The 72,089-nt window shown below is 43.4% G+C and overlaps 1 protein-coding gene and 2 long non-coding RNA genes across 9 annotated transcripts; 2 read left to right on the top strand and 1 right to left on the bottom strand.

Annotated features, from left to right (window-relative positions):
* The first annotated feature begins 29,765 nt into the window (after window positions 1–29,765).
* On the top strand, window positions 29,766–46,838 carry nkx2.3 (NK2 homeobox 3). 6 transcript variants are annotated; one of them, XM_063071310.1, is made up of 3 exons: window positions 29,766–30,189; window positions 42,828–43,229; window positions 44,366–46,838. In XM_063071310.1, exons 2-3 carry the CDS (start codon window positions 42,905–42,907, stop codon window positions 44,992–44,994), a joined length of 954 nt encoding a protein of 317 aa, XP_062927380.1. In that variant the 5' UTR covers window positions 29,766–30,189; window positions 42,828–42,904; the 3' UTR covers window positions 44,995–46,838. The 6 variants fall into 6 exon arrangements, with proteins under 6 accessions (XP_062927380.1, XP_062927378.1, XP_062927382.1 ...); XM_063071308.1 differs by lacking the exon at window positions 29,766–30,189 and adding an exon at window positions 34,298–34,650; XM_063071312.1 differs by lacking the exon at window positions 29,766–30,189 and adding an exon at window positions 35,888–35,998.
* Window positions 46,839–49,563: 2,725 nt separating this feature from the next.
* LOC134358805 (uncharacterized) lies at window positions 49,564–61,440 on the bottom strand. 2 transcript variants are annotated; one of them, XR_010020953.1, is made up of 4 exons: window positions 61,316–61,440; window positions 60,917–61,022; window positions 50,961–51,092; window positions 49,564–49,784 (listed from the first exon to the last, which is right to left on the bottom strand). It is a non-coding gene; the product is annotated as an uncharacterized LOC134358805 (long non-coding RNA). The 2 variants fall into 2 exon arrangements; XR_010020952.1 differs by lacking the exon at window positions 61,316–61,440 and having other exon boundaries at window positions 60,917–61,049.
* LOC134358807 (uncharacterized) lies at window positions 56,087–61,048 on the top strand. The gene is made up of 3 exons (XR_010020954.1): window positions 56,087–56,191; window positions 59,968–60,130; window positions 60,931–61,048. It is a non-coding gene; the product is annotated as an uncharacterized LOC134358807 (long non-coding RNA).
* Window positions 61,441–72,089: the final 10,649 nt, after the last annotated feature.

Here is a 72,089-nt window from a genome sequence, read left to right as displayed (position 1 = left end):
ATGGATTCGAAGTCGGAGCAGGGTCCAAGCATGTTCAAGGAGAAGTTTTCGGAGTGAGGTCGGGACCTGGATGAGACGGAATTGGGACACGCAAAGTGGAGAAAATTCAAAGCAAAGGAGTTCTGGAGCCCATCCACTTAAACCGAGAGCGAGGTCTGATCGACCCAAGTGTCAGGCCGGTTTGGAAAGGTTGGGTATGGACTGAAACGTAGTGGAGGTTTCAGGCCCAAAGCATATTGAAGTGCCGGGGACCGGGTCCTAGTGAAGGGAGTGACAGTGTTTGGACAAGTTAAACGTTGGGCAAAATGGACTGAAAAGGCAGGGTGTCAGGACCGGAGGCGAGGGTTGAATCAGTTCTGCTCACTATTCTGTGACGTCTGCTCCACTCTCTGTAGCGCTGAGGCTGAGGGCCTGCTCCAGCTGCTCCAGGCTTCCTCTCTATGGACTCACTTTCCTTCCGAATGTGTTCCTTGCTTTTATTGTTTGCACAGTGTTTTTTTTCTCTCTCTCTGCACACTGGGTTTTTGTTGGTATTTATTAAATTTTTTGGGGGGGTTATTTGTTCTGTGGCTGCCTGTAAGCAGACTAATCTCTATAAATTATAGATACCTCAATATTAAATGTACTTTGAATTTTGAGGATATCCTAACTGGTTGCATCATGGCCTGGTATGGAAACACCAGTGCCCAAGAGCAGAAAAGCCTAAAAAAAGTGATGGATACAACCCAGTTCATCACATGCGAAGTCCTCCCCACCACATCTACAAAGAGCACTACCACAAGAAAGCAGCATCATTCTTCAAGAACCCACTGTCCAGGATGTGCTCTCTTCTCACTGCTACCATTGAGATGGACGTACAGGAACCTTAGGTCCCACACCATCAGGTTCAGGAACAATAACTACCTTTCAACCATCAGGCTCCTGAAGCAGTATTGTTAACTTCACTCTCCTCAATAATGAACATATTCCACAACCTACAAGCTCACTTTCAAGGATTCTACAACTCAAGTTATCAGCAACACTCACAACACGCTGGAGGAACTCAGCAGGTCGGGCAGCATCCGTGGAAAGGATCGGTCGACGTTTTGGGCTGGAACCCTTCGTCAGGACTGTAGGGGGAAGGGGCAGAGACCCTATGAAGAAGGTGGGGGGAGGGTGGGAAGGAGAAGGCTGGTAGGTTCCAGGAGAAAAACCAGTAAGGGGAAAGATAAAGAGGTGGGGGAGGGGAGGCAGGGAGGTGCTAGGCAGGAATGGTGAAGAAAGAATAGAGGAAAACACAATGGGTAGTAGAAGGAGGCGGAACCAAGAGGGAGGTGATAGGCAGCTGGGGGAGGGGGCAGAGTACATAGGGATAGGGGAAGGGAGGGGGAGGGAATTACCGGAAGTTGGAGAATTCAATGTTCATACCAAGGGTAGAGTCTACCTAGACGGTATATGAGGTGTTGCTCTTCCAACCTGAGTTTAGCCTCATCATGGCAGTAGAGGAGGCCATGTATGGCCATACCTGAATGGGAATGGGAAGCAGAGTTGAAGTGGGTGGCTACCGGGAGATCCTGTCTGTTGTGTTGGACAGAGTGGAGGTGCTCGACGAAGCAGTCCCCTAATCTGCGTTGGGTTTCACCGATGTAGAGGAGGCCGCACCGGGAGCACCAGATGCAATAGATGACCCCAACAGACTCACAAGTGAAGTGTTGCCTCACTTGGAAGTACTGTTTGGGGCCCTGAATGGTGGCAAGAGAGGAGGTGTAGGGACAGGTGTCGCACTTGCGCTTACAGTATTTAGTCAAGTTATTAGTATTTTTACTTAATTATTTATTTTTATTTTTCTCAGTTCAAGTTGGTACATTCTAAGGTAAGGTTGGAGCCAGCACATTCATTTCTCAGGTGCCAGGAACTTCTGGACTATTCTAGTGATGTTTAGTATTGTGGCTTTCTGGAGATGTACATACTGTAACTATTGCTGTATGGGCCTAATTATTTAATGCTGTCATGTCGTGACTTTGTGATGATACCAGTTGTTGATATTACTAATGGGACAATGTATACCCTATTCATGTTCCATAGTCTTTCAATTTACTCTTTTAATTCAGCATATTTGTTTTTTTTCACTTACTGATTTCTGTATGTTATGTGTGTTTGGAATGGCTATATCTATTAAATAAGTTGCTCTTGCTTGTTTATCCTGTAATATTATATCTGGGCAGTTATCATGGATTGCCCTATCTGTAATAACGGATCGGTCGTAATATAATTTGTAGGACTCTGACTCTAAAACTGGATCAGGCTTGTCTTTATAGTGAGGTGTGTTGTCTTCTGTGAGTTTGTATTTAAAAACCTGGTGAATAATATTTAACACTTGATTGTGCCTGTGCAAGTAATCAGATTGAGTTAAACTGCTGCAGGATCCTGTAATGTTGTTGGATTGTTTCTGGTTTCTCTTGGCATTTTCTGCATTTATTGTCTTGAATTGGTCCTGTATTGCCACAAGGAACTCCTCTGTTTCTGGGAAGAGATATCCAACTCTTGAGTCGACGGTTCCTTGTTGACGTCTAGTCTGCTCAGATCATGGGGATGTTTTCCATGGAGGGTCATACTCTTCCATTGGTTAACTTTTTCTTCAATGGTGATAATGTCTTCACTCTTCTGGGTTGTGCATTCATTTAAGTTTAGTGGGGTGTATCAGAATTACATATGCTGGCATGTTTGGGGCCATGAATGGAAGTGAGAGAGGAGGTGAATGGGTAGGTGTAGCACTCGTCCCTTTCGTCTATCCCCACTAATCTCCCTCCCAGCATTTATCCTTGCAAGTGGCCTAAGTGCTAGACCCGACTATTCACCTGCATTCAGGGGCCAAATAGTCCTTCCAGGTGAGGCAACACATCACCTCCGAATCCGCTGGGATTGTCTATTGAATCCGGTGCTCCCGATGGGGCCTCCTCATGGTGAGACTATGCGCAAATTGGGGGACGGCTTCATCAAAAACCTCTGCTCCATCAACCAAAAGCAGGGCTTCCCGGTGGCCCATTTTAATCTCCATTCCCATTCCTGCTCCAACATGTCTTGTGCCACAATGAGGCCACCCTCGGGGTAGAGGAGCGAACACCTTATATTCTGTATGGGTAACCTCCAACCTGATGGCATGAATATTGATTTTTCTTCCGGTAAAAAAATCATCCTTCTCCCTCCCTTTTTCTTCTATTCCCCACTCTAGCCTGTTAACTCTTCTTACCTACCTATCACCACCCCCTAGTCCCCTCCTCATTCCCTTTCTCCTTCGGTACACTCTCTTCTCCCATCAGATTCTTTCCTCTCCAACATTTCCTACCAACCTGGCTTCACCCATCACCCTCTGCCTAGTCCTCCTTCCCCTCCCCCCCCCCACCTTTTTAATCTAGCATCTTCCTGAAGTCCTGAAGAAGGGTCTTGGCCTGAAACGTTGACTGTTTATTCATTTACATAGATGCTGCCTGAAACTGTTGAGATCCTCCACTATTTTGTGTGTGTTGTTTTACATTCTGTGCCTTGTAAGGCATGAAAATGCCCGATGCAGGCCTCTCATGGTCTGAGTCGACGTTCCCTCCCCTCCCTCCCTCCCTCCCTCCCTCCCCTGCTTTACATTTCTAGCAACTGCAGAATTTCCTGTGTTTATGATCTGCTCCGGCACCAGGTGCAGCAAGGCTGTCCGGGCATTCAGTGTTACTGGGATGACATTACTGTTAGCAGTAAGGATGACAAGGAACGTCTTCAAAATCTCAAGACAGTGGTAAAAGTGATTAAAAGATTACGGGCTCGGAGCACAATGCAAAAGTGTGAATTCTTTAAACCAAGCATCACTTACTGTGGTTATACCATTGATACATAAGCAGACCACAAGTATGCTGAGAAAATTCTAGCAGTGGTGTATGCCCCAACACAAAAGGGCATGTCAAAGCTGTGGTCCTTTTCAGGATTTGTTAATTACCATAACAGGCTCCTCAAACCTGGCTACTGTGCTCCACCCCATTACTACAGATCGGGAAGAAATGGCAGTGGACAAAGTAGTGTGAGGTGGCTTTCAAAAAGCTAAAAAAAAAATGGCAATGTCAGACACTTCACTCCCACATTGTCTAGTGAAGCTTGTCTGTGACACCTTACCTTATGGCATAGGTGCAGTCAGGTCACATGTTATGAGTGGTGGAGGTAAACGCTCCATATCATTTGCATCACGTCCCCTTACTGCTGCAGAGAAAAATTGCACACAGAATGACAGAGAGGCCTTGAGTCTGGTTTGAGGTGTAAAATATTTCAGCCAGTACTTGTATGGGAGAGAGTTTATCCTCATTGCTGATCATCAACCACTAGCATCCACCTTTAATCCACAGAAGGGGTTCTTGTTCTTGGAGGACACAATTACAAGATTGAATTCAAGAGGACGACTAATCATGGAAATGCTGATGGATTTTCCCGTTTACCCTTGGAAAAGGAAATACCTGGAAAATTTATAAAAGAGGACACTCCTCTTGACGTATTCTCTCGAATGCAAATAGAAAGTCTCTCTATTACAGCAGAGATGATCCAAAGGGAAACCGGAAAAGACCCCACACTGTCTCAGGTCTATGTGGCCACTGAAAATGCTGGAACGTGCATCAGAAATTCCAATTTTCCCATTTTTACCATCACTGGGATGAGCTTGTCCTTGACAGAGGTTGTTCTACCATCCAAGCTGAGAGTTGAAGGTGTTATATGCTGGTCATCTAGGCGTGGCCAAAATGAAAGTGTTGGCTTGAGGTATTGTCTGGTGGCCTGGGATAGATCAGCAGTTCAAGTAGCTTGCCATGCACTGTTTGGGATGCCAGCACATCCAGAAGGTGCCAAGAGCAGTGCCTCTCCATCACTGGGAGTGGCCTGCATTGCCCTGGCGGAGGATTCAAGTAGATTTTGCTGGACCATTCATGGGCACAAATTTCTTGCTGGTAGTAGATATAGCTACAAAGTGGCCAATAGTGTTCCCAATAGCCTCCACTACAGCCTTGCACACAGTTAATATATTGAGAAGCCTCTTCTCAAGGACTGTTGTTCCAGAGCACCTAGTCAGTGACAATGGACTGCACTTTTTAGCAGAACATTTTCAGTCATTCCTGAAAATGAATGGAATAAGACATATTACATCTGCACCATACCACCCAGCTACAATTGACTTGGCTGAAAGTTTTGTCTAGAGTCTAAAGAACACACGACAAGCAATGTCAGCAGAACATACTACACTGATATTGAATCAGAAGTTTGCCAATTTTCTTCTTGCATGTCGCAATGCAGTGCACTCCATAACCAACAACCCTCCAGCTATGCTGTTTCTGGACTGTTCCTTGCATTCATGCTTGAATGTCCTCAAACTCAATCTCTGAAGGAGTATGCAGGACAAAGAGCTGAGACAAATTGAGGGCTCCGCAAACAAGGAGCTTCGATGTTTCACTCCTGGACAAGCAGACCTGGTGAAGTGATCAAAAGTGGATACCTGGAAAGATAAAGGGCCATTCTGCTTCACTGTGGAGATTGTGTCTGATGTCATCTGGAGATGGCACATCGATCAGTTGAGGAGGGAAGAGTCAATTGTTCGAGAAGAAAGTTGTCCAGAGCTGTCAGAACCATCTCCTGCAGTCCCTGAGACAACTCCTACAACCACCACGGAGGAGGCCCCAGAACCTGAGATTGTTTCACAGCCATAAATCTCATCTGCCAAGCAGAGTGACCCCTACCCCTTGTCAGGAAAGGCGTTATCCCACAAGAGTAAGAAATCTTCTACAGCAATTAAATCTTTGGTCCTCTAATCTTTAATCTTTAGATTATATCACCTTCCCCGGTGTCCCTCCTCCTTCCCTTTCTCCTATGGTCCACTCTCCTCTCCTATCAGATTCCTTCCTCTCCAGTCCTTTACCTTTCCCACCCATCTGACTTCACCTATCACCTTCTAGCTATCATTCTTCACCTCCCCCACCCCACCTTTTTATTCTGGCATCTTCCCCACTTCCTTCCAGTCCTGAATAAGAGACTCAGCCCAAAATGTCGACTGTTTTTTCATTTCATAGATGCTGTCTGACCCGTTCCTCCGGCATTTTGTGTGTGTTGTTTTATATAAGCTATCTTATGTATTTATATTTATTGTGTGTTTTATTTAGTATTATTATTGTGTCCTTTATCTTTTGTGGAGTTCTTTTTTGTGCTGCATTGGATCCAGAGCTACAATAATTTCACTGTCCTTACACTTGTGCACAGAAATTACATTACACAATCATGAATCTCGAACTTTAAACATATAAAAGCAATTCGATCCTTTATTTACACCTTGCATCAAAACAGAATCATTAATTTTTTTTTCCCTTCAAATATGTGCATATTTTTCAGTCAAAGATTAGCTCATCCCAATACGTATTTATGACAGATCTTAAATACAAAAGTCTTAGGCACATATATATAGTTAGGGTGCCTAAGACTTTTGCATAGTACTGCATTGGTCAACGTGGAGCAAGAGCAAATTTGTAGGTCTGTTAGGAGTGTAGTATAATGGGAATGGTGAGAGTGGAGTGCCACCAGAGGGGTGGGAGACAGGTGGCAGAGAAGGAGTGCCAAGGGCAGTGGTGATGCCATGGGTGCAGACACACCCAGCCCTGAGACAGCAGGCAAGGTCATTTGACTTAAAACAATTGGATTATTGGTGTCTCTCTGATGCTTCCTGCTCCCTCCCCTCTCCTTTACCCTTTTGCCATCCATGATTCCCCTCTCCTTGCCCTTTCATGCTCTCAGTCCACAACAGAGACCCATATCAGAATCAGGTTTATCATCACTTGCACATGTCATGAAATTTGTTTTTTTGTGTCAGCAGTACAGTGCAATACATAAAATTACTAAAGTATTGTACAAATGTCTTAGGCATCCTAGCCATATTTATGTGCCTGAGACCAAAGCTTTGCAGCTGGATCCTCGACTTCCTGACGAACAGGCTGCTAAAGGTAAAAGTAGGCAGCTACACCTCTGCCATGATCATCCTCAACATGGATGCCCCTCAAGGCTGTGTCCTCCACCCCTTACTTTACTCCTTCTACACCCATGATTGGGTGGCCAGCTTCTTCTCCAACTCTGTTTACAAGTTTGCTGATGATCCCACCATAGTGGGCCGTCTCTCAGAGACGATGAGTTGCCGGAAGTGGATAGCCTGGTGACGTGGTGTCATGATAACGACCTTTCTCTCGATGTCAACAAAAGGAAAGAGCTGGTCACTGACTTCAGGGAGGAGGGGGTTGCACATGCTCCTGTCCAGATCAGCAGTGTTGAGGTTGGGACGATTGAGAGCCTCAAATTCCTGGGAGTGAACATCTCCAATAGCCCGCCCCGGTCCAACCGTATTGATGTCATGGCCATAGAAAACTCAACAACGCCCCTACATCCGCAGAAGGCTCAAGAAATTTGGCATGTCTCCCTTGCCCTCACCGATTTTATCGTTGCACCGTTGAAGACGTCCTATCCAGATGCATCACAGCTTGGTGACTGCTCTGCCCGTCACTGCAGAAAAATTGCAATCATGTGCAGAGCAACTGTGGGCACCGCTTAGCACATCATGAACAGCAGCCTCCTCTCTATAGTCTCTGTCCCCCACTTCCCACTGCCTCAGTAAAGCTGTAGCATAACCAAAGACCCCTCACACCCTGGGCATTTTCCCTTCTCCCCCTCTCATAGGGTAGAAGATACAGAAGCCTGAAAGCATGTACCACCAGACTCAAGGACAGCTTCCGTCCTGCTGTTATAAGACTATTAAATGGTTCCCTCATATAATAATCTGGACTCTTGATCTCACAATTTACCTCATTTGCCATGGGCTGATGGGTTCTTCATAAGTAAGGGTGTCAAAGGTTTTGGGGAGAAGGCAGGAAAATGAGGTTGAAAGGGGAGGAGAATCAGCCATGATGGAATAGCTAAGCAGATTCAATGGGCCAAATGGCCTAACTCTGCTCCTATGTCTTATGGTCTTATTATAACATTGCACCTTATTGTTTACCTGCACTGCACTGTCTCTGTCGCCGCAACACTTAATTCTGCATTCTGTTACTGTTTTCCTTTGTACTGAATCAACGTACTCCATAATGAATTGATCTGTATGAACAATGTGCAAGATAAATTCTTTACAACTTTGGTACATGCGACAATAATAAGCCAATTTACTAATTTATCAAAATCGTCCAGGTTTCAGAATACAGTTATACCTAAGACCAGCAGCGCACACAAAACGCCGGATGAACTCAGCAGGTTAGGCAGTATCTACAGAGGGGAATAAACAGTCAACATTGTGGGCTGAGACCCTTAATCAGGACCTGTATGTTAAACTCAAGACAAGATGACCTTTTAAACTTCAATTCAACATAATTGTTAATATTTTCACTACTGAGTGGTGTACAATATGATATTTCATTTTTAAGTATCATTCTTGATGGCGGGGTGGAGTCACGTTGCTACCAAAGGAGGTGGTGGATGGTTGTACATATAGCTGGTGCACATCCCGAGTCCTGGTTATGCGACCACTGACGCCAGGCAGACAATCTGTGAAGAGTATTGACAATGGCTGGGGTCACCCGTCCTGTAAAGGCACATCCACAGTTTGAGGGAGTCACGCTGAATCACGACCTCAGGTGCTGCTTGAGTGGACTTGCACACTGTCCCAGTGACTGGGCTTCCTACGGTACCCTACTCTCCTGCTACAACCCAAAACCTTGCCACCACCCAGACCAAGGGTCTCAACCTGAAATGTCAACTGTGAACTTCCCTGCACTGATGCTGCTTAACCTGCTGAGATCTTGCAGTAGTTTGATTTTTTTTTGCTCCATCCACTAGTGTGACAGGGTAGAGTATTGCTATTACAAAGCCAGTGATCTGGGTTCAGTTCCCATCGCTGTCTGTGAGGAGTTTGTACGTTCTCCCTGTGATTACAGGCTTACTACCTCCAGGTGCTCCGGTTTCCTTCCACATTCCTAAAACATACAGGTCAGTAGGTTAATTGGTCACGCGGATCTAATTAGGTAGCGCAGGCTCATTGGTCCAGAAGGACCTGTTACCCTGCTGTATCACTAAATAAGTTAATTAAATTAATGAATTACCTCCAATGTTGGTGGGTGGTGGACAGGACTTGTGGAAAGGAATATTTTACAGGGAGATAGTGGGAGAATAGGACTGATGGGATTTCTCTGCGAGCTGGAAAATCAAAATGGCTTCTTTATTGTGACAATATTTAATTATTTTTTTTCATCTGTCTACCTGTTTATTTATCTATTTGTTTATTTATGATTGATTTATTTATCTATCTGTTTGTCTCTTTGTTTATTTATTTATCTATTTATCTACTTGCTTATTTCCAATGATGTACCTGTATATTTATGAATTCCTTCGGCTGCTCTAAAGGACACCGAGTTTTAATTAATGCAGTTATAGGAAGTGATACCTGCTTAATTAAACACTTACCAAATTTATGTAACTAAGATAAAATGTATACAATAAAATTTTGTATTTTATTGTACATTTTTTTCTGACATTCAATTGCATCACCTTGAATAATCATAAGATATGTAGAAACAAAACTGGGCCATTCAGGCCATCAAGTCTTCCTGCTGTTTAATCTTGGCTGACTTTTTTCAATCCCTTTCCATGTAAAATTTACCACTCAAAAACCTATCAATCTCTGCCTTAAATACACCCTGTGTCTTGTCCTCCACAGCCGTCTGTGGCAACGAATTCCACAAATTCATCACCTTCTGGATTAAGAAATTCCTCCCCTTCTCAGTTTTAAAGTGGTGTCCCTTTATTCTGAGGCTGTGCTCTCAGATCCTCAGTTCCTCTCTTACTAATAGAAACATGCTCTGCACTTGCACTCTGCCCAGTCCTTTGTATCATTAGGTTTCAATGAGATCCCTCCTCATCCTTCTGAAATCCATTGGGTACATGCACGGAGACATCAAATGTTCCATATATGTCAAGTCTTTTATTCCTGAGATCATTCTTGTGAACCTCCTCTGGACCACCTCCAGAACCAAAAGATCCTTTCTTAGATACGGGGCCCAAAATTTCCCACAATATGCCAAATGTGATCTGAGCAACATCCAATGAAGCCTCATCTTACATCCTTACTTTTATACTCTAGTCTTCTCAAAATGAATACCAAGATTGCATTGGTATTTACTACGATACATAGAAAACCTACAGCACAATACAGGCCCTTCGGCCCATGATGCTGTGTTGAACATATACTTATTTTAGAAATTACCTAGGGTTACCTATAGCCCTCTATTTTTCGAAGCTCCATGTACCTATCCAGGAGTCTCTTAAAAGACCCTATTGGAGCTGCCTATCTGACTATCCACACGGTCAATGCCTCTCATCATCTTACACATCTCTATCAGGTCACCTCCCATCTTCCGTCGCTCCAAGGAGAAAAGGCCGAGTTCACTCAACCTATTCTCATAAGGCATGCTCCCCAATCCAGGCAACATCCTTGTAAATCTCCTCTGCACCCTTTCTATGGTTTCCACATCCTTCCTATAGTGAGGCGACCAGAACTGAGCACAGTACTCCAAGTGGGGTCTGACCAGGGTCCTATATAGCTGCATCATTACCCCTCGGCTCTTAAACTCAATCCCACAGTTGATGAAGGCCAATGCACCATATGCCTTCTTAACCACAGAGTCAACCTGCGTAGCAGCTTTGAGTGTCCTATGGACTCGGATCCCAAGATCCCACTGATCCTCCACACTGCCAAGAGTCTTACCATTAATACTATATTCTGCCATCATATTTGACCTACCAAAATGAACCACCTCACACTTATCTGGGTTGAACTCCATCTGCCACTTCTCAGCCCAGTTTTGCATCCTATCAATGTCCCATTGTAACCTCTGACAGCCCTGCACACTATCCACAACACACCCAACCTTTGTATCATCAGCAAATTTACTAACCCATCCCTCCACTTCCTCATCCAGATCATTTATAAAAATCATAAAGAGTAGGGGTTCCAGAACAGATTCCTGAGGCACACCACTGGTCACCGGCCTCCATGCAGAATATGACCCATCTACAGCCACTCTTTGCCTCTGTGGGCAAGCCAGTTCGGGATCCACAAGCAATGTCCCCTTGGATCCCATGCCTTCTTACTTTCTCAATAAGCCTTGCATGGGGTACCTTATCAAATGCCTTGCTAAAATCCATATACGCTACATCTACAGCTCTATTTCATCCTCAAAAAATTCAATCAGGCTCGTAAGGCATGACCTGCCTTTGACAAATCCATGCTGAGTATTCCTAATCATATTATGCCTCTCCAAATGTTCATAAGTCCTGCCTCTCAGGATCTTCTCTATCAAGTTACTAACCACTGAAGTAAGACTCACTGACCTATAATTTCCTAGGCTATCCCTACTCCCTTTCTTGAATAAAGGAACAATATCCGCAACCCTCCAATCCTCTGGAACCTCTCCCGTCCGCATTGATGATGCAAAGATCATTGCTAGACGCTCAGCAATCTCCTCCCTTGCTTCCCATAGTAGCCTGGGGTACATCCCATCCGGTCCCGGTGACTTATCCAACTTGATGCTTTCCAAAAGCTTCAGCACGTCCTCTTTCTTAATATCTACATGCTCAAGATTTTCAGTCCACTGCAAGTCATCCCTACAATCACCAAGATCCTTTTCTATAGTGAATACTGAAGCAAAGTATTCATTAAGCACCTCCGCTATTTCCTCAGGTTCCATACACACTTTTCCATTGTCACACTTGATTGGTCCTATTCTCTCATGTCTTATTCTCTTGCTCTTCACATACTCGTAGAATGCCTTGGGGTTTTCCTTAATCCTGTCTGCCAAGGCCTTCTCATGGCCCCTTCCGGCTCTCCTAATTTCATTTTAAACTCCTTCCTGCCAGCCTTATAATCTTCTAGATTCATATCATTACCTAGTTTTTTGAACCTTTCGTAAGCTCTTCTTTTCTTCTTGACTAGATTTACAACAGCCTTTGTACACCGCAGATCCTGTACCCTACCATCCTTTCCATGTCTCATTGGAATGTACCTACTCAGAACCCCACGCAAATATCCCCTGAACATTTGCCACATTTCTTCGGTACGTTTCCCTTGAGAATATCTGTTTCCAATTTGTACTTCCAAGTTCCTGTCTAATGGCCTCATAGTTCCCCTTACTCCAATTAAATGTTTCCCTAACTTGTCTGTTCCTATCCCTCTCCAATGCTATGGTAAAGGAGTTAGAATTGTGATCACTATCTCCAAAATGCTCTCCCACTGAGAGACCTGACACCTGACCAGGTTGATTTCCCAATACCAGATCAAGTACAGCCTCTCCTCTTGTAGGCTTATCTACATATTGTGTCAAGAAACCTTCCTGAACACACCTAACAAAATCCACCCCATCTAAACCCCTCACTCTAGGGAGAAGGCCAATCAATATTTGGGAAATTAAAATCTCCCACCACAACAACCCTGTTATTATTACACCTTTCTAGAATCTGTCTCCCTATCTGCTCCTAGCTGTAACATTACCTCTCGGCTCTTAAACTCATTCCCACGGTTGATCTTGATTAGTAAGTGTGTCAAAGGTAACAGAGAAATCAGGAGGATGGGGTTGAGGGGGGAAATGGCAGAGAAAACTCAATGGAATGAATGGCCCAATTCTGCTCCTATGTCTTATGGGTCTTATGTTTTCACTTCCGTCTCAGCCTGCAATTTAACCTTGAGAGAATCCTGAACTAGGACTCCCTGGCACCTTTTGCACCTCCGATTTCTGAATTCTCTCCACATAAGCTACACTTTTATTCATCCTACCAAAGTGCATAACCCCTCACTTCCTTCACACAAGTAGACATCTTACTGCTTTGAAAGGGTGACCTGACACAACCCAGATATTTCAGATCCCGTTCCCAAACCCCCGGAGATAAATTAGAGTGAAGTATCAGGTTGTTAATCTGTTTATTTGTTTACCAGTAATTACCATGCCTCAGTTGCTGGAGCCACTGTTTGTTGTGGTGTGGAACGACCAGCTCCCGCCCAGCTTGTCTCACGGGGTGGATTCCTCTTCGCTGAGCCAATTTCACACTGTGCAAAGTTTGCTACCAATAAATCCACTAAACAAATGTATGCACAAAGGAGTCATTTAAAAAAATAGAGAGGAGAGGAACTCCTCCCTGTTTTCAGAAAAAAGCTGCAGAGGATTGTAAACTCAACCAGCTGCACCATGGACACTAACTCATCGAGGACATCTTCAAGAGGACATGCCTTAGAAAAGGTGGTACTTCTTGTGTGGTGGGGGTGCTTAATGATAGACGCGGTTATTTCCTCTGGCTTATGCTTCCAAGGTTCAGTGCTCGGGTGAATGGCCAATCATATCGCATAAGGCGATTTGTATTTAACTGTCTACGCTGCTAATTTTTTCTATAGATGGGCAAAGTTCAGAGCAGGAGTTCCCAAGCTGGCCCCCTTGCTTACTGTTATTAGTCCAGGTTGGTAAACCCTGGTTTAGAGAGCTATGTGCCAAACACAGACAAGTGGAGCTAATTTAGATGGGCATCAAGGACATCTTACAAAGGCGATACCTCAAAAGGCAGCATAATCATTACTGACTCTCCCTACCTAGGACATGCCCTCTTCCCATTGCTGCCATCAGGGAGCAGATACAGGAGACTGGAGATCTACACTCACTGATTTAAAGACAGTTTCTTCCACTTCGTCATCAGACTTCTGAACAGAAAATGAGCCCATGAAAACTGCCTCACTATTTTTGCTCACTTTTTAAACTACTTATTTATTTATTTTTAAAAAATATATGTATTGTAATTCTCATTGTAATTTATTGCACCGTACTGCTGCCACACAACATATGCCAATGATAATAAACCTTATTCAGATTCCGAAGAGACAACTGGAATTATACATTCACAGCAGGAAACCCAAAATTAAATGTATCCAAAGCCACCAGAACTGATGAAATGTCAGCAACTTGAAGCCCTAGCTGTTTCTGTCCACAGATGCTGTCCAAGTATTTTTCCCCAATCAACTGCAGACACGGTTATTGGATGTCAAATACTCCTGGTGCTTTATCCCGAGCTTTTATTGTAGTACACTATCGTATAAGCTTCCAAATAAAACATATATCAATATTTACTGTATCTGTACAACTAGTGGAAGGAGGAATAAAACATAGTTTAAGGGTCCTGTCAAACAAACTCCGATCATGGAAAAATATTTTTACAGTACCTCTAAACAACAGTGATCAGTCTTTGTTTCCCTGGGTGGTTGGTCACTGGGAGGTATTGCATACAGAAGCAAAGCTGTGCCTATGCCGACATCAGCGTATATAAGCCATTGAGGAGACAAGTATTATAAACTACAGCAGGGAAGGTCATTCCTTCAGAGTCTCTGTACAGATTGAGGGTGGGTTCAAGTCCCACCGGAGATCTCACACACTTTAACAAAGTTCATTCTCCTGAACACAGGCAACGAGTGATGTGTGGTCAAGGATGGTGTTCTTTGGAGAGAGACCTAATGCATAAGTTCCCGTCTGTCTTTAAACAAGTTTGTCTGTGGAATGAGAAGGAATTTCTTTAGAGGTAGGGGTGAGAAAGTAGCAGTGGCACTTTAACTATCCGACCCCCACTACTGACTGTGTGGTCCAAGTACTCTTCCTTATTCCTGAGATACATGCTGCTTCGAGCTGTGCAGCCCAGCCACCACTGATCTAATCCTAGGCTAATCACGGGACAATTTACAATGACCAATTCATCTACCAACTGATATATCTTTGCACTGTGGGAAACTGGAGCACCCAGTGTCCTGACAAAGGGTCTCAGCCTGAAAGGTCGACTGCACCTCTTCCTAGAGATGCTGCCTGGCCTGCTGCGTTCACCAGCAGCTTTGATGTGTGTTGCTTGAATTTCCAGCATCTGCAGAATTCCTGTTGTTTGCACCCAGAGAAAACCCACTCTGTCATGCTGAGGACTTGCAAACTCCTTATGGGCAGCAGTGGGGCCATGGATACTCCAGTATCCTTCATCGTTCCAAACTGTGTGAGCGGGACCGCAAACAAGAGAAAATCTGCAGATACTAGCAATCCAAGCAGCACACACAAAATGCTGGAGGAACTCAGCAGGCCAGGCAGCATCTATGGAAAAGAGTACAGTTGATGTTTTTGGGCTGAAACCCTTCAGCAGGACTGGAGAAAAAAAGATGAGGGGTAGATTTAAAAGGTGGGGGGGGAGGGAGAAACACAAGGTGATAGGTGAAGCCAGGAGGGGAGGGGTGAAGTAAAGAGCTGGGAAGTTGATTGGTGGAAGAGATTCAGGGCTGGAGAAGGGGGAGTCCGATAGGAGAGGACAGAAGGCCATGGAAGAAAGAAAAGGGGGGGGGAGGAGCACTGAATGGAGGCAATGGGTGGGAAAGGAGATAAGGTGAGAGAGGGAAAAGGGGATGGGGAATGGTGAAGTGGGGTAGGGTGGGGGAATATTACTGGAAGCTCAAGAAATCGACGTTCATGCCATCAGGTTGGCTACCCAGACCGAGTACAAGGTATTGTTCCTCCAACTTGACCGTGGCCTCATCGCGAGAGTAGATGAGGCCATGGATTGACATATCGGAATGGGAATGGGAAGTGGAATTAAAATGGGTGGCCACTGAGAGATCCTGCTTCTTCTGGCTTACAGAGTGCAGGTGCTCGGCAAGTTTTAAAAACCCTCTCTTTCACACACACAGACCACACACATATACAAACACAAACACACACACATGCAAACACGCACACACACACATGCACACACACATGCTTGCACACAGAACACACACACACACACGCAAGCACACACGCACATGCACACACACACACACACACACACGTGCACACACACCAATTAAAATGGAGTTTGATAGAGCCAAACCACCGGGTTCAAGGACAGTGACTTCTCTTCAACCACTCAGTTCTTGAGTCAGCAGGTAAAGAACCCTAATCACTATAGTTTAACAACACAATGACCACTTTGCACTAAAATAGACATTATTTTCTTCTAATTGAGTTCTTCCTCATTATGGTTAACATCTTTTTCTAACAAATACTGCTTGTATAATTCTATGAACTCAAGAAGAGCGTGGTAACCTGTCTAAATGACTATCACCCAGTGGCACTTATATCCACAGTGATGAAGTGTTTTGAGAGGCTGGTGTTGAAGCATATCAGCTCCTGTCTGAATGGTGACTTGGATCCACTCCAGTTCACCTACCAAATCAACTGGTGTATAGTAGATGCTATCTCGTTGGCTCTTCACACAACCCTGGAATATCTGGATGGGAAAGATGCATACATCAGGATGCTCTTTATGATTATAGCCCAGAATTTAACACCATCATCCTCTCAAAACTAAACAATAAACTCCAAGACCTAGTCCTCAATACTGCCTTTTCCAATTGCATGCTGGATTGCCTCACTTGTGGACCCCAGTCAGTTCAGATTGGCAAAAACATCTCCTCCACAGTCTCCATCAGCACAAAAGCACTGCAGGGATGTGTACTTAGCTCCTGCTTTGCTCACTTTACACCTACGACTGTGTGGCTGAGCACAGCTCCAACACCATATGCAAGTTTGCTGACGACACCACTGTTGTGGTCTGTATCAAAGGGGGTGATGAATCAGTTTACAGGAGGGAGATTGAAAACTTGGCTGAGTGGTGGAATAACAGCAACACTTCACTCAATGTCAATAAGACCAAGGAACTGATTGTAGACTTCAGGAGAGGGAAACCAGAGGTCCATGAGCCAGTAATCTTTGGTGGATCAGAGGTGGAGTGAGTCAGTAATTTTAAATTCCTGGCTGTCACTATCTCAGTTGACCTGTCCTGGACCCAGCATATAAATATTATTGTGAAGAAAGCACGACAGCGCCTCTACTTCCTCAGGAGTCTGCAGAGGTTCGGTATGTCATTGAAACCTTGGCAAACTTCTATAGATGTGTGGTGGAAAGTGTGCTGACTGGCTGCATTATGGCCTGGTATGGAAACACCAATAAGTGGAAAAGGTGGTGGATTCAGCCCAGTACATCACAGGTAAAACCCTCCCAACCATTGAGCACATCTACATGAAACATTGCCATAGAAAAACAGCATCCAAAGACCCTCACCACCCAGGCCACGCTCTTTCCTTGCTGCTGCCAACAGGTAGAAGGTACAGGACCCTCAGGACTCGCACCAGCAGGTTCAAGAAGAGTTACTACCCCTCAACCATCAGGCTCTTGAACAAAAGGGGATAACGACACTCATTTAAGGATTCTGCTATACCTGCATTGCTATTTCATGTTTGTTATTTATTGCTATTTATTTATATCTATATTTGCACAGTTTGTTTACAGTTAACAGTTCCTGATGTTTAGAGTTTAGAGTTACTATTCTACAGATTTGCTAAGTATGCCCGTAGAAGACAAATCTCCGGGTTGTTTGTGGTGACATGTATGTATTCTGAGAATAAATTTAACTTTGAACTTTGAGCTATTGATGATGTATGTCATTACACTTCTGCTTGCCCTCATGCACGTGACAATAAACTCAACTTTGACTTTAACAATTTGACTTTATGGTACCTCAAAACTGCTTGCAAATTGTTTTGGACACCCTGACCACGACATAAATGCAAACGTTAGGAATATTCTGTTCAGTTTTGGTCATCCTGCTACAGGAAAGATGCCATTAAGCTTGGAGGAGAGCAGACGAGGTGGATACTATGTTGAAAAAATAATGTAGGATTAGCTAGGCCAAGGAAAAAAAAGATTATTTTAAAGGGGAAAATAAACATGTACCCTTAAAATCAGACCTGTTGGAATAACGTACAAATAGTGAAGTACTGAAAAAGAGAATATTGTGTGTTGGACCCATTCATAGATACATCATTAGATTAAAGATTTTTTATTGTTTAATGTCATTTCTAGTATACAAGTGTAAAGGAGAACAAAATGATTGTTACTATGGATCTGTGCAGAAGGTACTACTGTACATTTGTGCATAAGGTGACTGACAGGAAATGATAAAGTAGTGGTGGTTGGGGGTGTGGAGGGGTGGGTCAGTGGGAGGAGGTGTTGGTTAGCTGCTTGGGGAAAGTAGCAGTTTTTGAGTCAGGTTGTCCTGCTATGGGTGCTGTGTAGCCTCCTCCCTGATGGGAGAGAGACAATCAGTCCCTGAGCAGGGTGGCTGGGATCCTTCATGATGTTACTAGCCTTTTTCTGGCATATTTCTTTATATATGTATGTCCTTGCTCGCGGGTAGGCTGGTGTAGATGATGCGTTGTGGAGCATACCCGTTGTAGAGGCTTCCTGTCTGCCGCGTTGCATTTTCTGAATCACACGGTGATGCAACATGTTACGATTCTCTCCACTGCACATCTGGAGAGGGCCAAGCGTATCATGTGCACAGGCCAGCTTTCTTCAGCCTCCTCAGAAGGCAGAGGTGTTGGTGAGCTTTCTTGATTGTACAAGATAAAGAACACTTTTGCAAAGTCCAGCAAAGTGCAAAGGCCAGTTATATTGGACACACTAACCTCCCAGTGGAGTACTTTCTACTATATCTCCTTCGTAGCGGAGTGATTAATAGACCCCCCTCCCCCCCCCCCACCGGCGCTCCACAGCGTTGGTGCAGTTGACAAAATGTAATCACTGGCCTGTAATATGAAAGCACTTCAACAGTCTGAATGGACATGCTTGCTGTCAGCCTGCCTCATCTTAGAGACAGAGTATTGCAACTATTTGTAAACTGTTCGGAAGGACGTCAAGAATCCTCCCACCACATCATGTTCAATGAGTAGAGTGAACAGATTGTGTGCAAAGCAATTTTATTTGAAATGTTGTAAAAAATTTAGACCATAAGACCAATAAATGGAGGAGCAGATCTGGCCCATTGGGTCTGCTCTGCCACTTTATCATGGCTGATTTATTATCCCTCTCAACCCGATTCTTTTGCCTTCTTCCTGTAACATTTGACAACTTTACTGACCAAGATCCTATCAACCCCTGTTTTAATGACTTGGCCTCCACAGCCGTCTGTGGCAATGAATTCCACAGATTCAGTAACCTCTGACTAAAGAAATTCTGCCTCAACTCTGTTCTAAAGGGATATTCTTCTATTCTGAAGCTGTGCCCTCTGGTCCTAGACTCCCCCACTATAGGAATTATCCTCTCCACATCCACTCTATAGGCCTTTCAGTATTTGAAGGGTGTCATTAAGATCCCCCCCTCCCCTCCATTATTCTAAACTTCAGTGGGTACAGGATCAGAGCCAACATAAGAATTGAACGGATTTCCAATTAATACCAGCCTGTATTGGAGTAAGTTGATGGGTTGGTATTTTCAATGGCAAAATGACGACAAATAATGATGCTGTGAGGAGATTAAGTAAATACCAAATTCTGTTTTTGGAAAGGAATAGGAGAAAGATATAGAAAACGAGTGGGAGAGTGAAACTGCAGAAGTATTGGATGCCTCAAAAAGATGGCATTCATCATTAAGGATCCTCACCATCCAGGACATGCCCTCTTCTCTTTACTACTACTGGGGAAGAGATACAGGGGCCTGAAGGTGATCACTTAACATCTTAGCAACAGCTTCTTCCTCTCTACCATCAGATTTCTGAATGGTCTATGAACACACGAACACTACCTCACTCTTTCTCTCTCTTTCTGCACTACTTACTTATTTTTTGTAATTCTTATTGTGACTAATAGTAATTTTTATTATTATGTATTGCATTGCACTGCTGCCAAAAAAACAACAAAATTCCTGATATATGTCAGTGATAATAAACCTGATTCTGTTCCTGATTAGGTGTATATCTGCTTCCATTCCTCTTTGAGACAGAGGAGTTCACTCCAACTCCTTTCTCTGTGGCTTTTACATTTTATTCTGCGTCATTATTGTTTTACCTTATCCTAGCTCAATGCTCTGTGTAACTATTTGATTTGTATGAACAGTATGCAAGTCAAGCGTTTCACTGCATCTCAGTACATGTGACAATAATAAATCAATTCCAATACCAATAGATGGTGAAATTTTCTCTTGTTGGAGTTGGCGTTGCCTGAGTCTTTCATTACATGCCTGTTACTTGTCATGTCTGCCCATGACTGAACATTGTCTAGCTGCTACTGCATATGAGCTACAACTACACCTTTCGAATGGGAGTAAGTGATCATCATTGAACATCTCCACTTCTGACCTTACAGGTGAAACGGTTGGGCTTAGATCACTGTCCTGGGGAGCTCCTGCAGTGATGTCCTGGAGATTGGGGTATTGACCTCCATCTGCTGCAACCATCCATCTTCCTTTGAGCGATGTATGGCTTCAGCCATTGGAGTATTTTCCGCTAGATGCCTATGGTCATCAGTTTGATCAAGGTGATGCTTTGATGCAAGATCAGTCAAGTGCTGCACTGATGTCAAGGGTAGTCACTCTTACATCACCTATGGAATTCAGCTCTTTGATCTTTGAAGGTAAAATGAAGTCTGGAGTTGAATGGTCTTGTAAAATCCAACTATTATCATTAAGCAGTTTATCCATAAGTTTATGCCACATAATAGCATGTTCAATACCACCTTCGATTTGCTGATGATTGACAGGAGACTGATTGGATAGGAATTATTCAGCTTTGAAGTTTCCTGCTTTTGGTGGTCAGAAAAATCTTGGAATATTTTCCACATTGTCAGATAGATACTTGAACAACTTGGCTAAAGACACTAGTTCAGGATCCATGAAATGTTTATACCATTAAGGGTGTTTTACAGAACCATTATGGGCCACATTGAGGGAGCTAGTAGTCCTGTGGCAACATCTGTGTTACTCTGAATATCTGCATTTGCAGAATATCCGTGTTTAAGAATGGGAAGTTCTATTCCTCTACATAGATGCTGCCCGACCTGCTGAGTTCCTCCAGTACTTTTGTGTGTGTAAATAATTAACATTCAGCTTTACAATTGTCTGGATTCATTGAAAATTCCAACTGAAAAATAAAGCCAGAAGTTTTAATTTCCCAATGAGTCCATTGTTGAAACCTAAATGCTTAATTCAATAAAATAAATTTGATTTTGAGGTCTTTGTTTAATTAGTTTATCCACTGATTCAAATTCTGATAATAATCTGAAATACACTTTGATGAAAATGCATTTAATATTTTACAAAATTAATCACTTTCCTTCTATTGACTCTGCATTGTTCCATTTATTTTGCAGAATAGCTGAAATTCTGTTTAAAGGCTGTGTTGTTCCAAGGTGAGAATTCAGTAATGTGATTTAGTTACCTACAAGTAGAGACATTATACAGTAGTTCTCCAAGAAGTTCTCTAAAAAGTTAGCACAGAGTAGCCCTGGGGCATTGTGGTAGCTTGCAGCCAGTTTGAAGCACTGGGAGGAATGTAATTTCATGAAATGAACCAATATCAATAACAAGGAGCTATAAATCCCAAAGGCATGTAGACACTTCTTGCATTCGGTGAGAGAAGTTTGCAGAATGATTTCAAGTTATGGCTTCAGCTCAATGGTTTATTCTTCAAGATTGAAGATTCCAGTTAGTTTGTTATCATTCTTCAGTACACAAGTGTTCAGGAGAACAAAATGACTGTTAGCATTCTATATATAGTCCATTCGTTATGTGCCGTGTTGTATGACGTAGGTGATCATGGTCTTTCCATGACCACGATTGTTCTTGGCAAGTTTTTCTACAGAAGTGGTTTGCATTGCCTTCTTCTGGGCATTGTCTTTAAAAGATGAGTGACCCCAGCCATAATCAATACTCTTCAGCGATTATCTGCCTGCTGTCAGTGGTCACATAACTAGGACTTGTGAGATGCACCAGCTGCTCCTCTGACCATCCACCAGCTGCTCCTGTGGCTTCACGTGACCCTGCTGGGGACGGGGAGGGGGAGTGGGTGGGGAGGAATGCCTAGTGGGTGCTACACTTTGCCCAAGGGTCACCTGCAGTCTGCATGTTAGTGGAAAGAAGGAGTGCCTTACACTTCCTTTGGGAGAGACATACTTCCACCCTGCCACCCTGTGCTCACACAATATGCACAATGTGTGTATGTATGTACAATCTATATATATAAGCAATCCTATAAAACACAATGTACAAGTAACTGTTATATACATACGAGGGGTGATTGATAAATTCGTAGCCTAAGGTAGAAGGAGTCAATTTTAGAAAACCTAGCACATTTATTTTTCAACATAGTACCCTCCTACATTTACACACTTAGTCCAGCAGTCGTGGAGCATACGGATCCCTTCTTTGTAGAAGTGGTCCACAGCAGGGGTGATTGATGGGTTTGTGGCCTATGGTAGAAGGAGATGAGTTATTAACTTCAAACTTTCTGCATTATCACTCAAAGGGTTGAACAGCACGTGCATGTAACGAGAGCGTCTTGGACCTCCAGGTGGTCCACAGCACGGGTGATTGATAAGTTTGTGGCCTAAGTAGAAGGAGATGAGTTATACAGCTCTTGTTACATGCACATGCAGTTCAACTCCTTGGGTGAAAATGCAGAAAGTTTGAAGTTAATAACTCATCTCTTTCTACCTTAGGCCACGAACTTATCAATCACCCCTGCTGTAGACCACTTTCTGGAGGTCCAAGATGCCGACTTCTGCAAGGAAGGGATCCATATACTCCATGACCGCTGGACTAAGTGTGTAAATGTCGGAAAAATAAATGTGCTAGGTTTTCTAAAATTGACTCCTTCTACCTTAGGCCACGAAATTATTAATCACCCCTGATAGATTGATTGTGTGTTGACAAAGTGACTTCTTTACTCAGGAGTTTTTTATTCCATGGACCCCTACCATTAACTGAGGGGTCCATGGACACCAGGTTGGGAACTTCTGGATGTGTATACAGTGCTGGTGAGGTGGGTTAATGTGTGGAGTTGTTGATTAGCCTAATGGCTTGGGGGGCATAACTGATTTTGAGTCTGGTCCTGATGTGGATGCTACATAGCCTCTTCTCTGATGAGAGTGGGACAAACAGTCCATGAGCTGGGTGGGTGGAACCCTTCATGTTATTGCTGGCCTTCCTCCTCACCATCCTTTGCTACTTAACCTTGGGGGTAAATGACTGGATATGCTATTGATGAATTGGAAAGATTTTTCTCCCCGACTCTATTTCCTTGCACAGTGAATTTCATGCTGCCTTGTTCAGTGGCCATCAGAAGCTGAGACCAGTGAACAAGTCCTAATGTATCCACATCCCAGGGACCGTGAGGTAAGTGGTGACTTCCAGTTTGTCCAATCAATGGCAGAACGTACAAAATTCAAGATAACTCTGCTTCATGTACCCATGCTGAACTCATCAATTTAATCAACTTTGCCTCTAACTTCACCCTGCCCTTAAATTCACTTGAAACAGAAAATCCACTGATGCTGGAAATCAAAGCAACACAGTCCTGGTAAAGAGTCTCAGGCCAAAATGTCAACTGTTTACTCTTCTCCATAGATGCTGCCTGGCCTGCTGAGTTCCTCCAGCATTTTGTGTGTGTTGCTTATATTCACTTGGTCCATTTCTGACAGCTCCCTCCCCTTTCTCAATCTCACTGTCTCCATCTCTGGAGACAAACTGTCAACCGACATCTTTTATAAACCTACCAGTTCCCACAGTTACATTGACTATACCTCTTCCTAACCTGTCTCTGTGAGAAGGCTATTCCCTTCTCTCAGTTCCTTCGTCTCCGCCATATCTGTTTCCATGAGGCAGCTTTCCTTTCCAAGACATTAGAGATGTCCTCCTTCTTCAAAGAACACAGTTTCCCATCCTCCACCATAGGTACTGCCCTCACCCATATCTCCTCCATCTTCTGAACATCTGTGCTCACCCCATCTTCCCGACACTTTAACAGTGCTGGAGTTCTTCTTGTCCTTAGCTGCCACCCCATCAGTCACCTCAACCAACACATCATCCTCTGCAACTTCTGCCATCTGAAAATGTATCCTACCACCAAACACATCTTTACCTCGCAGGGATCACCCCCTCTCTTTACTGTGCGCAGGGATTGCTTCCTCCGTGATCCCCTTGTCTATTCGTCTCTCTCCACTAATCTCCCTCCCGGCACTTATCCCTGAAAGTGGCCTAAGTGCTACATCTGCCCATTCACCTCCTCCGTCATCTCCATTCATGCCCCGAACAATCCTTCCAGGTGAGGCAGCACTTCACCCGTAAATCCACTGAGGTTGCCTGTTGTGTCTAGTGCACCCAATGCAGCCTCCTCAGCACTGGAGCATTGGTGAGACCCATGAAAGATCGCTTCGTCAATTCATCAAAGGCAGAACTTACCGGTGGCCAAACATTTTGATTCCAATTCCCATTCCTATTCCCTTCTGACATGTTGGGCGATGGCCTCCTCTAGGCACAATGGTGGAGGAGCAACACCTCATATTCCATCTGGGTAGCCTCCAACCTGATGGCATGAACTCGATTTCTCCCTCCGGTGAAAGCACTATTCCTCCTCCTCCCCTCTTCTTCTATTACCCACTCTGGCCTCTTACCTCTTCTCACCTGCCTGTCACCTCCCCCTGGATACATCTTCTACTTCCCTTTCTCTTATGGTCCACTCTCCTCTCCAGCCCTCTATCTTTCCTACCCTCCTGTCCTCTTCTCCTTCCCCCACTTTTTATTTTGCGTCTTCCCCCTTCCTTTCCAGTTCTGATGAAGGGTCTTGGTGCAAAACGTCGACTGTTTGTTCACTTCAGATGCTGCCTGATCTGCTAAGTTACTCCTGCATTTTGTGTGTGTTGCTCTGGGTTTCCAGCATCTCAGAATCTCCTGTGTTATAATAATAATACATGCACAGCAACATAGGAAGCTGCATGTGAGCTTTACCAAGACATCACCATCACATCTCTCCCCAGCAGCAGTAATATCTAAAGAAGGCACTGTCTCAAAATCAGAGATTTTCCATCACCTGGGCAGTGCCATCTTCTCACAGCTACCGGCATGTGAAGTCCCACACCACCAGGTTCAAGAACAACTGCTTGCCTTCAATTGTTCACTTCCTGAACCAAACTGCACAACTCTAATCACTACAGTTTAGCAACATTGTGACCACTTTGATCACTAATTGTGCTCTTTCTTGTAAACATTGTGTTTAAATTAAGTTTAGTGTTTGATTTTTTTCCCCTTGAATGTCTCTTGTACAACATTATGTTCTTGTGATACTGCCATTACATGTATGACAATAAACTCGACTTTGACTTTGTAAAAGGCTAAACAAATAAACTTTAGTATCTAAACGATGTGCTGTAAAATATATTCAACAGAGTTGTAGACTTGGACTCAAAAACCTAACTACAAGATATAAAGGGTCTGCACTTGCCATATACCATTATATGAACCCAGTACATATAGTCTTGGCAACCATGATGTGGATTGCATTATGATAACAATGTACTGCAAAATTTCCAAAGATTTTAGGTCAGGAAGTTCAAACGAATGCTTAATAGATTCATGTGTGATTTTAGGTGGGAAGTGACTGGTTAATCTTACGGTTACAGCAACATTCCTATAGAACTGCAGCAATCCATAATGCATCAGAGGCCATTCTGCCCAGTGGGCTTGGGGGAGCCCACTAAAAGAATCCTCAGTCCCACTTCTTGGTGCTTTTCAGTATTCAGAACTTTACCTTCATAAGTATTTATTTGTTTCACTTTATAGATGCTTTATCTCCTATGAGTGTTCACCCTTCCATGGAGAAAATCATTTCCTCATCTTCTCTATCTTGTTTGAAGGGGATGTGAAGGTTACATGACTTTATAACTGGGTGGAATCAGTTAAACACGTTATTATTATTGAGCCATTCTCTCTTTTACATTAATATTTTCAGCATGTTTAAGGAATTGTGCAGCTGTTAACCTATTTACCTTTGACTTCCTGACTAACAGACCCCAATCAGTTAAGTTAGACAACCTCTACTCTCACCCTGAACACCGGTGTGCCTCAAGGCTGTGTGCTGAGCCCTCTTCTGTACTCCCTTTTCACCTATGACTGTGTTCCTGTACATGGTTCTAACTCCATAATCAAGTTCACAGACGACTCCACGGTGGTTGGCCTGATCAGAGGGGATGATAAGACGGCCTACAGGGACGAGGTCCAGCACCTGGCCGCGTGGTGTGCCGACAACAATCTGGCCCTTAACACCCAGAAGGCCAAGGAGATCATTGTGGACTTCAGGCATGCCAGGAGCCACACTTACATCTACATCAACGGAGCTGTAGTGGAGCGTGTATCAAGCTTCAAATTCCTTGGTGTCCACATTTCTGAGGATATCACCTGGTCCCTGCACTCCACCATCCTGATCAAAAAGGCACAACAGCGCCTTTATTTCCTGCAGAGCATCAAGAAAGCTTACCTCTGTCCCAGGATACTGACAGACTTTTACCGCTGTACCATTGAGAGCATACTCACCAACTGCATCTCAGTGTGGTATGGCAGTACCGGACCGCAAAGCACTCCAGCGTGTGGTGAAAACTGCCCAGCAGATTATCGGCACCCAATTGCCCACCATTGAGAACATCTACCATAAATGCTGTCTGGGCAGGGCGAAAAGCATTATCAAGGATGCATCTCACCCTAACCATGGACTTTTTACTCTCTTCCCATCCGGTAGGCGCCACAGGAGCCTCCGCTCCTGCACCAGCAGGCACAGGAAGAGCTTCTTCCCCGAGGTTGTGACCCTGCTGAACCTCACATCACAGCGCTAAGCAGTACTGCACCCATATTGTACTGTCTCAGTACTTTTATATTTGTGTGCTGTAGCACTTACTTTTTATTGCAGTTGTTTTGTAACTATTCTCTGCATTTCTGGTCAGATGCTAATTGCATTTCATTGGCTTTGTATCTGTACTCGGCACAATGACAGTGAAGTTGAATCTAATCTAATCTAATTTAAACCATGCAACTGATCTTCCAGTGTCTATTGAGTATTTTAGTGAGAATGCTGCCCCTTTGATGTTTGTCTGGGGATTTAACTGAGCTCTTTCAGTCTCATCACAGGGCTGTCTACAACATGCCATGTGCTTCTTAACATTTTACTTCGAACTCTCAGGTAATGGAATCTCATCTGATCTTCACACATTTGAAAAAAAAATCCCAAATTCTGGCTCTTGGCTATATAGGACAAATACTCTATAATAATAATCTCCAACACACAAACACACACACACACACACACACACACACACACACACACATACAGACATGCATACACACACACACACACACACACACACACACACACACACACACACATTAATAAACATGGATCCATAATTTAGCTCTGGTCAATGTCATAATTTCATTTCCAAAGAGAAGTGAACATGAGCACAAGCAATTCTGAAGATGCTGGAAGTCCAGAGCATTGCACACACAAAACACTGGAGGACCTCAGTCAGTTAGGAAACAGCCAACTGTCCCTTTCCCTCCACAGATGCTGCCTGACCTGCTGAGTTTGTCCAGCACATTGCTTGTTGCTCCATTTTCAGCATTTGCAGTCTCTTCAAGGATCAACTCTCTTCTCCATCTTTAATCAGCATATAGGAGGGAGACTGAAAGTCTTGCTGAGTGATGCCAAAGCAACAAATTCACTTCGGGAGGAAGAAGCTTGAGGTCTATCATTGCGGGATCAGAGGTGGAGAGAGTTAGTAACTTTGGTATCATCATTTCAGAAGCTCTGTCCTGGGCCCAGCATGAAGAAAGTATAGTAGTACCTGTACTTCCTTAGGAGTTTGCAAAGATTCGGCATGGCATCTTAAACTTTGACTAACTTCTATAGATGTGTGATGGAGAGTATATTGACTGGCTGTATCTCAGATTGGTATGGAAACACTGCCGAAAAGTAGTGGATGTGGCGTAGTCCATCACAGGTAAAGCCCTCCCCGCCATTGAACACATCTATGTGGAATATTGTCACAGCATGCAAAAAACATCAAAATGTGCAAATACAAAAAGAAAGAAATGATAATATTAATAATAAAGAAGTAAGCAATAAATATCAAGAACATGAAGTGAAGAACCCTTGGAAGTGCATCCCTAGGTTATGGGAACAGTTCTGTGATGGGCAAGTCAAGTTGAGTAAAGTTACAGTATACCCTCTGGTTCAGGAGTTTGATAGTTGAGGGTAACAAATGTTCCTGAAGGTGGTGGTGTGAGCCCTGAGGCTTCTGTACTTTCTTCCTGATGGCAGCAGTGAGAAGAGAGCACGACCTGGGTGGTGGGGGTCTCTGATGATAGATGCTTTTTGCATGCCGGTTGTCCACTCTGTTGGTGCAATTTTTCATTGACTCTGTTATGATTATTGAATTTATTGAGTGTGATCACAAGAAAATGAATCCTGAGTAGTATATGGTGAGATATACGTACTTGATAATAAATTTACTATGAGCTTTGAACTTTGACCTTTATTCACCATACATATTTACATCTATTAGGAAATTGCCATGGTGTGTTGGCGCCACATGCACTAAAAAGACATTCAATAGTTATTCCAAATAAAGAATAGTATAAAATATAATTAGAAGTATAGATATGAATAAAATGTGCATAAATACATGAATACCCACGTGTATTATCGGTGTAAACAGCATTATAAAAGGTGGTTTAAAGTGTTTACCGTGCAGTGACAAAGGTAGGAGATAGAGGGGGCAGGGGGGCTAACTAGAATGGTTGATCAGATTAACTGCCTGGGAGAAGAAACTTTAAGATGACGTGGTTTTTGTTTGAATAGCCCTGCAGTGCTTTCCAGAAGGGAGCTTTTGGAAAAGGCTGTTTGCTGGGTAGGTAGTGTCTGCAATGATTTTGCCTGCAGCTTCTTTGCCCTGAACACATACAAGTCTCCCGTCAAGTTTAATTTAGTGCACTCTTAACCTACCTATTTCCAATCTTTAGTTATGTTAATGTTTCTCTTGCTCCTTTTCTTTTTCCCGACACCCCTCTCAACGTTATCGGATCAGCGCCAACCCAAGCATGAGGAGGAAATTTAAGATTCAGCAGAAGTACACAGCGTGCCATTAACCCCACAAACCCTTAATTTCCGACGTAAGGTTAACAGTTTTGTTTCTCTCTGCACAGATGCTGCCTGGCCCGCTGAGTGTTTCCAGCATTTTCCATTCTCATTGCCTAAAATTGTTCCAAACCGTGGTTGTTGGCTTCGTGTAATCTGCGTTCTTCTCGACAAAAGATGTTAGCTCAGACTGTGATGGTCTGAGCGGTTACGGTGCTTTAAAGGTTATAAAAGGAAGCCTCTTCCAGTGAGGAAGAGGTACAGGAGCCTGAAGAGACATACTCAACAATTCAGAAACAGCTCCTTCCCCTGTTTAAAAAAAATGTCTGGACGGTCTGCAAACATTTGGTAACACACACAAAATGCTGGAGGATCTCAGCAGATCAGGCAGTTTCAATGGAAAGCAACAAACAGTCGACGTTTCAGGCCGAGAAAATAAACCTTTTACGCACTATTTATTTATTTTGTAATCAATAGTAATTTTATGTCTTTGCACTGTAGTGCTGCCCAAAATAAATCACGTTACATTAGTGATAATAATTTAATTCAAATCTTTAACGATTTCTAGTTTTCAGAACCAGGCGTATTTATGTCCCACATTGCTTTGCTGCATTGTCTCAAAATTACAACCGGTTACTTGCATAAAATAATCTAGCTGAAAGCATTTATAAAACGATTTATCACAGCTAAAACCTCGAGAACTCTACACTCAGTGGATAATTAATAATTTCGAAATAACTATCATATATATTTCGATGTGGGACAGGTCGGGGACTTCGAGCTTTACCTTTCCGTTTGAATGGAAAGATTACACGGGCATGGTAGGGTTATATCCGGTGAGCTCGCTGAGCGGAGCATTCTTTTGTTCGTGTAAACAACTGTTAAAAATCGAAGAGTTAGAAATCCTAGCGAGTTGTTTCACCTTTCATGCACGGATACGCGGAGTCGTGGAGTCGGAGTCCGCGTGTTATGCACATTTAAGGTAGTTGAAATTGTTGTCGCCGTAGACGCGAGATGGGACATGAGGATACTGAGGGAAACCGGATAGCTAGTCTGTGAGGTGATGTGCCTCTAGCCTACCCGAGGTTACAGTAAAGTCTAAACACATCACCCGTGCAAGTACGTAAAAGCTAAGTACCTGGGTATTCTAATTATTTATTGTAAATTTGTATGTTACTTATTAGTCTGTTTCGAATTTGTATTTGTTTGCCTGGAGGTCTTCGAAGAATTCGTTAGAAGTAGTAAACAAAAGTTTTTTATTTGTACAGAGAACCCGCATTACACGACTGTACACATACCCTTCTCGGAGAGGGACTGCGTGAGCAGATAATGGAGAACTGGTTTTTGCAAGTAGCAAGGATAGATTTTCCTTCTAAGTTAAGGGTAGGATTTTAGTGATTCCGAATTCTCTGCGAACTGTGGAACTTTGTGGTGTTTGATACGTTGATTTAAGGTTGCAACTACTGTCTATCCATAGCCGTGACTGGGACAGTAATACTGAGACTTCTAGTCGCCGGTCTCTTTAGGTTGAGTCACATGTTTCCAAGTAATCTGCTCCATTTTAAACAGACTAGATGTTCAATCGCATTATTAACCACAACATCCTTTATTTTGTTAAAACGGTATTTTGTTTCCATGTACATCCGTAAATGGAAGTTAAAATGGCCCGTAATGGCGATCAAATCTTTGTATCTTTGTAAGAGGATCTATGTGTGTGTGTGTGTGTGTGTATACACGCGTGCTTAATTTTACTAACTACTTCTTATTACTAGGGAGAACATAGACTTAAATCAAAGATTGAAACGAACCTAAACTTTACTCTGATATGGTTACAACCAGAGGTCAGTTGCCTTCCATGGGATCCAGAGCCCGCTGGTAGTCAATTTTCCACCCACGCAATGTTTCTTCGCTTCTAACCTTAAATCTAACACGCCTCAATAATTTAAACATTAATGCCTGATTGCTAACTTCCAAGTGTTCATGAGTAGCTTACAATTTCTGTGGAAGGCCACTTTGTCCTTCAGGGAGTTCTGTTTTCCCCGAGTTTGCAATTTACTTGACATGGGACACTTTTTTTCAATTATATGGGAATTAACACTCGCTTTATTCCAATCATTCGTTTTTCTGTGATGTTACTAATTTATCGAGGCCGATTGGTGGTCTGAATCAGACCACTGTAAATGGATATTGTGAGAATCTCGGGACTCAGGGCTCAGGACTCAGATTTAAAAGAAAGCAGGGTTGAAACGCGAAACGTCAAGGCTAGAACACGGCGAGTGTATTTGTCACCGGTCATTCGACGGATAAATTAAAACCCCAGCTTTTTTTAAAAAAAGATTTCGAGTTTTATGTTTCTTCTCCTCAGAAATCAGATTTCCACGGGTGGCCGGGGTATTTCTAATCATCCTCTCTAGCTTCAAACAGTGAGCAACCAAATATTTAGACGCGCGTGTATACAATAACGGCTGGGTCTACGGGTGAAATAAAAAACAGAACATAACAAAAGGCAGGCTCGACTAAATTAAAATATTATTTTAAATTACTCAAAATACAAACAGTGCGGTGTGCCATGTTAAACCGACTTGGTGAATTTCAGATCAGCGATTTTATCGGCCATAAATTTTCACTTCGATGTATCTCGAATGCATTCGAGCGTACAATATACTGTAAATATTGGGATCAGAATCAATTTTAATATCATTGGCATATATCGTGAATTTTGTTGTTCCGAGGTAGCAGTAGATTGCACTACATAATAATTTTTTAAACTATCAATTACGATAAGAAATATATGTTTAAAATGATTTAAATAATTAGTGTATAAGAAAGAACAGAAAATATAGCCAGGTGGTGTAAGCAACACACACAAAATGCTGGAGGAACTCAGCAGTCCTGGCAGCATCTCTGGTGAAGTGTACTGGATTGATGAAGAGTCTCGGCCCGAAACGTCCACTGTACTGTTTTCCGTGGATGCTGCCTGGCCTGCTGAGTTCCTCCAGCATTTTGTGTGTGTTGCTCGGATTCCCAGCATCTGCAGGTTTTCTCCTCTTTGCGTGGTAGTGTACATGGGTCCGTTGTCCATTCAAAAATCTGATGGCGGGGGGGGGGTGGGGGAAGAAATTGTTACTAAAGTGTTGAGTATGAGTCTTCAAGCTCCTGTACCTCCTCCCTGATACCAGCAATGAGAAGAGGGCATGTCCTGGGTGATGGGGGTTCCTTAATGGTGGACGCAGCTGGCAGAGTTTGCAGCTTTTTCTGATTCTGTGCGCTGGCCCTGCCATAGAATTCTCTCCTCAGTAATTCTGTAGAAATTTGCAAGAGTCTTTGGTGACATACCAAGCCTCTCGCAGATTTGTACAGGTGTGCTATGGAGAGTACTATAAGCAGTTATCAAAGTCTGCTCATTCATATGATATGTTTAGTTAAGCCTGTCCACAACTCAACAATACACCACGTTATTCAGTTAGAGGTAGACCCCCACATCGCTAAATTGCATTAAATTAACCGAGGGGGAGGCGGTGAGAATAAAATGGAAGAGAGAAAAAAAACAAATGCCCAAGAAAAAAAAAGGTTTGTTTTCATTCGCCAGGATCCCCACAATCGCCACATCTAAGATTGCACATAGATTTGGAAACATCTACCATGGAGCATAACACATTCTTTGCAACTGGGCGGGATGCTGCTGTAGAATTGGTGTAGATGGTCGCCTCTGACACGATGGGCCGAAGGTTGGTTCCGGGCTGCATGATAAACCTGAGGAAGTTCATATTTTTAAAAGAAATATCACTGTGAATCGGTAATGTTGGTGAGCACAATATAAGTGTTCTGCTTGATCTAAAAGTTTGTACATGTGGCGATTCTGGGCTTTATCGCAAATGAGAACAAAATTCTGATCAGAATTTTATTTTGAAAAGGCCTCTCTTGAAGCTCTGAGCTGATAAGACTAAACCCGTCGACGTTTCCATAGATGCTGCCTAGTCTGCTGAGTTCCTCCAGCATTTTGTGTGTGTTGCTTGGATTTCCAGAACCCGCAGATTTTCTCTTGTTTGAGACAAAACCCGTGCAGTCGTATGAAAACAGTCAATCCTCAGGCGAGTATTAATGTCCCGAGTTAGTCTGGAAGGTGGCGAAGGCGAATTCGTTAACATTTGATATCAGGACAGTCGTAGTGACATTGTTAAAATTCTCATTTGCCTGGAAGAGTGATGGTTGTCCATGTTTCGGGCGCCTCGTTTTAATATTTCTGCTGCACCAGCAATAGCTGTGATGTTCCTTGTAGTAGCACATCTTGCCTTCAAATTGGATACACGCAAAGCTCGTAACTTCACCTCTCACAAGTTTACACTGGTCAAAGCGAATAAAAGAAAAGATTAATAGGCTCAAGTCTATTCATAACAACCTTCCCATGAACAGATAGCGCATCTTTCCACGTGATTTACTGCGTTCATGAAAGTTCAACACAATCTTTTATTTTTGTAATTTCCAAGCCGTGGAATCTTCTAAATCCTTCAACGTTATGCATCTCGTCTCGTATACTGCAGTCCTAATTCTGCTTGCATGTGTATTATTTTACCAGTGTTTGTCGTATGTGATGCCATATTGGGAAATATGGAATAATAACCCCGTTCTACGCCAGGAAAAATACAATTTACAAATAAAGAGACGGCATTAAATTAAAGTGTGCTTTTCCCTCAAATTCGAAATTGCAGTGCTCATCTGAATTCATAGGGAGAAACTAAAAACACGAAACGCCCGTAGTCGCTAATGTCTCACCGCCACATTTTTAAACAAAATAAACCTTATTCATAATTTTAAAAAATATAAGAGTAAATCTTGCAATGCCTTTTCATTCTTTACTTGCCTATTCAATGCTGTCAATACTGTTTTGTTACATTAATATACATCAACAGCATCGCTGCCACTCTACTGGTGTGACTTGACTTATCGTTGTATTGGTGGTGAAAAAAAATAACGCAATCACCGTGGGTTCACATTGTCTTATTAATAATGAGTGTTGCCCGTGTGTGTGACAATGGTACACCGTTCACTTCCTCACAACCCCATTGCAAAGCGAAACGTTATGGGGAGGTTGTGTGCAGGGAGAGGGAGGGGGAGAAGTTCTACCTATTGTTTCTTGTACTTGTTTAGTTTAGGGTGGTTTAGGATTGTAGTCTGTCGGCGAGATATTACATCATGGAAAAAAAATAGCTGGTGTCTCCGTTTCTCCATTTAAAGACAAAAGCTGTTTGTCTGCACTAACAGTCTGGGCTCGGAGCGCTGTGAAGAGAGTGGAGTCTTCAATCTAAACAAGATATTGTTGATGGCGAGCGGATGGGGATTATCAAGCTGTCTTCTGTTGGAGTCTCAGTAGCACCCAAGCATTTGCCAGTGGCGCCGTGTTGTGTGACAGGTGTAGCTTTTCTCTCCCCTTTTTCTTTCACCTTGCTGAGCCAGGTAAAGCATGCACATATGCAGATGCCGTAGGGATCTCCGATAATATGAGGAATCTCCTTTATTCAAACAAGACTTGCGACAATCTCCCAACGTTGGAAGAGAAGTCAGGCGGAAACACCACTAACGGTATCACTTGCATTATCCAGCTTTTTTTTTAGGGCGGGGGGAGGTGGGTCAGATATTGTGTTTATTACTTAGCTGCTGAACATTGTGTGCTAATCAAATTGAATGAAGTGCTGGAAAGGAGAAATGCTTACAATGTATTTGAAAGGTGAGGTACAGGATGTTAACGGTTTAAAGCATCTTAAATCATCTCTGCTAACCTGATAATTTATTTGGTACTTTATAGATTATCCATGAGGTAGATTAATTGAACGCGTGCATTAATAGTTCTGACACTATAATTAATTTTTTTTGAGATTATCCCTGCTTATTTAATTTACTGTAAGATTCAGTGCACGTGACAACAATAAACCTGTTACAAATTAACCATTACGTGAATAAAATTTAGGGAAACTTGTGAAAGATTTCGCGTTTTTACCATCAGGTTCCACTCTGCCGAAGTGTTTGTAAGAAGGTGGCGATTCTTCTCGTGAAGTCAATCCACGATACAACTAACTACTGTTTATACTATGAAGCGAACACCCATGATTTGCTTTCTGCACCCGCGACCCCACATTTATGCAGATAAATATCCATACGTACACGTACTGCAAAGAGAGATTCGCAAACAGCTACCTTGATGATCTACTTATCCACATAAGTACAAAATTGTGAACTCACACATATGGATTTACTTACTGGTGCCCACGCACACAGACGGAATATATATTTACCAACCCACTTATAAATGTAGATAACAACATGGTTAACGCGTACACATGCACTAAAATACTTCACATAGATCAGGAAATATATTTTGAGTCGCAGGTCCGTTTACCAGCATAATATTTACAGATTTGAAGCTTTACAGGGAGCAACGCGAGCTTAAACGTCTTCAGCTGTAACTGATTCGATATTCAAGAATTTGGAAAAAGTGGAGTTAATGAGGCGAGGAAAATGAAAGGTTCCCAATCGCAAGACAACAACAACAGCAAAAATAAAATCGCCGTAGAGTCTCGCCAACAGCTATTTTCCCAGCAAAAAAAAGCTACCCTGTGATTTATTGCTATCTGGTCATAGCTGGGCAATGTGAATTCTTGTTTATACTGTTGGAAGGGAGGGAAATAATCTTTCAAAGGCCCCGGATGCTCATGTATCCGGAGAATAAACAACCTGAATTTAAACATCTTTTCTCGTCTTGTTTGGAATGGCGAGTTTAAGGGATAAAGGATTGCCAGTCTCCTTCGGGCTTACAGAGCAATCCATTTAACATGCCTGGTATTTGAAGTGTTGCGCTGATATAAGTAACCTTCCTCTTCTAGCACATAAGAGATTTTACATCAGAAAAGAAACGCTTCTGTTCCTGATTAAGGTTTGACCTCGCCCTCTTGTCAATGTTAATATATTGTAAACCACAGTATACATTTAATGTAATTACTTAGCACCATGCTAAAACTTTGGTAGCGGGTTTGGTCCTAATCTAAGGATGGAGTTTCTATCGCGCGCGCGCGTGCGTGTGTGTGTGTGTGTGTGTGTGTGTGTGTGAGTGATTGTGTGAACGCGCGCGCGTGTCCGTCTGTGCCCGTGTGTGTGCGCGCACCTGCGTGGGTATGACACACTGTATGGTAAATGTACTGTGTAAACGTAGGCGATTGTGTGCGGTTTGCGATGGTGCTCTGAATGTCGCGCGTTTCTCGATGAGGTTTTAATGTCACATTCTTGCGTGTATAAAGGTGTGTGTGTGTGTGAATGTTCGGGAATTTCTTCGTGACTGATTTCTGATCTCTGGCCTGAAAAGCTAAGGCTACAAACCAAACCCTCCAGCCACCTCGTTCTTGCGTGGCCGGTGTGCCTCTCAGTAGCAAGTCTGTAACGGTGAGCGGGTACTTATTAAGTCTGTGGGGAGCTCAGCAGTTTGGATAAACTACTGGCGCTTTAACAGATATACAGCAGGCCTCCGAAAACGTTATTATAATGGATGTGGTAAACACACGGAGTTTCTGGTTCCCTTGTAGATTTTTTTAACCACTAACTTTCTATTCAAAGCGGTGTATATTTAGCAGGCTGCCGAAACTCACGATTGTGTTATCTGCAGTCGCTCTATCATTTTTTTAAAGAGAGGTTTTAAGGTCGCTTAACAACTCTCGTTCTCACTCTCTGGTAAAACCTTTCCCCAGCGTGCAGAGAGAGGGTCCTGCCAAGCTACGACCATTCTGCAGTTCTCCAGAACGGAAAGCCAGTCTTGATAGTGTCAGATCCTATCGGCCAACACCGCCAACACTCTGTAGCCGAAGGAATTTTAATTGAAGTAGATGGGTGCCTTTCACGTCATACGGTATTAATAAACCAGAGATTATCGGCTTTAAAAGACAAGCACGGGCAATAGAGATTGTGCGATATTAAACTACTTCCCCCGGGTTGTGAAACTGATTGGAGAAATCTAAAGCAGCGCTACTATTTATATTAGGAAAGATTTACTTAATGTGTCGCGGATAGTAAACTAGGTTGGCAGAATCAACCTATAAATTATTGTTAGATTAATAAAGTAACTTCCAATGGCTTTAACAGTTTATAACTTGACAACCATCACGGTGATGGCCCTATTAAATGTCAATTTCAAAGGGCGCCTGGGAAATAGATAAAAAGGGGTGGAATGTAACGTGTTTGAATTCCTGGCTGTTTCGTGCAGTAGTTTCTGTCCGCAACTAAAGTGAATTGAGAATCCGCACTGGAAACGTTAAAAAATGCAGAGAGTAGATTTAATTGTATGTATGAACAGGATAGCAAGAATGCAGTTATTAATTGTTAAATATTGGAAACTTGGGAAATTGGGAAATCTGGATATGCGGGGAGATTCATAATTTAGAGTCGACACATTAGGTCAATCAGCTAAAATCTTTGACTGTTAAAGTCCAGATATCACCTGAAATAGAAATGGTATTTAGACAGAGGCGGGTGTATGAACGAGTAAATTTTCTCCCTCTGACCGTTTTTGAAAACTGCGCAACGCCGTGCGGCCGGTGATCGCGGTCCGAAGTACGGCGGCACTACCTCTTTTTTAAATGGAAGCTCGGAAAATAGAGGTAATTGCGCGGTTTATGAGATGCTTGTAAAAATGCTAGTCTTGTAAAGATTGCAGCTTGCTTCACTTATTGCGCCTAGTCACGACAAAAGGACGGGAAAAAATTGCACTCTATAAGTTAATGAAGCTACCTGTTGTGGCCCTGGAGAATTAAAACACTGAAATAACACACGCGAAATGCTGGAGGAACTCGAGAAGTCAGGCAGCATCCATGTTGCGCTATAAACAGTAGACACTTACTATTGACCTGCTGAGTTCCTCCAGCATTTTATGTGTGTTGCTGTGGACTAACAGCATCTGCAGAATCTCTTTTTGTTTGAAACGTTGGAAACAACTTGAAACGAAATTGTTTCATCGGAGCACAGAAACGTCCTAATGTACAGAAGAGTTGTGTTATTCACAGGCGTCAATAAATGAGACGTACTGAATTGCGAAAGTAACTTTCAACTTTCATATATTTTTACAGTTGTTAAACTAGTTCTTATCACATCGATTATTTTATTACACGCTAACCTAAACGGAGATTATATAGGTAAAGAGTATGCATAGAATGTATAGAGAGGGCACAGTTTTAAGGTGCTTGGAAGAAGGTACAAAGGAAATGTCAAGGGTAAGTTTTTTACGCAGAGAGTGGTGAGTGCGTGGGATGGGCTGCCGGCGACGGTGGTGGAGGCGGATACGATAGGGTCTTTTAAGAGACTCTTGGATAGGTACATGAAGCTTTGAAAAATAGAGTGTTTTGGGTAACCCTAGGTAATTTCTAAAGTAAGGGCATGTTCGGAACAGCATTGTGGGCCGAAGGGCCTATATTGTGCTGTAGGTTTTCTATGTTTCTAATTTGTCCTGAAAGGATTGATGGACAAAACAAGACCTGTACATCCATCAGCTTCCTTGTTACTTAGTCAAAAGTAAATCGTAGTTCATCAATATACGAGGAGCCAAGTGGATAAAAGTGGTTTATGGTCGTTTATTTCTACAATTTAATTTCCGAGCAAGTGAAAAATAAATCATTTTAAACCGTTCACACACACAAAATGCTGGAGGAACTCGACAGGCCAGACAGCGTCCATGGAAATGAATAAACAGCCGAAAACCTGCATTAGGGCTCGATTTCCAGCATCTGCAGAGTCTCCTAATGTTTATGACTTCAAACTGTGCCTCTGCTCTGTTGTACTGCCCCGTAGGTATGTTTTAAAGAACATTGTGCCGTCTCCTGTGGCGAACGTTCCTCGCGTTAAAACGTACGTCCGGATGAACGATCAGATGTCGGCGAACAGCGGTGGTGCTATCCTTGGGTATACCGATACGGCAACATTATGTAAGCGCCGTTATAAAGTGTCCTCTTATACTTAAATCATACAAATAGAACGCCGCGCAAGTCCATGCCTGCTTCTCTGGGAGCTTATCCAAAATTTGAGTTGGAGCTTCCATTTCTGATCGAGAAGTGAAGGTGGTAGGAGAGAGGAGTTACAGTACGCGTGTTATCGGCACAGTTTGCGGTTTGGCATAATGCAGGCTTCTGAAGTGACTTCTGCTCTCAGCAGATCTATCTATAGGCGAATCACACGTGCTTGCGGAGAAATAAGCGAACGATTAAAACATGAACGACGCTTCCGTAAATTCGGAGAAATTTTAAATTAAAATGATTAAAAATTAAGTAGAGACATTTGGCTAAAAACTCAAATCGGAATAAATGATCAGACAGTACAGTAAACAATATTATTAGTGTTTACCTGTGATGATGTATGATTTAAACTTCTTATACCTATCATTTCAATGTCTCTTTATTTATTGCGGTACAATTTCCAATCGGATCCAATTTCATTGTCTCTACGTAGAAGCCTCTCTAATTGTTTGAAACCGGCTCTTTACCAATCCTTAAAAGCATTAATGAATTAATGCGTTCGCTGACAGCTCTGAGTAGTGTCATGGTAGTTCTTGCTTTAGCTGAAGGCTTGAATTAATGAATAGTCTCTTGCTGCTTTAGTTGACCCTGCGAGGAACGGGTTGCAAATAATTGAACTAATTAATAGAATAATGTTAAATTAAATTACCGCTAATTAACAGCAACGTACTTAGTTACGCTTCTGTGTTCAGTTCCACAGAGCCGACACTGGAGAGTTTTCGAGTCGACAAATGCACTGATCCGATCGACCACAGAGTCAGAATCGGAGTCGTTATCACTGTCTTGCCTAACGTGAAATTTGTTAGGGCAACAGTACAGTGCAGACGGAAGATGACTAAGTTACAAAAATTAATAAATAGTTCAAAAAAAGGAGGAGAACGTGAGGGAAAGTTCAATGGTTAATGGAAACTTGATGGGGGCGGGAGCTGTTCCTGAATCGTTGAGTGTGGGGAAATGAGTGTAATAAAGTTAATGCAGATACCAGAGTAATTAAAGTTCAAAGTAAATTTATTATGAAAGTACGTATAAGTCTCCAAATACTACCCTGGGATTCATTTTCTTCCAGGTATTCACAGTTGAACAAAGAAGTAGAATAGAATCAATGAAAAACTACACACAAAGACTGACAAGTTGTGCAAACACAAAACGTAATAAATAAACAAACAAAACAGAGAACGAATTAATCGGCACTTAAATATTATTTAAATATTATTTCGGAAAGGAAACACAAGTGGTCGCGAAATATGCTTTTCGAATTGTGAATCCATCATAGTGGTAATCTTCATCTGATTGCTTCATACGTTTGAGATAGAGAGCGCTAACTGAAAGGAATGCAGAAATGTCTGCAGGTTTATTTCGCAACTTTATTAATGCTAGAAAAATTTCAGAAGTTTCCACGAATACGAAGCCTTCCACGTACTAGCGTGTAATATATAACCTTCCGCTGTTTTCATTTAAATATAATAAACAAGCAATATCTTTACAATGAAAACGGGACGAAATGCACCTATTTGTTAAATTATCCGATTTTGGGAGAATACTCCCGCAAGGAGAGCTACCGTCGAGGCACAGTCAAAACTGGCTATTCGCAGTTAATGTTTTTTACAATCACGCCAACGTGTTGCTTTAAAGAAAAGAGACGGATGAGAGCAATTGTTGATTAGATAACACTAATCTCAAGTTTTTAAAAACAGCAGATTACAGAAATGTAAACAATTCAATGCGAGCAAGGATGGTGGCTGTTATGATTGAAGTGGACAGAGTAATTTACACTGTGGCGAATTATATGACACTCCCTTTGTCGTATTTGAACAACGAAAATGTTTATTGAATTCTGGAAACATTACAGATAACAGCATTTCCATTGAAACAATGGCATCTGATCAATATATATAAATATATACCAATCCCGATAAAAACGCCTTTTTCAGTATGGGCGACGGTTCACAGTTAAATCGTCCCTCAAGATCCTGGTGAGAAAGAGTGTTACCGGGATAAAACGATCCGTTGCTCCAACATTCTCGAGGTTCAACATCATTTCCATCCTCAGCTAATGTTGTTTTGAGGCCGTTATAATATATGCTTTTTTTAAAAAAAATCCTATAAATTTTGCTGGCTGTTTAAAAATTATCTTCCCATTACTCAGAATTCTTTTAAGCAGTGAGCGAGATTCCATATCCGCGCTGAGGAAAAGCAGATAAGAGGAAAATTAAATGTTGAAGTCGACTAATTTTTCGAAGGTCTCCAAGCAGTTTTTATCTACCACAGCACGCGGGCATGTCGTGGTTTTTTGTTTAGTTTGAAATTTCTACGAGATTACTCCCCGTTTCCCAAAGTTGATCCCCCGCCCCACGCGGATCGTTCATTGTCTCGCTTTCCCGCTGCCCTCAGCGCGGTTCCACTGTTTAACCCGCAAGATATCCAGAGGCCAAAAACAACAGGGGCAGAAATAGGGTGCACACATTATTGGTTCTGTTTTCCTAAAACAAAAACACAAAAAGAAACGAAGAACGTGACACTATTGGCCCATGTTCGGTACGTGATCGGTGTGTTTGAAATATGCAGAAAAGGGTAATGCCCTTTATGTACTGTGATGTATACTGGCAGCTACAGAGAGCTAATTATTCAAGATAAGTTGTAGTAATTTATCTATTCCTAATTACTTTTTCCATTGGATATTATACATTAATATATGCACGTGGATAATTCTTTGTAATGTTCTAGATATGAAAATAGTGACCATATTTTAAAAATTGCATCGATTCGGTAATTCGGCCACTTGCGGCCTCCCTGACATTCAGTAAGATCTTGACTGATCTAACTCAGCGCCTCTTTTCTGCCTCGTCTCCCCGGCTCTCCGTAGCATCTAAACTACATATCGATCGCTTGTCTTAAGTATACCCAGCGGCCGAGGCTTCACAACCCGGCTTGGTTGATGTGCCCAAAAGATACCGGGACACTGCAATTAATAACGTAGATAATGTTCATCACTGAGTAAAATTATCACCATTAGCAGTGATTTTTGTGCTTTGCTTAGTTAATAGCTTCCAGTAACTATGTTTCATAAGTAATTAATACTAATTATATGTTCATTGCAAATATGGAAAGTTTAGAGCTTTTAAAAAATATAGTATGTAAAATTTCCAGGTAATTTGTATTGCAATTATAAGAGTTAAACGTAATAAATTAAAGTGTATTTCGTTTTGTGTTGTGCTTTAAAGTAAATATCTACACAATATCAAGGCAATAATGAACAGTTACTATTCTCAATCACGATTTGCATTGCTTCACGCTGAGGCCGCCCCGTCCTTTCCGGGCCGCCGAGCTGCGCCAGGCGCGTGACCTTCTTTTGGCTGGGGGCGGGGTGGGATCGCGTCGGGGGCAGACGTGAGCGGTCCGGCCGGCCAATCGGCGACCGGATAACCACTGGGCGCGCGCTTTCCGGCTTCCCTGCGCTCCCAATCGGGAACAGACGACGTCCCCGGGCTCTGGCCCCGCCCACCTCCCCATTGTGACGTCACCCGCTTCCCGGGGTGGCCGAGCAGTAACAAAACTGGACTCGGCGAATCTGCACAGTGTGCAATCCATTGACTGCGGCAAAAAAAAAATCCCTACCTCCTCCACAGTGGCTGCGTGTAAAATTGTACAAGACACAGGGGGAAAGATTTGCAATTACGGGGAGTTTGAGATCTTTTGTTTTCGATTGCAATTTAGGAAAGAAAAAAAAGCGTGCTGGATTTTTCAAAGAAGATTGGTGATTAAACTGGCGAATTTAGTACTAAGTTCGTCGCATGATGCTTCCAAGTCCGGTCACGTCGACGCCATTCTCGGTGAAAGACATCCTAAATCTGGAGCAGCACTCGCACCAGCAAGTAACGCATCATTTGCGGCAGGATTTAACGTCTCATTTCCAGTCGCCGTCTTCTTGCATGCACGCCGCGGGAGAAATTTCCACCTTCTCGGATGACGAGGAGAAAATTTCCTTTCTGAACTCTCTGTCCGTGCAAGACAGTCAGGGGGACGTGAGCCTTTCTCCCGAGCTTTATGTTCACGGAGCACTCAGGAGTCCGTGCGAAAACAAACTAGAAGACGTGACTGTGCGGGACCGGGACAAGAGTAAGTAATTGAAAACGATTTTTTCCCCCCCTTTGTAAAGCGTTTGATTGAAACGTGAAACAATGTGACAACCCTCTGGCTTACTCGTTTAATGCTCCTGTACTGAGATGGAAGTGCATTAAAAACGTGCCCCCAAAAGTTTATTTTGCAAATGTGGCGATGCTCAAGCGAAGTTAACCATTATCGGTTTAATGGTCTTCAAAAAGCCATCGGAAATATAATGTTAACATTAAGCTTGTAATGTAACACCTTGAATAATGAACGAGGAGTTTAGAAACATATTAATTATATTTTCGAGCATACTTGAGTATTGATAGTACTCTTGCAAGATTTAACTAATTAGGTGATGTCTTACTTTAAAAATATATACTTTTACTTAAAGAGTTGTGTCATTTTAAATAATTGTTAATCGGAAAAGTGGAGACTGGGTTCCAGTGGAAATCCCGAGTGTATTTCCAAACTCTTAGAGATTTATACTAATTATATCCCGCCTCTTTGAAATAGTAATTAAAAACTCTGAAATGTGTTCGCTGGTCCCACTGTCACACCTGTATTTCGGTGGTTCTGTAACAGCGTGTTTAGGAATTTATTCAAACAAGCTCCATTAATGGATACATATCCTGTGTTCATGTACTTTTAGGGTGATCAGTGACGAGAATTAAAATATTCGTAAACTCAGGTATTCAATTAAAGTGTTTAATATTGTTAGTGTGCTGGTATGTGGATGCATCTACTCGAGGTATAAAATTAGCATTTCAATGAGAAATTTACCTTCACAAAATTATGAGGATTAAGATTAGGGTGATTTTACTTTATGAAATTTAAAGGCTTTATTTAATACGCTGCATGTGAATTTAACCCTGAATGTGAATTTAAATCAGACCAATGATTCAGCAGCCCAAGATGTTACTTTAGCGGAAATTAGAAGCAGTTTCTGAATTCCAAACTTGGTGATAATCATCTCCTTAAACCTATCTATTTTGAAGGAGATTAACCCTCTCGCCCCGGATTTAATAGCTGGGCGAGTTTAAAAATTATATTCCCTGATCTGGAAATCTCATACCCTGTCGTAAGAGGCAATAGTGCCTAGGGTTACTAATATTCCTGATATTAATGGTTGGTTTGTGTTTGCGCAGAGAACTGCAGCTTGAAGAAGTCTCCAGAAAGCGAGGATAATAGGAGTGAAGATGCGGAGCGTCCGAAGCAGAGGCAGAGAAGGAAACCTCGCGTGCTGTTCTCACAAGCTCAGGTCTTTGAATTGGAGAGGAGGTTTAAGCAACAGAGATACCTATCCGCGCCGGAGAGGGAACACCTGGCAAACAGTCTAAAACTGACCTCCACCCAGGTGAAGATCTGGTTCCAGAACCGGCGTTACAAGTGCAAGAGACAACGCCAGGACAAATCCTTGGAGCTCGCAGGGCACCACCACCCACCCCCGCCCAGGCGCGTGGCCGTTCCCGTGCTGGTCCGGGACGGCAAGCCGTGCATAGCAGGATCCCAAAGTTACAGCAGTCCCTACAGCGTCGGAGCCAACGCGTATGCTTACAACGGCTACCCAACCTCCTACGCCAGTTACGGCGGCAGCCCGGCCTATAACGCGAACTATACGTACACCAGCATCCCGTCACTGCAGCCTTCCTCAGCGCCCAATGCCTTTATGAATGTGGATCTCGGTAACGTGAACAGCGCGATGCAGACACAGACACATCAGGCGTCCGCCATGCCCGCTTGCCAAGGAACTCTGCAAGGTATCAGGGCCTGGTAAGAAGTCTTCTGAGCTCAGTCGTTTTGGATGTATCAGGTGTCTCTGAACATTTTATATGTCGGTCATTCGATTTTTTTTAAAAGGGCCACCCACCGTTATCATTACATTTCACGAGCACCGACTGGAAAAGCCAGTGTTGATCGACACCCGGTGCAAAGCTGGGCGCCAAATATTAATATGTCCCTCCTGTCTGTAATGTTACATATTATTTCCTAAATCGTGTAATTTTTCACGGTATGGTTTGATTGAATGTTAGGCTTCCTCAGGACATATAAACCATTTTAAGCAATGTTACATCCCAACCCTGATCATCTTCTGCCCTCCTGAATTGTTTTGACCAACAGTGGTCACAGGATGGTGTGGGTGGGAGGGGGAGGGGTAGAGAGGTAGGAAACAAGACAAAGGAGATAAATTCCAGCCACACCCTTTAAGTTAGTGGAATACCACGTTCATTTCACATCATTTCTCGCGTCCTGACAATTCAAGCATTTCTTCCACTGAGAGCTTGGGTTGGAATAGCAGAGAGAGAGAGAGAGAGAGGGAGAGAGAGAGTCGCCCTACGAATAATTTCGTCTTCCCTTGCAGATGCGGGTGCAAGTACTGTATCTATTGCCCGTCGCTCCGCGCTGTTCGGTCAAGGCGACCTGCCGCCTTCTAGAGCTGAACCCAATTGGTAAGGCCTGTCCACATCAGAGGCAACCTCACAGACGTGGGGCTGGAGTCACCAGAAGACCAGATTGGTTTACTTCTCCAAAGTGGGGAAAAATAGTTAGGGCCCTTAACTGCTGCCATATTTATTTCCGTTGTATTTTTTAACATCTCAAGTTTTCCAACTACCGCGATGGGTTTTTACTCAAGGCCACCCATATAGAGGGAAGCAATGTTTGAACTCAGCCTTCCATCCCCATTGGTATCATCGATGCCCCTATTTCCGAGGGTGATTTGACAGACCCCAGAACGCTTCCGCATCGTTGTGAAGTCATGCGGCATTTAGAGAGTCCTCTCTGAAAGGGAGGAGACTAGGCTTGCTTTAAGTGCCTCAAAACACGATATCAGCAAAAATACACCACGAAATCTCTACAAATTCCCAACCAGAACGAAGGAACTATTAACGTGTCTACATTTTTCTCCGAAAAAAAGTGTATCATGCATTCTGCAGAATGATCATCTAAATTGTACTTTAGTTGTGATTGTAAAAATTTTAAACGACATGTATAAAGTTGTATATATAGCATAGCCATTGTTAGTGAAGGAACTCCCCTCCCCCGGCTTGTATAATACATACTACTATACAAAGAATTGTTGGAATACACTAAATGAATTAAAAAATAAACGTTGAGGTGCAATATGTTCATAAATGTACTTTGTGCAGACATATTTGTTTTGGGTCCGGTATTTTTTTGATAGGCAACTATACGACTGCTCCGGTATATATAAAAAAAAACACGAGGAACATTAACAAAACGTTGCTCATTTTAAAACAGCAGTTAAAATATCTTCCCATGTGTTGGGTCATTGGACATTTGTACCTGAAGATAACTGCCGGTAAGAGTGCACGCGTCGCTTAAACATACAAGCGTGATTAAAAGCTTTGCGAAGTAAAGACAACTGCAGGCACCCGGTTTGCATTTCTCCACATTTTAACTGATCCTCGTACTGGAGCCACCAGTGGAGGGTTCGGCTAGGTATGAAAACACCACCTCAACTCTTTGAGAAAGCTCACAAGTAATAAAAAGTAGCCTCAAGTATTTAAGTCACTTTTTTGTTTCTAGTTTCAGTGTGGAGAATTAAAATTGTTAGTCTTTTAAAAAGAATGTACCCCTGGATGAAACTTAATTCTGTGTGTGCGTTTAAAAAAAAATAAACGAATTAAATGTTTATTCAAATGCTGTGCAAAACCGCCCAGCTAGCCGCTTTTGTATGGCCATGGTCTTTGCTAAATTGCGTCGCACAGAGGGAAGGAAGGGACATCTCCTGCCACACTCGGCACGAATTGTTCATGTGCCAAGCGCCGTGAAAAGAGAAAGTTATTATATAGGGAGGAGAGAAAAGCCCTTTGAGAGGTGTGATTAGGAGCCCTAAATACACTGAAAGAATGTCCGAGTTAGGGAGCAAGGTACGTACAATGGCTTTTACTAGTTTCCAGAACAAAAGTTGTGTGTCGGAGGGACGGAGAGTTCGCCCCGAAACAAAACCCTAAAGCGCCGAGATTGACGTTGGTAAATATGCCTCATTTAATAGGCTGATTAATAGAACGATGCCCAAAATCTGTTTGCTTTTTTTGTCCCAACCCTTCCCTCCATCTTAACTTTTGTATGCGTGTCCTCGGTGAAAGGCGCCTGATTAGGGAGAGAGGGAGTTCCCGCAGCAGCTCGCCGTCTGAAGCCCGAGGATTCAGCGGGAGGCGAGCTGGCCAGGGCAGGATTATTATTGTTGCAAGTCTGCCAGGATATTTTTTTTAAGTTTCGAGTCCCCTCCTCTTCTTGTTGTAACATTGCGAGACACAAGAATGGGAAAGGGAGGCAGAGAACGACACAACTTTTCCAGGCAACGAGAGGGTAAAAAAGATAACAAAATAGCAGGTATTAGAGGAAATGATTTTCATAAATCTGATAGATTGAAAGCACAGAATCTGCTTCAGAACGTTAAGGGGCTGTTTATGTTTTGCTGTTTAAAATGTATATCCGTGTTTTAATGAATCCAAACTCTCCGAAGGAATAGAACTCTCAGAAGGCGCAAGGAAAAAGCAACATGGCGTGCAAAAATAAAACAGAACGCGTTGGAGAGAAAGCCGGAAATGTCACGTCCCCCGCCCCCGAACTCCATGTAATACCTCACAGTCATAGCTCTTAAATCACAGTTAGCAGAGACTTCCCTGTGCAGCAGAGTGGCTCGCATGAACCCTTCCCCTTAGCGAAAACATGAATGTTATTTTAAATGTAAGCCTATACTTGTAATATTATTTTAGAAACATAATCTCGGCGAATTCTCTTGCATGTTGAAAATAGTTTGCTAATCAAATAAGATTTATTTTTGGAAGAAAAGCTGAAGATTTAATTCTTCATTTTTCAGTAGTACACGAAACTTGGCCTATTCGTGAATATAAATTATTGGAGTGTGCTAACGTGTCCGAGATTGCATCCTTACACACAACTCTACATAGTCTAGTACAGTGCACGTGTGCACATTGTACTTATTTTACACGTAGTGATGGGAATCTCTAATTTGTTCACTGATAAGCACGGAAATTACAGGAAAATGGAAATCTACTTAATACTCATATAGAAATACAGTGAAAATACAGGCTGAACTCTGTATATCGACACAGGAACATTAATTCCTCTCTCTCTCTCTCTCTCTCTCTCTCTCTCTCTCCCTCTCGTTGAACCTAAGGGTTAAACCCCTGTATCACAGTTAAGTTTCAATGAGGCCGAATGTAATTTAGTACTGGAAATGGATTAATTGGATTGACCTCACTTCGCTACATTTCACAACTCGGATCAATTAAAAGCGCTACATTATCCTTGCTTGTTGGGAGACGCGGTTCTGCAAAATGTCAGATTACGTTTCCCAAACAGCAACTCTGGATTCTTCTGTAATGAATCAATTATTAAAATTGCTTTGTTTAACGTTGTTTAATCCTTAATACCCAAGTGTAAAGGAGGACGAAATAATTGTTACTTCGGATCGGATGCAGTAATAAAATCACAAGAAATATAAGTACATAAAATAGCTTATATACATAGACTGATAAAGTGACTCTAGGCACAGAAGTGTGAGTTCATAAAGTGGCTGATAGGAAATTATAAAGTAGTTGTGAAGATAAGGATGTGGAGGGGTGGGTTACTGGGTGGAGGTGTTGATCGGCCTTACTGCTTGGGGAAAGTAACTGTTTTTGAGTCCGGCGGAGCACTGCAGATGGCGAACAGATTCGTGAACTGCTTTTCTCCCCTTTTAGAAGCATTAGTGATATGGGAGAGCACGTGGGATTGGAAATTATTCGGGTTTGACATCTTCGCAGAAGAAAGTGTTCCAGATATTGGAAAGAAATCGGTTGTACTCCCAACAAATATCTTGCTGCTTTATTTTGGAAGCAAATGTGACATTGTTGTATTGATCAGAAGTTTTAATTCATCAGTTTTAATTCTGGCGTGTAGGTCATGCCAATTATCCTATTTGCCCTTGAGGTAAGAAACCTACAAGGTGATTTCAGTGGATACTAGACAGTTCTGAGGCTCTGAGCTTTGGCGGCATAGCATTGCTAAATTTCTTCCATGAGCCAAGGCGAACTAAATTGAATTTCTTCTTTAAAGCAATCCGTGGTTCAAAGTAATTGTATTATCGAAGTGCGGACATGTCACCATATTCTACTCTGAGATGCATTCCTTGCGGGCATTCACAGTAGGTACAGCGAAACACAATAATCAGTGAAAAACTACACACAAAGCCGAACAACCAATGTGCATAAGAAGACAAACTCAGCAATTAAAAAAATAATATTTAATAAAGTAAGTAATATTTTGGGGTTTATTGCCCCAATATTATTACAAATTTAACATGATATAAGAAGATAAGGTAGGATTAGCTTTAATTGTCGTTCGAAAGTTACTTAACTAAATTTAGATTTACAAGCTGCTGGGTTGTGATTTAAAGCCGTGTCAGCGGTAATATGATGTTCCAGTCCCTCTGTCATCCCCGAGATTCCTCGCTTACCATGTATTCCTGGATCCAATTGTAATCCTGGTTCCCACATTTTCTAACCCCGCGTGCTCTCCGATTCATCTTAAATGCTGTGTAAAAGAGAACAAGACGCAATTCACAAATCTCTTTGCCACCTGTAGTTCTAATAATCAATTAATTACAAAGAAATCTAAAGTTGTTGTTTGGGAAACGTAATCTGGCGCTTTCCAGTGCAGCGTCTCCTAACAAACGAGAATAATGTAATCCCGATCCGGTTGTTTGTTCCACCAACTCATGTCGCTTCTTCGTGTTCTGCGGTAAGAAACTCCTGCGCGCTTTGCAGAACAATGAAGTTAATACCTTGTTAGTTTCCATTGATAAAGTTTCAGCATCCCAATGGAATTGACCGAAAGAGGGGAATGGTTTTAGCAGCGCCTAAAGAGGACTCTACACATAACGACGAGAAATTTGATCCTCATATTCATCAAACGGACACCGACTGATAGTGAAAATTCGGCAACTCGCATAGGTGTTGGAAATGGATGTGACAGTGTGGGTTACAGCGGCTTTGAGATCCCATTTAAAAGGTGGTCATACATTATTCCCATTTGGACCTGTCAATGTGTTTAGCCACGGCTTGCTTACAGGGGACAGACACATCCACCGATCATCCCTCAGAGATAAGACGAACGTGTCATTGTGGGCGAGCGGCTCTAATGGGAAGATAATTGGTTGGAAACAATAGGAAGGTCTTTTAAGTGGAGACCGTCCAGAAGACGGGCCCACTTTCCCGGCTGCTCCACTACCGGTGAGGCACACCTACATTAACAGGATAAGATCCTCGCATTGAATCCAGGTAAATAAGAGTGGCGACAGAGTGGCGATGCCCGCGGTCTACTTTAACCAAGAGATGGTGAGTGTTTGCAATGCGATGAGAGGCTCCGATTGGTATCAGATCATCTGTCCTTCTGTAATGCAACCTTTTTTCTATCATTTTTGTTACAAAATAAACCAGAAGGCGAAATGAATACTAAGGGAGAGGAAGATGCCAGGAATGACATTTCCATTACTTTACAAAGACTAACAAAATACAGTAACCGACTACATATGAATAAAATGAATTACATCCCGTGCAGTAAATATTGTTAAGTATGAACAAGATTATATCAAGTTGCTATTGTCTAAGTTTAGTATTTGCGTGATTACTTTTCAAGATATACCTGAATTCATGCAAACTGAATAACCACATCTCCCCCTTCCCCAATTCAACAGATCACTCATCTTACCAACGCAATTTATCATCCTTCGAGTATCCAAAGGCCATCTCTAAGCCTTTCCCTGAGTTTTCAATATCAGCCCGCGGTGGCGGCTGTGTGCCAGGTCGCTGGACCTCCGACAGACGATTATCAAGGTAGCACCTGGTTAAGGCAGAAAGTTAAATGATCGAATGAAATTCAAACGTAGTGTATTCTCCAGTAAAACGTGGCGAATATCTCAAATGGCCCTGTGTCCAAGGTAACATGACCTGAGATCAGGCTTTGCAAGTTAATTATATGAATACGTATTGATATAATGATTATGGAGAGGAGCGATGAGGATCTGATCTGGAGCTACACAAACTTGTGGTAAACAGAGAACTTTTGTTTTCAGTGACAGTGGGTCGGTAACCAAAGTCCAGAGATATCGGACAATTGTTAGGACAACTGGAGAGCTGGCGGTTATTTCATCTTTACACCGTATTGTTGTTATTGATTGAAATTCCCGGTTTGAAAGGGCGGAGAGAGATTCAATGGAAACTTACAAATCGGATACGGATCTGTACAGGGGAAGGATACTGAGAAGCATTTGCATCCGAAAACCGGCCCAGACATGATGGACTCTGTGTGTGTGTGTGTGTGTGTGTGTGTGTGTGTGTGTCCGTCTGTCTGCCTGTCTGTTTGTCTGACTGTCTGTCTGTATGTCCGCGAAATGACTTAAAGCAACATAGACAGTGTTTACAGTGTCCAGCTAACAATGAGAATCATCCGCTGTCTGACGAAGAGGAGAGGGATGTCCCCTCAGAAATAAACACTGTTGACTGTTCCGGCTGGAAATGTACACTGTTGTTAATTAGTACGTGGAAAATAATCGAATCACAGAGACGAGCTGGAAGTATTATCAGAGCGGACAGTAATTTAATCAAGCCACGCTTCACAAATGGCAAGAGGTGTGTCTGTTTTATATCACTAACATTAGAATGCTGAAGGGAAGCAGATTCATTTTCCATGGAAATGAAATCAATCAAGTTGGGACAATCAAAGCAGAAAGCTAGGTGACTGTAAGTTACCCCTAGTGTGGGTGGGTGGCAGGAGAAGGTGGTGGTGGGGGGGGGGGGGAGGTTATTGATGGGAATATGAGAGAGAATAACTTACACGTGAATAAAACTCTGGTCAGCAAAATAATACGAAAGCTTTGTTGTCCGCTTGTTTACCTACAAACCGGCTTCTGGGTGCTAGATCATTCTACTTCCAACATTCCTCACACGAGGCGGACCTTTGGCCCATCCGGTTTATGTTGCCTTTGACTACTCTGCTGACCAGAATAACTTATTCTCTCACACATTCCCGTCAATAACCACGCCCCCCCCCCCATTCCTGCCACCCACCCGCGCTCGGGGTAACTTACAGTCACCTAGCATCCAGCTTGTATTTGATGTGTTGAAGGAGACTAGGGAAACTGGAGCGAATGTTCAAACGTCATCAGAACGGGTCAGGACGGAACACGAACCGCCAGAACTGTTAACCTCGCTATCTACTCACTGTGTCACGACGCAGAATTACTTCTAATAGCAGTAATCAGGACATAAATTTTCATATAGGTGCTCAGTAATGTATTTAACCTTTTCCTACAGCCGCCTTGAATTTATTACCACTCACTAACCACCCTAGGAAAAACAGTGACCAGTCGTCTTTTGGAAACGCCCTTTAAGCCGACCCCTTGTTGGGTTGGGGAGTTCAGGGTGTATACGTACACTGTGTTCATTAAGGTCACAGAGTATATATCCTATCTAAACACTCCGACCTTTATTTGTCAGGGCAAAATGTATGTGAGTGCTGGAGAACTTGCTGGCTTTTTTTTTGTGCAGCAGAGGCGACAGTAATATTGAATAATAACACCCACTTCTTCGTTTGCCCGCAGAACTCCTCGACAAATCGCATTCTCGAACTCGCCTGTCAAAGAGCGACCTCCTTTGGGATGGGGATAATGTGTGGATCCCGAGGAGTCTGTTGTGGACAGTTTACGACAGGAAAGGAGGTGGTGGGAGAATGCTTGGGAGTTGGCGCACGTTTAGGCTGGGATCCCTGATGAAGGGACTCGGCGCGGATAAGACTCAACGGGGTGAATAGAACCCCCTCCCCCTCAACTTCGGAGCGACTGGCGATCTGCTGGTGGAACTCAGCGAGCCGTGCAGTATGGAAGGGGGAGGGGGAAGGAACTGTTGACATCCCAGCAATAGGATTTCCACCCCGCCCCACCCAGCTGCTGCTTGATCCGCCGAGCTCCTCCAAGCAGATCGTTTGTTGCCCCAGATTCCAGCTTCTGCGGTGTATTGTGATCTAACATTTTTTAAGCGCCCCTGTGCTCGGGATTCAATTAAAACAGAAACACAAGAGATTCTGCAGATGCCTGAAATCCAGACAAAATGCTGGAGGAACTCGGCAGCCAGGCAGTACCCATGGAGGGGAAAGAACAGTCGCGTTTTCGGGCCGAGACCCTTCATCAAGACTGGGAAGGAAAGGGGAAGGAGCCAGGTGGCGGTGGGGGAGTACAGACTAGAAGGTGATCGCCGAAGTCATGAGAAGGGGCAGATAGGGTGGATGAAGTGAGAGGCGGGAGATGATAGGTAAAGGGCTGAAGAAGAAAGAATCTGATAGGAGAGGACAGTCGACCGTGGAAGAAAGAGGAGGAGGAGGTCCACGGGAGGGGGGAGGTGGTAGGCAGGCGAGGAGAAGAGAAGGGGTAAGGGAGAAGCTAGAGCGAGGAATGAAAAAAAGAAAGAGAAGGGGAGGAGGAGTGTTTTCATTAAAACTTTCTTTCAACGAGTCTTTCAGAGCATCATTCCATCTTTTCCCCCCTCTGTCTGTCCTGGATGGGGCGGAACTCGGATTGGAAGTCCTGATTTGAAATCCTGGATTCGCCATGTGAAATTGGGGCTAAATGGTTGGCACAGGAGAAGACACTTTCATTGCACTTTGAAGATTCTATCTGGAGCGAGGGTTCCTAACCTTTTTATTTTATGCCACGGACCCCTAGCATTAACAGAGGGGTCCGTGAACACCACGTTGTGGAACCCTGATCTAGAGGGACAAATCCGGTGGACTCTCTCGACAACATTGACGTGCTCATTTCTCAGAGATGTACGGGAGTGCAGTGATCATTGCTGCCCAGTAGTGCAGTAGCTTTGAGCTGGATTTAAAATCAATATTCACTAATGACTCAACCATCTACCAGTCGAATTGTGTATTCATTGCAAACACAGCGTCGGATACTTAACGCACAATAGCATAACTTAAATGCACACTGAACGAATGAAAACAGGTACCAGCGTGTCAGATTCAGATTCATTTATTTATCATAGGTACATCAAACATACAATAAAATGCCTTGTTTACGATAACAACCAACACAACCTAAAGATGCGCTGGGGGCAGCCCGCAAGTGTTGTCACATATTCCGGTGCCAAGATAGTATACACACAATGTTCAGCAGAACATAAAACAGGATGCAACAAGCAACAAGACAACAGCAAAAAAAGCCTCGTCATTCCTCCCTCCACCCCGCCCCCCCCACACACACTTTATGTGTGGCCTCCAACCTGATGGCACGAACATTGACTTCTCTAACTTCCGCTAATGCCCCACCTCCCCCTCGTACCCCATCCGTTATTTATTTATATACACACATTCTTTCTCTCTCTCTCTCCTTTTTCTCCCTCTGTCCCTTTGACTATACCCCTTGCCCATCCTCTGGTTCACCCCCCCCCCCGTCTTTCTTCCCGGACCTCCTGTCCCATGATCCTCTCATATCCCCTTTGCCAATCATCTGTCCAGCTCTTGGATCCATCCCTCCCCCTCCTGTCTTCTCCTATCATTTTGGATCTCCCCCTCCCCCTCCCACTTTCAAATCTCTTACTCACTCTTCCTTCAGTTAGTCCTGACGAAGGGTCTCGGCCTGAAACGTCGACTGCACCTCTTCCTAGAGATGCTGCCTGGCCTGCTGCGTTCACCAGCAACTTTGATGTGTGTTGCTTGAATTTCCAGCATCGGCAGAATTCCTCGTGTTTACACACTTTATAAGGCTTGATAAGGCAATGGAGTATTGTGAGCAGTTTTGGGCCGCTTTTCTAAGAAAGGATGTGCTGACATTGGAGAGGCATCAAAAGAGATTTTTTTTAAAAATGATTCCTGGATTGAAAAGCTTATCACTCGAGGAATGTTTGATCGCTGTATTCACTGGAATTCAGAAGAATGGAGGAGGGTGGGCTCATTTAAACTTACCGAATATTGAAAGACTCCAAAGCGTAGTTTTGGAGAGGATGTTTCCCAAGGTGGTGGAGTCTAAGACCGGAGGACACAGCCAAGAAGGGCCAAAAGGCCTGTTTCTGTGCTGTAGTTTTTCTATGGTTTCTATGACGTCCATTTAGAACGATGAAGAGGAATTTCTTTAGCCAGAGAGTGGTAAATCTGTGGAATTCATTGCCACAGGCGGCGTGGAGGCCAAGGGGTTGGGTATATTTAAGGCAGAGGCTGACAGATTCTTGATTAGTGAGGACACGATGGGTTACTAGGAGAAGGCAGGAGACTGGGGCTGAGACGGAACCGGATCAGTCAAAATGAAATGGCGGAGCAGACTCGTTGGGCCAAATAGCTCAATTCTTCCCCTATACCATCATATCACCTTATGGTACGTACACACACACACACACAAAGTAGCCCTCCAACCGCAGGCCTCTGGGCCTCTTGAACTACATGTTGTGTGCGTGGCCAGATCGGATCTGAATAACATATATTACCCCATTCATTTTCTCCCTTCACCTCTCAGACCCTTCCCCTCAAAAAAAGAGAGGCACGAACCAAAGATGCCCTGACACCAACACCTCTCTTCATTTGGACTGTGAATAGGACACCACGTCGAAGAGGTGGGCTGTGGTGTTTGAACAAAGCCAGCGCGCCCTTTCTCGGTCTGCCCCATTGATGCGCAGACACGCACGGGCACAGAACGCAGCGTCACTAATGCAACGACACAGGCAAGGATATGTACTCACATGCTGCACGTTTGCTGAAAGCTCGTTGTTCGCTTGCAAAGCAGCGGCCAGCACCTGTTAACTGGCGGATTTTATTAGGAGGTAAAAGAAAAGCTAGACTAGCAACCGTACAATTCCGCAGTGGAAGAGGGATGGAGGATATACTTACATGCGGGCGCGACAGATGTTGGGAACCCAGAGTGACAAGCGCAAAATGCTGGAGGAGCTCAGCAGGTCAGTCAGCATCGATGGGCTGGAATAAAGAGTTGACGTTTCGGGCCGAAACCCCTTCATCAGGACAAAATATTTATTAGCATATACGGTAACAATATCGGATATACCTTACACCTGCGTTGTACATATAGCATTTTCATAACACTAAAAGACCATAAAAGATAGGAGCAGAATTAGGCTGCTCGGCCCATCCAGTCTGCTCCGCCATTCCATCTTGGCTGATTTATTATCCCTCTCAACCCTAACCTTCGACACCCTTAACTGATCAAGACCCTATCAGTCTCCACTTTAAACATATTCAAGTGACTTGCCTTCCACAGCCGTCAGTGGCGATGAAGTCCACAGATTCGGTGCCCTTTGGAGAAAGAAATTCCCTCTCATCTTTGTTCTAAAAGGGACGTCCTTGCATTTCGAGGCTGTGCTCTCTGGTCCTAGACTTCCCCACTATTGGAAGCAGGTTCTCCACGTCCACTCTGTATAAATCTTACAATTTTCGATTGGTTTCAGTTAGATCCCCCTCATTCTTTTAAACTCGCTCGAGTGCGGGCTCAGAGCCATCAAACGCTCCTCATACGTTAACCGTTTCATTACCGGGATCACTTTCGCGAATCTCCTCTGAACTCTCTCCAATGCCAGCACATCCTTTCTTAGATAAGGGACTCAAAACTCCTCACTGCACTCCACGTGCGTTCTGACCAAGGTCTTATAAAGCCTCAGCATTACAACCTTGCTTTTATACTCTAGTTCTCGAGACATAAATGTTAACACTGCATTTGGCATCCTTGCAACTGTCTCGACCTGCAAGTTAACTTTAGGGAATAATGCACGAACGCTCACAAGTCCATTTGCACCTCTGATTTCTGAATTTGTTGCCCGTTTACAAATTAGTCTACGCCTCCATTCCTTCTACCGAAAAGCATTATTATATACTTCCCTACACTGTATTCCAGCAGCCATTTCTTTGCTAAACATTCTAAGTCTTTTGGCAGACTCCCTGCTTCCTCAACACTATCTGCCCCTCCACCTATCTTTGTATCGTCCGCAAACTTGTCCGTTAAGCCATCAATTCCGTTATCCAAATCACTGACGTTTAACGTGAAAAAAATAAACGGGCCCACCACTGACCCCTTTCTGGCTGCATCTCTGTGTAGGTTTGCTGGATATTATATAATCTATATGCCATCATCATCATGTGCCGTGTCGTATATCGTGGGCAAGTTCTTCTACGTAAGTGGTTTGCCATTGCCTTCTTCTGGGCAGTGTCTTTACAAGACGGATGATCCCAGCCATTATCAATACACTTCGGAGATTGTCTGCCTGGCGTCAGTGGTCACATAACCAGGACGTGCGATATACACCAGCTGCTCATCCGACCATCCACTACCCGCTCCCATGGCTTGGGGGGAGGGTGAAGCAGGTGCAAAGCCTTGCCCATGGGTCACCTGCAGGCTAGCAGGGGGAAGGAGCGCCTTACACCTCCTTTGATAGAGACGTATCTCCATCCACCATCCAAAATCAATATATATTGATATATAATATATATTCATGCGTATATTTGTGTGCATTTGTTTTTTTTAAATACATTAATCAATGTGACTGTGTATCTGGGCATTCCCATGTTACATGTTCATGTGTTTACACAATAGGGGCAGGAGTAGGCCATTCGGCCCTTCGACCCAGCACCACCATTCACTGTGATCATGGCTGATCATCCACAATCAGTATCCAGTTCCTGCCTTATCCCCATAACCTTTGATTCCGCTATCTTTAAGAGCTCTATCTACCTCTTTCTTGAAAGCATCCAGAGACTTTTCCTCCACTGCCTTCTGGGGCAGAGCATTCCACATATCCACCGCTCTCTGGGTGAAAAAGTTTTTCCTCAACTCCGTTCTAAATAGCCAACTCCTTATTCTTAAACTGTGGCCTCTGGTTCTGGACTCACTCATCAGCGGGAACATGCTTCCTGCCTCCATCGTGTCCAATCCCTTAATAATCTTATATGTTTATCTATGTTTCTGTGTGCATTTTGGGTGACCATATGTGTACGGGGTGTTAGAATAGATGTATGTGATTTGAGAGCACTGGAAATGATAGTCTGGGGATGTCTAGGATCTGAGGGCACAGCCGCAGAATAGAGGGACGCCCCTTTAGAACAGCGACAAGGATGAATTTCATTAGCCAGAGAGTAGCGAATATGTGGAATTCATTGCCACAGACCGCTGCGGAGGCGAAGTTATTGAATGTGGTTAAAGCGGAGGTTGATAAGTTTTTCATTAGTAAGGGTGTCAAAGGTTACGGGGAGAAGGCTGAGAAGGGAGTTGAGGGGGATAGTAGTTCAGACATGATGGAATGGCGGAGCGGACTCGATGGGCCGAATGGCTTAATTGTGGTCCTAGGTCCTGTGGTCTTACAGAGAGCTGGGAATGTGAATCTCTCACGCCAAAACCGCGTCGCTCTGTGAATTCGGTTCCTCGGTTTATATCACCGATTACATTTTAGAGCAACGTAGCCCCTCCCTCGGTTCCTCTTCCATTTCGCTTTTACTTTAAAAGATCAGAGGACATTTTCAACACGCCTGGAGGTTCAAGCACCGCCGTTACACCACTCTACAGTACCTCGCACCGGCTTTCACTCTCCTCGCTCTGAGGCATCAAACCGTTTTTAATCACCCGTTATTAAACTGAATTCCAAATTTCACAGCCTACTTACAAAGGTTTCTAGGGTGGGGGACATGGGATGTTCTATGATGTTAGTATTTGTATGTGGAAATGCTCTGCCGCGCTTTAAGAGAACGTTGGAAAATACCAGTTGCTATGGCGATAATGTCCATCCCCACAAACACAGCCACGCACAATAAAACATCTGTGGAGTACATCCGATACGGGTTTCCCAACCGACAGAATTTTAAAGATAACGCGCGGCAGGAAAGTCAGCATATTTTTCAAAACGTTCACCCCCCCCCCAACCCCCCAAACCGCTTCATTGTGAATCGAAGTGAGCGTGTACTCCCGGTGTGATTTGACATCGCCCCATTCAGTGTGATACAGAGCGCTGAACGGTGCCCGCTTTCGGACAGACTGCAGCGCCAGCCATGTCCAATGTTCAGGCGATCATCTCCGCCAAGCAGCGCCAGCCTCTGTTCCTCTTTGTCACATCGGGTTCGGGCGTTCTTCCAATACTCGGGGATGCGACTGCTTTGCGAGGCTATAATCACGCCGCCGGGCGACCATTGCTTTTTCGCACCCAAACACGCTCTGGATGTTGGAACCTACTTTTTACTAGTCGCCTCTCTCTCTCTCCCCCCCCCCCTCTCTCTCGGTTTATTCTTCTCTGTCGTTTGCTCAATCTGTCCCGCTCTGCCTGTGTCTAATAGACCCTTCTCTTTGCGGACCGGCCTCTATCCCCACCAGTGCCTCCCTCCCTGCGCCAGTATCTCCCGTATGTATACAGCTGTCTGTCCTTTTTTATCTAGGTACCCGATTCATCACTGTGACACGACACGCTCGCCATGTATCTGACCGCCTCAACGTTTCTTTCTGTTCCCCCGTGTACCTCGCGACTCTCTCTCTCTCTCTAGCTCTCTTCTTTTTTCTCGCTTCTATCTTCTCCCTCTTCTTTCTTCTCTCTCTCTTTTCTTCTCTCTCTCCTTTCTTTTCTCTCTCATTTTTTTCTCTCTCTCGCTCTCTCTCACTCGTTCCCCCCTTTCATTTCTTTATTTGTATCTCTCGGCTCGTTTGCTCTTTCGTTTCATCTGTATCCTTTATTTCCACCCGCAGTTGAATCCTTGTTCCACGCAAAATGTTGGAGGAACTCAGCAGGCCAGGCAGCATCCATGGAAAAGAATCTGTGTTCTTTACCCCGCGTTGTGTTCGAACACTTAAAATTAGCAATGGACGTTTTTTAAAAGCTGAATTGGGGAAGGGGTTGGAGAAACATTGGGTAAGTAGATTACTTTTAAAATTTAGCGTTCAGTTCTTTTATTCTCAATTGTAAACTAAGACCATAATTTCCACTGTATCAGCCTCGTATCTTTTTAATCTTTTCGTCTTTCTTAATGTCCTGCTACATCCCGAATAGACAACAACGTTTGCAGCATCCATTCACCCTCAAAACTTCATCCTAATTCTGTCGAAAATGTCTTCTCTAGGATGAGATCCCAACAGACAACTGTACTGGTTTCAAATACTGTCATGATGAACCTAGTATTCGTAAATGTTGTGCTCAACTTTCCTTAAAAGAAAGCTTGGCGTTTTGACATGATCTTTAACATGAGCCACAAGAGGGTAAATTCACGAAAATGGCGGTGGGGGACTGATTCCCTACGAACCCTCTCAATGACAAGATCGAAAACAGGAGCTTTAAAACCTAACTGCAATTGATAATATAAAACTTTAGTTCATGTGGTCTTTATGTTTGAGTTCTGTATATATAGCATGCAAAAATATAATTTGAATTTGCATTTGCTCTAGTTAGTGTCAAAAAGTTAAAAGTGAAAAAAAGAACTTAGCTAGAACTTTTAAACTTACAGCAACTCCTCCCGTTAGGATCAATGTGAACTCCCAATATTGCCACCAGATGGCGATATTCCCCAATCTATAACAACATTCAATGGGCTTTGCTAGAAATGTTCGACATATCTTTTCTTTATATAGGATTTCAGTTTATAAACGCACATTACTATACACTTTTAAATGTTAAATAAAAATTCAGCAGTAATACTCTCACCTTTCAATCAAAAGGCGTGGAATTCTGTCCCAGTCGAGAGTCCCGAAGGCTGGAACCGGGTGGGAGCGGATACTACGGATCTGCCTCTTCAAGCGATCTTGACACCCTTCGAACACGAAATCTCGGGTAAAATTAATCCCTTAACCACGATCAGTAAAGCAGGTCATTACCACATTTGCTGTCCGTGGGAGCTTGCTGTGCGTGGATTGGCTATCACCTTAACACGTCACAGAAGGAGCTTCACGTCTAAACGCACAACTTGATCGAGTTACGGAAGTGCAAACCGTTTACATAACCTCACAAAAAATTATCATTTTCCTTATCAGCATACTTTGTAAAGCACATGATATTTTTAGAAAATACATCTCCAAGTTAAATACACTTCGACAAAGAACTCACAGTCGACACAGCAGTCCGATCTTCCGCCCACTGCTTATTCGTACAGGTCAACGGGGACTTTTTAAAATCAAGAATATTTAAAATATCAGAATCAGATTTGTTATGGCTGGCTTAGAAGACGTGAAATATTAAGGGCGGAGTCACAATATTGGGAAAAACTTTTCCGTCGTAGTGTTGTGGTCACTTGACTAGTTGGAATGGATTTGGTGTCAATGTCACGAAGTCAGAGGCGCCGCTTCCACAGTAAGCACTCTGCCCAACGTTCTGATTTTTACTATAATCTCATCGCTCAGTATCAGGGGTCTTGTCGAGGGGCTGTCGGAACCGAAACGTCGACCCTTTACTCCCATCCATAGATGCTGCCTGACTTGCTGAGTTCCTCCAGCAATTTGTGTGCGTTACTCTTGGATTCCTAGTACCAGCAGAATCCCTTGTGTGCCAGGATCCTATTGCGTAAATAGGAAGATAATTAAAAAGAAGAATTTTGCATTTAGATAGCCTCTTTTGAGAATGCTTAGCACTGCTGGGATACCGGAATCAGGATTATTATTGTGAAGAGTGTACGGTGAAGAGCGTTCTGACTGGCTGCATCACCGCCTGGTGTGGAGGGTCCACTACACAGAAGCGGAAGAAGCTGCAGAGGGTTGTCAATTCAGCCAGCTCCATCACAGGCACTAACCTCGCCAGCATCGGCGAAATATTCAAAAGACGATGCTTCAAAAAGGCGGCATCCATCATTAAGGACCTCCAACAACCAGGACACGCTCTCTTCTCATTACTGCCATCAGAGAGGAGATACAGGAGCCTAAAGACACATAGTCAAAACTTAAGGGACAGTTTCTTCCCCTCCGCCGACAGATTTCTGACTGGACAATGAACCCATGAACATACCTCTATTTTTTTTGCTCTCTTTCTGCACTAATGTTGTGTGTGTGTGTGTGTGTGTGTGTGTGTGTGTGTGAGAGAGAGAGAGAGAGAGAGAGAGAGAGAAAGAGAGAAATAAGAAATATAGAATCTTTCTTATTGTAATGTACAATGTATTATGTATTACACTGCACCGCTGCCGCAAAACAACAGATTTTACGACATATGCCAGTGATATTGAAACTGATTTTCATTCTGATTCCCTGAAATTTGTCGATATGATGCGCCCACTCCAGGCTCCCACAAACGGCATTGTGTTAGTCTGAAGGCAAAACGCTTCACTGGTTTTGTTCGAAAGATAAATATTGAATAGGTGAGGGTGCGGGTGGCGTAAGGAGAGAATTTCCCTCTCGTCCAAATACTGCAATGCCGTTGGATCATTTTACGCCCACCTGGGAGAAATCCTCTCGGGCTCGCCCTGACGTTCCATTTGACACATAACACCGCCAAATCTGAAACACTGATCTACTTATCTGTTCCTTGAGAGCAATGTACTTCTATTAAAGAATGAAAAGCGATAGATACATAAAGCCAACACAAGAACAAAAGGTAGATGGGTAGATTATAGAAACATAGAAAATAGGTGCAGGAGTAGGCCATTCGGCCCTTCGAGCCTGCACCACCATTCAGTATGATCATGGCTGATCATCCAACTCAGAACCCTTCTCTCCATACCCCCGATCCCTTTAGCCACAAGGGCCATATCTAACTCCCTCTTAAATATAGCCAATGAACTGGCCTCAACTGTTTCCTGTGGCAGAGAATTCCACAGATTCACCACTCTCTCTGTGAAGTAGTTTTTCCTCATCTCGGTCCTAAAAGGCTTCCCCTTTACCCTCAAACTGTGACCCCTCATTCTGGACTTCTCCAACATCGGGAAAAATCTTCCTACATCTAGCCTGTCCAATCCCTTTAGGATTTTATACGTTTCAATAAGATCCCCCCTCAATCTTCTAAATTCCAATGAGTATAAGCCTAGTTGATCCAGTCTTTCTTCATATGAAAGTCCTGCCATCCCAGGAATCAATCTGGTGAACCTTCTTTGTACCCCCTCTATGGCAAGACTGTCTTTCCTCAGATTAGGGGACCAAAACTGCACACAATACTCCAGGTGTGGTCTCACCAAGGCCTTGTACAACTGCAGTAGTACCTCCCTGCTCCTGTACTCGAATCATCTTGCTATGAATGCCAGCATACCATTCGTCTTTTTCACCACCTGCTGTACCTGCATGCCCACTTTCAATGACTGGTGTATAATGACACCCAGGTCTCGTTGCACCTCCCCTTTTCCTAATCGGCCACCATTCAGATAATAATCTGTTTTCCGGTTCTTGCCACCAAAGTGGATAACCTCACATTTATCCACATTAAATTGCATCTGCCATGAATTTGCCCACTCACCTAACCTATCCAAGTCACCCTGCATCCTCTTAGCATCCTCCTCACAGCTAACACTGCCGCCCAGCTTTGTGTCATCCGCAAACTTGGAGATGCTGCATTTAATTCCCTCGTCTAAGTCATTAATATATATTGTAAACAACTGGGGTCCCAGCACTGAGCCTTGCGGTACCCCACTAGTCACTGCCTGCCATTCTGAAAAGGTCCTGTTTATTCCCACTCTTTGCTTCCTGTCTGCCACCCAATTCTCTATCCACATCAATACCATACCCCCAATACCGTGTGCTTTAAGTTTGCACACTAATCTCCTGTGTGGGACCTTGTCAAAAGCCTTTTGAAAATCCAAATATACCACATCCACTGGTTCTCCCCTATCCACTCTACTAGTTACATCCTCAAAAAATTCTATGAGATTCGTCAGACATAATTTTCCTTTCACAAATCCATGCTGACTTTGTCCGATGATTTCACCGCTTTCCAAATGTGCTGTTATCACATCTTTGATAACTGACTCCAGCAGTTTCCCCACCACCGACGTTAGGCTAACCGGTCTATAATTCCCCCGTTTCTCTCTCCCTCCTTTTTTAAAAAGTGGGATTACATTAGCCACCCTCCGATCCTCAAGAACTAATCCAGAATCTAAAGGGTTTTGAAAAATTATCACTAATGCATCCACTATTTCTTGGGCTACTTCCTTAAGCACTCTGGGATGCAGACCATCTGGCCCTGAGGATTTATCTGCCTTCAATCCCTTCAATTTACCTAACACCACTTCCCTACTAATCTGTATCTCCCTCAGTTCCTCCATCTCACTAGACCCTCGGTCCCCCACTATTTCCGGAAGATTATTTATGTCCTCCTTAGTTAAGACAGAACCAAAGTAGTTATTCAATTGGTCTGCCATGTCCTTGTTCCCCATAATCAATTCACCTGTTTCTGTCTGCAGGGGACCTACATTTGTCTTTACCAGTCTTTTTCTTTTCACATATATATAAAAGCTTTTACAGTCAGTTTTTATGTTCCCTGCCAGCTTTCTGTCATAATCTTTTTTCCCTTTCCTAGTTAAGCCTTTTGTCCTCCTCTGCTGGACTCTGAATTTCTCCCAGTCCCAGGTGAGCCGCTTTTTCTGGCTAATTTATATGTTTCTTCTTTGGAATTGATACTATCCGTAATTTCCCTTGTCAGCCACGGGTGCACTACCTTCCTTGATTTATTCTTTTGCCAAACTGCTAACAACGCATAGATGATGGTCAATCCATTATTGATAGATACATGATGAGAGATTGATGGCTGGCAGGCTAAAGATCGGATAGACAGGTGGATTCTACCGCACAGCCAAGCATAATATTCCACATGGATTTTGCTTATAATTTGCAGGTAATTGTGAACAACACTCTGCAAATTCGCAGTTTTGTTTGGAATTCGCCGCAAGGTAGTTACAGAATTGTGGGAAATTGAAATAGTAAGCAAAATTTCGGCCCAGTGTAAATTTTGCTCCATTTTGGGGATTACGTTTTGCAAGTATGTCAATGCAATGGATCCCAATTCCCGGCTCCAAATCAAAGATCAAGGGTCAAGGATAAAAGATCAACTTTATTCGCCACATAGATTAGCAGTTTGCTGTGGTGTGTTGGTCGGGGCTCGACAATCAACAAAAAAAAAGACAATATTCAGCAGTTATAAGGAATAAAGAGTTGGGACTTGGAATAAAATATGCCTCAATATATAAATACCCGCGTGTACTTCCACTGCAAACAGTTCTGTAGAACGTGGTTTAATGTTGTCAGTGCATTACAGTGACTGGGGTAATAGATGGTGGGAGTGGGTCTAACGAGAATAGTTGATCAGATTAACTGCCCGGGGAAAAGAAACTTTTCAGAAGGTGTGAAGTTTTTTATTTTAATAGCTCTATAGCCTCTTCAGAAGGGAGTTTTTGGAAAAGACAGCTTTGGGGGTGGGTGGTATCTGCAGTGATCTTTTCCTGCCCCTGCCCGCTTCTTTATCCAGGATATATACACGAGCCCTACAGTGACGGCAGACTGCAGCCATCGGCCTTTTCTGCTGACCTTGTCTTTGGCTGCAATGTTCATATACAGTGAGAGGACCCGGCACTAAACCAGACAGTACTGTCTGATGTGAGGATGCTCTCTACGGTGGCGGTGTAGAAAGCTCGCCAGGAACAATCTCCCCGAAAATTTGAAAACACATATAGCGTCCTCACCTCCTGGAATAATGCAGACACCAGTGGTGGGACGGAGTTTCGGGAGCGTCCAGCCCAGTTTGGCCTTGACATCAATAGTCCAGCCCCCTTCCATCCCTTCCCTCCACCACTTCATTGTGAGCTGGGACAGCTGGCTGCCGAGTGGGCAACCGGTACTGTACTCACAGTCTGCAGAGCTTCCTCGATTTGTTAAAGTCTTTCTGCCGGTCACAAGGACAGTTCTTGGTTTTATAATTATGACACGTGGTAGCGTAAGACCGGGGTTCAATCCCACCCCCCCCCCCCGACTGTAATGAGCTTTTACGTTCTCCGCGCGACCGGAAAATACAGTGTTGGGATATGTACGATAACGCATTTTGGTGAAAGAAACAGTAGTGTGGACTATTATCTAAATGGGGGGAAAATTCAAACATCAGAGGTGCAGATGGACTTTGGAGTCCTCGTGCAAGACTTCCAAAGTTTAATTTACAGGTTGAATCTGCGGTAAAGAAGGAAAATACAATGTTGACATTTATTTCAAGGGGAATAGAATATAAAAACTAGGAGATAATGCTGAGCCTTTATAAGACACCAGTCAGGCTGTGCTTGGAGTATTGTCAACAGTTTTGGGGCCTATATCTTAGAAAGGATGTGTTGCCATTGGAGACAGTCCAGAGGAGGTTCACGAGGATGATTCTGGGAATGAAGAGGTTAACAGATGAGGAGTGTTTGGCAGCTTTGGGCCTGTACTCACTGAAACTTAGAAGGATGCGTGGGGATCTCATTGAAACCTACTGAATGTTGAAAGGATTAGATAGGGTGGATGTGGAGAGGATGTTTCATATGGTGGGAGTAGCCAGAACTAAAGGGCACAGCCTCAGAATTGAGGGGTGACCTTTTAGAACAGAGGTAAAAGGGAATTTTTTAGCCAGAGAGTAGTGAATCTGTGGAATGCTCTGCCACAGGCTGCAGTGGAGGCCAAGTCCGTGAGTATATTTAATGTGGAAATTGATAGTTTCCTGATCGGTCAGGGCATCACAGGATATGGCGAGAAGGCAGGAGAATGGGGCTGAGTGCGATCTGGGATGAGCCATGATGGAATGGCAGAGCAGACTCAATGGGCTGAATGGCCTAATTCTGCTCCTACATCTTATGGTCTTATAGGACTGTGTTTGTTTCCTCCAGTGCTTCGGTTTCCCCGCAGAATCCAAAGATGCACAGGTTAGGGTTAGTAACTAGTAGGCATGCTGTGTGGGCACTGGAAGCATGGCGAGATGAGCGCACTGCCCTCCAACCCATCTCGGACTGTGTTGGTCACTGATACAGACAGCAAATTTAACAGCATTTTTCAATGTGCATGTCATAATTAACGTTAATCTTTATACAATGAGCACGTTGGTAAACTTCCCACCACAAACTCTCTCTCCCCGCCTAACCCGTTCAGACAGTACACACATAATCTCATACACTCACAAGTACACACTTGTTAACACATAACATACAGTCTAACAAACACACACACTGTCATACACACATGCTGACCTCCACACACACTGCAACACAGGCATAATAAATAAACTCTCACACATACACTGATGCACAAATTCATCCTTTAAACATCAGCGCCACACAAAGATTCAGATTCCAATTTATTTATTTATCACGCAGAATCAAACAGTTTGTTTTAACGGAAACAAATTCTTGCAAGCTGCAAGTATTGCTTCTAGAAAGAGGTGAAGCCCAAGGCCATTCTTCCACACATAGTCTCTCTCCTCCTTTTCTATCTCCCTTCTTTTTCTCCCTTTCTCTCTTTCTCTCTGTCAGTCTGTCTGTCCATCTCTCTCTCTCTCTCTCTCTCTCACACACACACACAATAACGTAAAGGATGATGGACCGTATTGAACAGACTGAGAACTATAAATTACTGCAAGCTCTCAGCAGTTTAGGCAGCATTTGTGAACCAGGCAACAGCACAAACACAAGAGATTCTGAAGATAATGGAAATCCCAAGAAATACACACAATATGTTGGAGGAACTCATCAGGTCAGGTAGCATCTGTGGAGAGAAATGTTTTGGGTCGAGACCCTTCACCAATTTGCCTGATTTGCTGATTTTCTCCAGCATTTTGTGTTTGTTCCTCTGGATTTCCGTCATCTGCAGAACCTCCTGTGTTTATGTTGTATATACTGTTGGTCGTGTGGATGCATTTGGTATCTGGATCAGTGCAATCGTGCCCTTGGTTGTTTTGTGCAAATTGGAAACTGGTTTTGTTACATTAAAAGAGTTACCTTGATTGTTATGAGTAATCTGCAAGTGATCCTGATGTTGGTACATGAAGTCATGTAAATGAAAATCCTCTATTGCTAATAAACCGCACAATGAGGAGATTTGGGAGATAGAAATATTTTCTCAGTGCAGGTTCAGCTGAATTTGGCATTGCAGTGCCTTGGGATCTAAACAGTATCAAGCAATAATCAGAATATTGATAATTAATAGCCAGTAATTAGTACTTGCCAAATAAGGAATGGAAATCTTTCAGTTCCCAAAAGCCTTTTATTTTTTATTTATTTACTTATTGAGCCCTTCTGGCCATTTGAGCCGCACCACCCAGCAATCCCCTGATTTAATCTGAGCCTAATCTTTGGACAATTTACAATGACCAATTAACCTACCAGCCAGTATGTCTTTGGACTGTGGGCGGAAACCTGAGCACCCGGAGGAAACCCACATGGTCACAGGGAGAACGTACAAACTCCTTACAGGCAGAAGCAAGAATTGAACCTGGGTCACCTGTACTGTAAAGCTTTGTGCTAAACACTAAAGTACCCAGATTAGACTTTTACTGAGCTGTTCACACTTAGAGTGCAAGCTTCAGATAGTAGATGGGTGACCACCAGGGCCACATGAGTGGCAGCAGTATTTCAACAGTATGGAAAGTATTGACAATGTCTGTGAAGAATGGACATGTACATTGAATGATTTATTCTTGTAAATTTTTTAAAATTGTGAATAAAGATGATTTTGTTAATAAAATTGGGTGACCACCAGGGTAAGTAAGGAAAGTAAGCATTTAGTGCAGGGTTCCCCTGTACCCTTCAGGAAGGGTAAGATGAAGGAACACATACCACCCCTCACAGAGGGATCAGAAGTGGAGAGAGTGAGCAGTTTCAAGTTCCTGGGTGTCAAGATCTCTGAGGATCTAACCTGGTCCCAACATATCGATGTAGTCATAAAGAAGGCAAGACAGTGTCTATACTTCATTAGGAGTTTGAAGAGATTTGGCATGTCAACAAATACACTCAAAAACTTCTATAGTTGTACTGTGGAGAGCATTCTGACAGGCTGCATCACTGTCTGGTATGGAGGGGCTACTGCACAGGACCGAAAGAAGCTGCAGAAGGTTGTAAATCTCGTCAGCTCCATCTTGGGCACTAGCCTACAAAGGACCCAGGACATCTACAGGGAGCGGTATCTCAGAAAGGCAGCGTCCATTATTAAAGACCTCCAGCACCCAGGGCAGCCCTTTTCTCACTGTTACCATCAGGTTGGAGGTACAGAAGCCTGAAAGCACGCATTGAGTGATTCAGGAACAGCTTCTTCCCTTCTGCCATCTGATTTTTAAATGAACATTGAACCCCTGGACACTACCTCACTTTTTTTAATACACGGTATTTCTGTTTTCTACACGTTTTTAAAATCTATTCAATATACGTATACTGTAATTGATTTACTTATTTATTATTATTCTTATTTTTTTCCTCTTCTATATTATGTATTGTATTGAACTGTTGCTGCTATGTTAGAAACATAGAAACATAGAAAATAGGTGCAGGAGTAGGCCATTCGGCCCTTCGAGCCTGCACCGCCATTCAGCATGATCATGGCTGATCATCCAACTCAGAACCCTGTACCAGCCTTCCCTCCATACCCCCGATCCCTTTAGCCACCAGGGCCATATCTAGCTCCCTCTTAAATATAGCCAATGAACTGGCCTCAACTGTTTCCTGTGGCAGAGAATTCCACAGATTCACCACTCTCTGTGTGAAGAAGTTTTTCCTCATCTCAGTCCTAAAAGGCTTTCCCCTTTATCCTCAAACTATGACCCCTCGTTCTGGACTTCCCCAACATCGGGAACAGTCTTCCTGCATCTAGCCTGTCCAATCCCTTTAGGATTTTATACGTTTCAATAAGATCCCCCCTCAATCTTCTAAATTCCAATGAGTATAAGCCTAGTCAATCCAGTCTTTCATCATATGAAAATCCTGCCATCCCAGGAATCAATCTGGTGAACCTTCATTGTACTCCCTCTATGGCAAGAATTTCTTTCTTCAGATTAGGAGACCAAAACTGCACACTGTTAACAGATTTCACGTCACATGCCGGTGATGGTAAACCTGATTCTGATTCTGATCGTCCCTCTCAGCAGTGATTGCTGAGAGGGGTGTGGATGACCTACCAGGGCACCACAGCAGCAGCCAGGCGACTGAGGCTCAGCAGGGAAGGATAATGTCAGGCAGAGTGGTAGTGATTGGAGACGCAGTAGTGAGGGGGGTGGACTGGAGATTTTGTGGCTGTGAAAGCGATGGCAGGATGATGTGTTGCATCCCAAGTGCAAGAGTCCAGAATGTCTCAGTGAGGATGCAGAGGAAGGGCGAGCAGCCGGGGCCATGGTGCACATGGGCACCAATGACATTCGTATAAATGGGGATGAGGTCCTGCACAGTGATTGCAGAAAGTTCGGGAAGAGGCTGAAGGGGCAGGACCTCCAAGCTGGCCATCTCTGGATTACTCCCTGTATCATGTGCTAGGCAGGGTGGGAACAGAGTAATTGTACAGACGAATGAGTGGCTGAGGAAGTGGTGCAGGGGCCAGGGTTTCAGATTTCTACATCATTAGGATCTCTTCTTGGGATGGTATGACCTGAACAGAAAGAATGGGTTACTCCTGAATTCAAGGGGTCCAATATCTTTGAAGGCATCACACACAAAATGCTGGAGGAACTCAACAGGACAGGGAGGATCCAGATGAAGGGTTTCGGTCCAAAACATCGACTGTTCACTCTTTTCCATAGACGCTGACTGGCCTGCTGAGTTCCTCCCGCATTTTGTGTGTGTTACTTTGATTTCCAGCATCTGCAGATTTTCTCTTCTTTGGGATCGTTGTGGGCATAGTTGCTAGAGCAGCTGGGGAGGGGTTTATCTAATTTGGTGGACATCAGGGAATCAGGGTGATAGGGCTGAGGATGGGGCAGTTGGTATTCAAGTCAGTGCATGGTGTAGTGAGCCCGGGAGGAAGGACAGGCAGATGATAGAGCAAAATTGAAAAGGGTGATGAAGACAGGCTGAATGCACACAGTATACATAGAACCTAGGAGAGTACAGCAGAGGGAAAAGGCAATTCAGCCCACAATGTTGTGCCAAACCAGCTAAACAGCAAATCAAAAGCACCCAAGCACTAATCCCTCCTGCCTACACCATGTCCATGTCCCTCCATATTCCTTACATCCATGCGCCCATCCAACATCTCTTAAAAACCTCCAATGTATTTGCCTCTACCATATACCAGGCAGCGTATTCCAGACACCCACGATTCTCTGAGTAAAAAATTTACCCCTCACATTCCCCTTGAACCTATACCCTCTCATCTTCAATGCCTGCCCTCTGGTGTTAGACATTTCAACACTGGAAAACAGATACGCCCTGTCTACTCTATCTATGCCTATCATAATCTTATAAACTTCTATCGGATCTTCCCTCAGCCCCTTCCACTCCAGACAAAACAACCCAAGTTTATCCATGATAGCACATGCTCTCTAAACCAGGCAACAACCTGGTAAACCTCTTCTGCACCCTCTCCAAAGCCTTAACATCCTTTCTATAGTGGGGGCAACCAGAAATGTATGCAATACACCAAATGTGGCCAAACCAGAGTTTTATAAAGTTGCAACATAACCTCTTGAGTTTTGAACTCAATGCTTCAACTAATAAAAGTAAGCATATCATAAGCCTTCTTAACCACCCTATTGACCTGTGTTGCTACTTTCAACGAGCTATTTTGTTGGACCTCAAGATCTTTCCACTCAGCAACACTGTTAAAGATCGTGCCCTTAACAGTGTACTGTCTCCTTGCGTTTGCCCTTCCAAGGTGCAACACCTCACATTTATCTGAGTTAAACTCTATCAGCCATTTCTCAGCCTATATCTGCAACTGATCTATATTTTTCTTTGCCAGTCTTCTACACTGTCCACCAA

The sequence above is a fragment of the Mobula hypostoma genome, chromosome 19 (assembly GCF_963921235.1).
Source record: "Mobula hypostoma chromosome 19, sMobHyp1.1, whole genome shotgun sequence".
Taxonomy (NCBI): Eukaryota; Metazoa; Chordata; class Chondrichthyes; order Myliobatiformes; family Myliobatidae; genus Mobula; species Mobula hypostoma.
Note: the sequence above shows the minus strand (reverse complement) of the source record. Positions and strands in the feature narration are given on the sequence as shown.

What these genes read in the sequence shown, in the direction of transcription:
- nkx2.3 (XM_063071310.1), top strand. Translation starts at nt 42,905, where the DNA reads ATGATGCTTCCAAGTCCGGTCACGTCGACGCCATTCTCGGTGAAAGAC. An exon ending in TGTGCGGGACCGGGACAAGA is followed by an intron (nt 43,230 to 44,365) that starts GTAAGTAATTGA and finishes GTGTTTGCGCAG; the next exon opens with AGAACTGCAGCTTGAAGAAG.